We start from the raw sequence: 72,089 nt of genomic DNA on the forward strand, positions 1-72,089 counted from the left end.
GCAATGAGAATGGATGACACCAGGATGCCAGGGCCCTTGATGTGTGGTGAATTGAAGGGATGTAATTGTATGTGAAATGGACAGAAGAAGTGCTTCAAGGGCACACTGGCACCTTACTTATAGTAGCAGAACAGCTCTGTAAAGAGGCAGGAATTCACAGCAATAAGCTTTGTATCCTGCCATGGATCAAATTGGAAGAGAAGAGAGGTTAGTTATTTGTAGACTGTGAGATTAATGTGACTCACAAACCATTTCAATTGTGGATGTCAAAGCTTCTTGGGAGGACCACTCAGGCATCCAAAATTATTGATTTCGTCCTCTGTGTATGACACTAAGAAAGCAGCCAAGGAACACAAAGGAGAAATATAATACTTTTTCCTCCTGAAGAGCTTGCAGTTACATGTGGGAAATACATATATGTATATGAAATGGAAAGTAACTTTAGTAAGGAATAAATTGAAGGTTCCAAATGAGTCACAGAGGAAAAGTTACTTCTGTCCAGTCTAGAGCTTCAGGACAGCCTCAAGATGCTGTGGCTTGAGATATAACTTTGGAGGATCAGTTTATATTCGTGTGTGTTGCACTCACAGGCTTGTGACCCCAGGAAGGCCTAGATGGAAAAGTAAGACAAGTTTTAGGGGCCCAACAAATAAATCTTGTTTTGCCCTCCCAAACTCAAATATATTGAGAGAAAAGCATAGGAGTCAGACAGTTAGGGGAGATTATCAGCTTTATTACCAAGGAAGCTCAGTTGGAAGACAAGATGATATGTGTCTGCATACATTTTAAAAATACTTGACTGCTGACATAGGTAGACTTAGCTACCCATCACTGGAGTACCTGGACAACCATAGACCACACTCCACAGAGACAGAGTCTTATCACATGGCAGAGAGCAGACAAGATGTACCCAGTCTGCGGTTAGGCCACTACAAAAGAGAACCTGGAAGTATACCATGCTGGCTTAGCATTCTCCATAGTTCACAAATCAGAAAATTAATTTCTCCTCTTTGGAAATATATTCTGTCCCCCATCCACCTGCCCAGTATCATTCCACAGAGTTTATTCTATTTTTAATGGACTCTGTAAGTTGGTTTCAGTACAACTAGCCAAATTAACAGACAAAAATATTTATCTTTCTTTAAATGTGTATATTTGTGTCAGGTCAGTATGACCTCTTTCCCTGACTAGTAATTTTATTATACCCTCATATCTCATTGTATTTGTTATCCCGAGGGTCTCAATACGGATGATTGCCAGAGAGCAGCTTTTCCATCAGCCTGATTGAGATCTATTGAAGAGACTCAGGATGATAAGACAAGAGAAGACTTAAGAGAAACAAAAAGACTGCAATGCTTGGACTATTATGTGGAAGGCAGATGAGATTTACTCTGAATGTCCTCATTGTGTGTAAGAGCAAAGACTAGAGGTCATGTGGAGATATTTTACACACACATAAGGGAAAATTTTTCCAACAATGTGAACCACTTAAATATTGAAGAGGGCTGTTTTGAGAGAATGTGAATTTCCTATCTCTAGAAATTAACAAATCAAATAATAGGGATTTTTTTGAGGTTATTTTAAGCACATGGCTGGTTGGTTTGATCAGAAACTCCCAAAAGCCTGTTCTAAAACTAGTGGTCCACTAACTGTGTTAGATTAACCCAGGGAGTGTGTAAAATATAAAGAATGCTGTATAGAGATTCTGATTAAGGGAACTTTGGGAGATCCTCATAGTGTAATCATAGCTTGCCAATCGTGTCATGTAGTTTGTCATGAATGGGTTTGTGTCAGGGGTCCCTAAGACTACCTTAGGCTCATGATTCACTAGAAGGACTCACAGGATTCAGGAAAATGGTTATATTCATGGTTACAGTGTATTATGAGAGGATAAAGATTAACATCAACAAGTGAAAAAGGCACATAGGGCATAGTCCAGGAGAAACCAGTTGCAAGTGTCCAGGTGTCCCTTCTCAGTGGAGTTAGATGGGGATGCATTTAATACTGTCAGCAATGATGTGTGACAAAATGTGCAAAGTATCACCAACCAGGTAAGCTCACTCAAGCCTTGGTGTCCAGGTTTTACATTGTGGGTCAGTCAGGCATTCATCACCTGAGTGCCTGACCTTACCTATTTAGTCTCTAGGTCCCCAGAGATCAAACTGATAGTGCATGGCCCAGGGCTTTAGGCACACAAAAACACTTTTATCGGGTAAGAAATTCCAAGGCCTAAGAGGTTGTTTTTTGTGTGTGTGTGTGTGTGTGTTTTTTGTCCTTGAGTATATACTTTAATAGTGTGACTTCTGACCACATAACGCAGCATGCATTTTTTATTGCAAGTGAAAAACACCTTTAGAGGATGGTTTGTAGCATGAATTTGGAAAATCACATTCATGTCAATATAACCACTCACTTCTGAAGTATCACTAGACAGTCTACAAGGTAAGGTTCCTCTGGCTGCCTCCAACTCTGTCTCTATCCTCCCCCTCATCAGCTTTAATAAAGGGATTCTTTGAATTATTTCACCTCTTGCTGTGCTGGCAGTTGGAGATCACTCCGACAACTTCATGGTTCTAGCTGCTGATATAATGTCCCTGTATAAAGTATGATCCAGAAGCCAGTTGAAGGCCAATTCTTTCTTTAGAAAGCTCAGTGTTTGTGCAGCCCAGGCTTGCTGAGTTAACTCTTCACTGCACAGGACTTGTGGCTTGAGATTTGATCCCTTCAGCCATCATGAGGCCAGTGCTCCAGGGCCAGGTGCCATAGCCATGAGTAACCTCTTTGGGGCTTTTTAGGGTCTGATGGGGTTTCCCACTTGGGTTAGGAAACAGCCGAGAAGCACTGATATATAAATAATTCCCCAGGTGATTCTAATAAGTGGTAAGGTGCAGGATCTTTTGGTGCAGATGATTTCTAAGGATTTTGAAACCATTGGTTTCTAGGATTCTTGGAACAAAAATTTCCTGTGGATGCCTGCTGAGTATCTTTTTCTTTCTCTGGATAGTTATTTGATAGAGTTTAGTTTCTGGCCAAAGATACTACAGTTTGGAGAAGTATTTCCAACAAATGCAATGGCTCCTTGAAGATAAGAAATAGATGTGAGAAGCAAGTATCTCAATCCCCAGAGAAGAAGGTGTTGGGAAATTATCAGTTTCGAGAGTACTTATGTTAAGAGGTCTAAGGGTGGGTTTGCAAATAGTTTAGGACAAAAGACTCTTGTCATTGAAAAACAATGTAAGGAAGGGATGTGTAACAAATTGTTGAACAATGGAGTTTTCAATTTTGTGGGAACTCTAATAAGTTACATGTCTCTCTAGGACCCAGTTATATTATTAACTAAATGGATTAAATGAAACTATCTTTGCCTGTTTACCGTGCTAAATATAAAGAATATTTTTGAGAAATTTACAAAATATAAATGTTAACTAATTACCAGATTAAAATGTTGCAGTCCCAAAGGCTAGCTTATAACAGATAATCTGCCCACATAGATTAAATATGTTCTAGAATTAATTTGCATTTTGGTGTCAGCTTTCTTCTTTGTAATTTTCAACAAATATGTACACTGGATCTATCTTATTTTGTCCTCCACACATTATTGTGCTCTCTTGGTTTCTAAGGCATTTCTCTTTCCTGGGTCTCTCCCTTTTCTCTGATATTTTCTTGTTCTTGTTTTTGGAATCTCTGCCTTTGCCTACCCCTCACATATAGTTGTGCCCCAAGTATATTTATAAGATTCTTTTTAATGCCTTATCTTTCCCATTTATGCTCATTCATTCAGAAATGTAATTAAATAATACAAGTCTATTGAGTCCTACTATATGCCAGATATTATGCAAGGCACTAGGGACAAGAAAGTAAAAGACAAAATTTCCAGCCTCCAAGACTTTAGCCTCTCACAATTTTGCTAATTATTTATATTCATTTCCTCTCTTTTGCAGTCCTACTCCCAAATCATCCACTGCACATCTCTGCTTGGAAGTCCTATAGGCACCGCATACACAATGTGGAAAAAAAGGGGACTCATTATTTTTCCATGTAACCCTACTTTTCTGTGTACACTTTCTCTATTAAATAGCATTATCCCAAGCTTTCATATTAGCAAGCTTATCATCCTATCCATATCTACTCAGTTGCCAATTCTTGTTTATTCTGCATCTGATATGTCTCTCAGGTCCTTTTCCTTCTCTCTCTTTCCACTGTTTTCCGCGTCAGCTCTCACTGGCACAAGTGGAGTAGCCTTAATTGGGTCCCTGCTTCCAGGTTATCACACTGCTCCAGAGTTGGCCTACTCACACTTTTCTGCATCTCAGTCTCCTGCTTACTTCCATTGTAGCCCATAATCGTTCCCCATGTGCCCTCACTACTCTTCTGCCATTTTTAGTCATACATTCATGCCCTATCAGCTCCAGACTAGATGAATTTGCCAACACTCCCATGTCTTGCATTCCTTGGTGTCTCTGCTGACTCCTGGGCCTGGGATTTCCTTCCTCTCCATTTTCACTTGGTGAACTTCAACCTTCAAGGCTTAGATTCTTCTTCTGTGAAGATTCTTCATTTGTGAAGGTGTCTCCACATTCCTAGTTCTTTGTTCATATTTCTCTTACAACACTTTTCACATGGTATTTTGTATTCCCGGGAACTTCAATGTTTGGCACAGAGTAGATGATTTTTTTTTTTTTTTTGGTTACTGCTTAATAAGCAACATGAAATTTATTACACTATTATTTTTTTTTAATTTTTAAATTTTCTTTGAGAGAGAGATAGAGAGAGAGTAAGAGAGAAGGGGACAGGCAGAGAGAGAGAGAGAGAGAGAGAGAGAGAGAGGGAAAGAGAGAATACCAAGCAGTTTCCATGCTCAGTGTGGAACCCCATATGGGGCTCAATCTCAAGTCTGTGAGATCATGACCTGAGCTGATACCAGTGTCAAACACTTAATCGACTGAGCCACCCAGGCACTATGTTATACTTTTATATTTAGCTCTGTCTCTATGTGATCCGTAACAACTTATTTTAGAAAAAGACTGGAATGTTGAATAGTTTATATATTTAATTAATGTAAATGCAATTGTGAAATGTAAGCTTGACTTGATGAGTTTACATTCAGCTTGAAATTACATCCTACTACAGAGAAAAAATTCATTTTTTTTGTATCTCTAAACTTTTCTTTCTTAAAATATATTCTGATAGAGAAGTTGCACCTGAAAAATTGGTAGTCCAGTTTGCCTCACACAGTTTCAGCAGATGGGTTGAAGAAACTGAAAGCACTCTGAAATAAAGCATGATTGCTTTAGATTCTAGGCCTACATTCTTCTTAATATTGTACTTTACACCTTAATGAAGAAAATACTGAATAGTGATGTGATTTTCTTTTCTCCTTTCATTGGTTATTGGGAATATAAATGATATGAAGGCATCTAGTTAATTCCACTTATTCTATTAATATATGCATTCACAAGCTAGTTGTATAACTCATTATCACCATTTTCCATGGTAGGATTATTGAGTCCAGTTATTATGTGAAACTTTGGGTTTTCCTTTAAGTTCTAGGTATTCTAGGGCGATGAATGGGTTAGTTTATTATTGCTGCAGTCTGCTCTAGGAGTGCCTTCCTAGTAATCTGATTGTCTCCACAGGGTGGATTGTGCAGATACACTCAACTCATTTACAGCTCAGGATGACATGAGAGCCGGGGGACAACAAAGATTTAGTAATGCTATTGGTGTGTTAGACTGCATGTGGGTATTTTCTCAGATTCTTCTTGAATTTAATATTATTTCCAAGGGATTTTTTTGAGCAGTGTTTAATCTAGGAAAGATGCATAGCAAAAGAAGATTTAGGATTCTCTTTTTGCTAAACATTTAACTATGAAACCATTCGGGTTACGGTAGAAAACAGCAATAAAAATTGGGGAAACTTAAACTAACTCCAAAATATTAACTGTTTTTAATGGATGGGATGGTACAGAGGGATCTATCAAAAATGATACCATTAAAACAAAAATGGGTTTTAAATACCTTTTTCCCCCAACCAAATGTATACTATGTTATGACACTTCAGCTATTTACTTAAATCAAACTTTGATGTGTAGCTATCAGAGAAAAAAAAATCATCTAACAGCTTGCTAAATAAAAGGTTTTATTCCCTTTTAGTTTTTACTGACCCAATCCCATTTGCTGGAGCCAACATAATCCCTGCTAATAGTAACTGTCCCTGATTCCAGGATGCTTCCCTGTTACTGTCAGGCTGGTTTAGGCGCCTGTGTACTGCATATTCTATCACTGTATTTTTCCATCCTATCTTTATTATGATCTGTTCATGTGTCATCTGTTCCACCATTAGACTGTGAACTCCTTGAGATCAGAGGCTATTCTTTACTCACCTGTACCTAGCACTGTGTCTTCAGGGTAGTAGTGAATGCCATATGAATGTTTATATAATTAATAAGTGAAGCCAACTCTCAGGGAATGGAATTTTCATGGAAGTGCAGCATCATTGAAAGCTCTTATTTAGAAAAACTGGATTAAATATAATATCACCTAAATTTTATAGACACATCTGAATCAACACATTAAACCACTGTGTTTAATTTAGTTCTAAAATAAAAGCAATATCTCTTGTCCTCTAGTTATTTAAAGGGTATATTTTTAAAACAGAAAGTGGAGGTGAATTAAAAAGTGTACAGAAAGTCATAAGTGTAAATTGCTTCCCAATATGATCTCTTGAGTTCATGTTTAATAAAGATAAGTTACTCAATCAACAATTACTCCATGTGTGAGGGTATTTGTATATAAATCACTTAGTTTGGCTTGGATCTAACATTGATAGGACATAATTGATCTTTAAAAGTTTTATGAAGAAGCACAGACTGTGAAATTAAAGGTGGTTGTATTGTCTAACTTTGCCTTTCCATCAAACAGACACCTATTTTCTTGGTAGTAGAAACCTTATTTTATATGTATTATTGACCAGTCCATCAATTAACTCTGTCTCACAATAATTAACATCATGTTACCTTCTAGTTTATATCAAGAAAGCCTATCAGAGTTTTCTAACCTGATAAAGTGCCAGCTAATGTCTTTCCTCACCCCCTCAGAAAATTTTTCAAGCTGGCATTAAAGCCTGTATATTATGTTTTCTGGCTCATGATTTGGTAAACCAGCTTGTCATTTAGACTTTTGTATTGCACAGTGTTGTTATTTGTGACAAGAGTTGAAAAATATCCAGTAAGCCAGTTTTATTTTACTTTTCCCAATCTATAACAAGCTGTTCCTTACTGTTCCTTAGTTTTTCTTTTTCTTTTTCTTTCTTTCTTTCTTTCTTTCTTTCTTTCTTTCTTTCTTTCTTTCTTTCTTTCTTTCTTTCTCTTTCTTTCTCCCTCTCTTTCTCTCTTTTTGTAGAAACTTTATTTTCTGTCAATCTTCTTCTATTTTCTGTTTAAGAGGCTGAGGAGGAACAGCTTAAGATCACTTGATGGGTGTTCCTACTCATTCAGTGGCCTGATCAGTGGGAGCTGCAGATCAGTCCTCAGTGGCAGCCCAAGTGCCCCCAGTCTTCAGTAGAGAACTGCTGACTAGGCACAGAGGGTACCTGCATGCCTTCAGACCCCCTCTGCAACCTTGGGTTGAATAGCAGTAAATTTGGGAGCTGCAGTAATCCATTCACCCTGGTATTCTTCCTTGGTCACAGCCTTTTCAGCAGTGGCCTGCTCTTCCTTTTCAATCTCTTCAGAATTTCTATAGAAGGAGAGATCAGACATCTTACAGGATGCTTACAGGAGAAAGTGCCATCCATGTGCAGAACTTCCTGGGCCAGCATCCATCACATCAGACCTATGGGATGGCAATATCCACATAGCACAGAGAAGAGTCTGTTACACACAGCAATGTAGGCAAGTTAACTGAAGATGCCTCTGTGAGAGGCTTGGCAGTCAGCCCTAGGATCAGTAATCACCAGAAGTCTCAACTCCTAAAAGGCTTCCTGGATCTGGTTAGTGAATGTACCAGCAGAGAAGCAGCCAGCAATAATGGCTCCAGTGACAACCCCAAACTTCAGCACAGCCCACTGGCCAGTATTCCTGGAGCTTATGACAATCACATCAACTGGGTTTCCAATGGCAATAATGGCATGAGTTGCCAGGAGAAGCTTCTTCCAGATTATCTTCAGATTTATGATATGGATGCCATTACTTTTCCTTTTGTAGATGGAAGTCAAGTTTGGTGCCACCTCAGTGGGTTCTTGCTGCAAGGAATTTGAGAACATCTTCCTCTTTCATCTGTAAGACATTAAAGACTCCAGACATTGTAAAAGTTTCCCTGTAAGTTAGGGTGGAAACCTAGAGTGATACAACATGGACCCCTCTCTGGACAGCTCAGAAAGGCTTTACTTTCTGATAATTCATAAATATTGTCATATTGTCCCATTATCCTTGGAAAAGAGAATAGTTGTGGTAACCGGGATAGTACATAATAGTTAAAGTTTGTAACTGAAATCTTTGGGAAGTATTCTATACATATGTATTTGTCTCATCTACCAAACTTCATGGTCCCTGAGGTCATCTATATTAGTCTCCTAGTACTGCCATAATAAATTACCACAAATTTACTGGCTTAAAACAGAAAATTTATCATCTTACAGTGCTGGAGGTCAGAAGTCTGAAATGAATTTCACTGTGCTAAAATAAAGGTGTATTCTTTCTGGAGATTTTATGGAGAAGTCCACGTCCTTATCTTATGTAGCTTCTGAAGGCCACCTGCCTTCCTTGGCTCATGGCCCATTCCTCCATTTTCAAAATCAGCAATTACACCACTCTGACCTCTGCTTCAATTACTTTGGGCGTAATCAGATAATCCAAGACAAGCTCTTCATCTCAAGGCTTTTAATCACATCTGCAAAACTCCTTTTGCTATGTGTGTTTGGGGTCCCCAAGACCACCCTCATGTTTGATACTTTGCTAAGAAGAATCAAAGAACTCAGCACACAGCAATATTCACAACTATAATTTATTATGGCAAAAAAGCAAAGCAAAGCAAATTCAACCAAGGAAAAAGGAAAATTCTGAGGGAAAACAGGCACAAGTTTTCAAGGGTCCCTCCCAGGAGAATCACATAGGATGTGCTTTATTCCCAAGGCAATGAGTTGTGACAGCACATGCAACCTGTTGCTAACCAGAGAAGTTCATTAAGGACCCAGTGCCTAGGGTTTTTATTGGAGCTATCTATAGGCATACTTTGTCTGCTGTGTGCCAAAATTCTAGATTCCTAGAAGGAATGCAGATGTTCAGCACAAACTATATTGCTTGCACAAACATTTTAGGCACAGTAAGCCATCCTTATCAGTTAATATTGGGAACCCTCCCAAATCTAAATTCCCAGAAGCTAGCCAAGGGCTGATCTTGCAAGGAGGTCTTTTCAAGGATAGATGTTTAGAACTGTTATGTTAACTCTTTTCTTCATAGCCCCAGTACCTTGCATTTAGTGAGTATATGGAAATGCTCCTTCTTTGTGCGTTGGCCTGTGGACCATGATTTGTCATATTCCCTGTGTCTCTGTCTTTGTAAATGGTATTACCTGAATACCTGAATACCATCCAGTACCTGAATAGAAAATCTATTTTGACTCCTTCCTGTTTCTTGCCCTCCACGTGCAATCAATCACTAAATCCTACTGATTGTACTTTCTAAATGTTTCTTGTTCCCTTCCCTTCCCTTCCCTTCCCTTCCCTTCCCTTCCCTATGTCTTTTACCGCCACTGTAGTCTGGGCCACCATTATTTCTGGACATTCTTTCTCTATAAACTCTGGAATGGTTTCAGCTTCTAGTTTGCTTTCCTCCAATCCATTCTCAAGATAGAAACAAGTGTGTTCTTTTAAGAACAGAAATCTAATTGCATTACTGTTCTAATAAAAACCTTTGAATGGTCTCTATCTATCTACTTCTCCAAACTCAGTTTTTACCCTCTCTCATCTTGCGCACTATACACTTTACATTCACATTGAATTTCTCTTGTTCCTCAAGCAGAACATACTCCACCCCCCTACAACTAGAGTCTTACATGAGTTTGTTCCTTTGCACCAAACACTTACCTCCTTCTTTTCCAAGTTAATTCTGATTATCTCTTCACTTGGGTTTCAGCAAAAGCATTTCTTCCTCAGGGAGATCTTACAAGGCTTCTAAACAGGTTGAGTCCCTCTATTATCTGTCCCTATGTATCCTTTATTTTCCTATCATTATGCTTATCCCCAAAGTTATGATTTTGTCTATCTCTGCTAGGTTTTAATCTCCATTATGGCAGAGTTTCTGTTTTGTTTGCCATTCTATCTCTAATATATAACACATGAAATTGGACATAGTAAGTGTTCAGTAAATGTTTCCTAAATGAGTGAATGAATTAGTGCTGAAAGGTTTTAGGAATGATTGTGTGGCTGCTTTGGAAAAGAATCTGGTGGTTCCTCAAAAGGTTAAACATTAGAGTTACCATATGACCCAGCAATTGCACTCCTACCTATCCAACCAAGAGAAATGAAATGTAATCCCCACAAAAAATTGTATCTAAAATTTCATAGCAGCATATTGCCACTGTAATAAGCTAAAAAGTGGAAACAACTCAAATCTCCATCAACTGATGAAAAGATAAATACAATGTGGTGTATCCATTCAATGGATTATTATTTGGCAATAAAAAGAAATGAAGTGCTGCTATTTGCTACAACATACATGGACCTCAAAAACATGATAAGTAAAAGAAGCCGTCACAAAAGACCACATACTGTATGATTTATGAAATGTCCAGAACAGACAGATCTATAAAGACAAAAGGCAGAACTAGAACTGGGGAGGTTAGAAAGAAATAGGGAAAGACTGCTAAGGATTGCCAGGGTTTCCTCGTGAGGTGATAAAAAATGTTCTAAAACTGATTATGGTAATGGGTGAACAATTCTGTGAATATATTAAAAACCATTGAACTGTGTATTTAAAATTTGTAAATTGTACAGAATGTGAATTATATGTCAATATTATTAAGAAAAGAATGATTGAAAACTTGCTGATGTATAATTCAACTTTGAAAGAAAGCTGATGGTGATTATGTTTAATTCAGACTAAGAAGAACACTGAATTCAAGAAATATTAATTGTGAGTGAATGGCTTATCATTCTCTATTGACTGAAATGCCTGGCCAGCTAGTTCACCTCACAACTTGAACAATCACATAAGTGCTTTTTTATTAAGACAACTGTTGTACTTTGGTATTAGTCCAGAGGGGTTTAATGTGTATTTTGTCACATGAAATACTTAAAAGAAGTGAACTTATGAATTGAGAATTAATTAAAAAAATTAATACTTCTCACGGATTCATCAAGGACCCTCTTAAGTGAAACAACTCTTACCTGACTATTAGGTACAGTAAGATACTGGCTTGAGTGACTCAAGCCAGTAGTTCTACTCATTAACTGACTATTGCTTTTGTACTGTAAGTGCAATGTCAACCCGGTAGAAAAGGCAAATAGCTGCTTATTTAATAAGCATTAATATTTTGAAAATAGTTTTGACCTCATATTTCCTCTGAAAAGATCCCGAGGACTTCTAGTGGGTCTGTACACCATACTTTGAGAGTTGCTGTCCTAAGTGATATAAAATCACAGATGCCTTAGCAACACAGATCCAGCATGTACTTACAGATTGCCCTTACTTGTGCCGCAGTGGTCCTTCTGAGGTTGATAATCATCTCAATCAAGTTGGAAATTATTTGGCCAAGTTTCTCCTTAATGTGGTACACATCTAATTAAACTGAGAGCATTGTTAATTGTTAAGTGATTAGCATTTCCTTGCTTTTCATTGTCAGAAGATGCATTAACAGCAATCACCTCTATTTTATCTTAACTCTTCATTTTTTTTTTTTTGGTCTCCTCTCTGCTCCCTTATCTAGAATAGCCAGAGAAGGCACCAAAGAGGTAGAGATAGAGTCAGAGACATTGTGATAAATAACCTTCCAGAAGTTTGCAAAACTCTTCTCTGAGTATCTTTTCTGGGGAGCTTTCTAGATGTTTTATAGTAATAGATTGGAGATGGATTGAAACATATTCTGGCTTCCCTACATCGGGGAACTGAGAGACCAGCCACCAAGTTCTTGATTTCAGTTAAAAAGATGACATTCAGAGCTTAGTTGTGGGTTAGTTGTAGTTAGCTTCAGCACATGAATAATTCTTCCAGCAATGATAGAAGGGAGAAACTCCTAAACCATTCTGTAATTTGCAGTTAAGTTTTTAGATTAAGCTACCATGATTTGTGACAACACAGAAGGATAACATGCCAGTGGCAGGTTAGAGTTTTGCACTGTGTTAGCATTGTCTTTGTTTAGCTTTTTGCTATACCTTTCTTTGGGGAATGCTGACATTCTTTGTGTTACAGAAGATTGCTCAGCATGGCCAGGTGGCATTTAAAGAGCCTAATGAGAAAGATGACTTGGCTCCAAGTGGCAATGTCAAAAGACACTTCGCAGCTGCCCTGTCGCAGAGGTCTGGAATGAGACCAACATTCTCAATTACTGCCCAGTGTTGCGTTGTCACTACCGCCTTCTCAGCATCCACCTTCTTCAAGCAGCATCCATGCCCTCTTTTTATCTGTTCAAGTGGGTGCTTTGGCATGAAGGAAGCTGCACTTTATCTCCCTAATGCATCTTACTGTCTTTGGCACATTTGTTGTTTGTTGTTGGTAGTGCCAGGGCTCAGCTGTTACACGACAAGCTTTGATAGAGTAAATCAGTTGTTGTTGTTTTTTCTTCTTGAAATACCCATCAGACTTTGTACTTTCCCTTTAAAAATGAAGGTTGCTTCATAATAGTTACTATCAGAAATAAGAAAAATATGACACAAGAAATTTATATCATTTTCACATTTGATCATGTCTGATGAATTGTCAGGAGAAAAATAAGTCTTGATTATTCACAGTGTTCATTTAGATGGGAACAAATCCCAGAAATCTCACTTTCTGGAAATACAGTATTAAAAGTATACTGATTTAGCCTTAACTTTTTAAACTCTTTAGAAAGACAGAGAGAGAGATCATTATTTTCAGCTTTCCTCTATGCCAAAAGGGCAGGAACCCTCAAAAGAGTACTTTCTGGGAGTCTAGGAGATTGCTTTTCACTTGAGTGTTATTTGAAATTTCCTGTGGATGGTGAATCTGAAAAACTTTGGGGTCAGGGTTGAGGATTTGTGATCTAAACATTCTTGACCCTGCCTCCTATAAAACCACAAATTGATATTGCTAGGACTCATCGCCACAGGATAGCTATCCAGCTGTCCAACATCCAGATAAAATTGAGTAATAAATTCAGGAAGTTGAATGTTTCTTGTTTTTGAACAATTGAGTTAAAACCTTTTAAACCTGATAATATTATTCAAATCTAACCCCACTCTAAGTTTAAAAATTATCATAAGAAAGCTCTAAATCTGTAAAATTTTTTGAATAGTGTTTAAAATATGACTGACCCTAATATATGGTTTAAAAAAGGAGAGCGGGAACTAGAACATATTCGTGTCCTATCTTTGTCTGTGGTTCATATTCTATGAGGAAGCTTCCACAGCACTGTGCAAACAGAAGCTTCTTGAGGTCAGTGGCTCTTCTTAACTGTACTAAGAGGTCAAAACTAGCAATCAGTCAGTTTTACCAGTTATATGACCTTGGACAAAGCCACCTCTTCATGCTTTGGTTTTCTTAACTGAAATGGTGATAGCTTTAGTGCTATGTTAGAAGTTTATTAAAGAAGTAAAGATTAAATGAGTAAACATAATAAAGCACTAGAACAGTGCCTGATAACAAACACCATGTAACTGTTAGTTTTGTTGTAGGGTATAATAATTGTATAAATGTTGTAGTTGAGGTAATGCTAGGTGCCCAAGAAAAAAAGATAAGTATAGAGAAGAAGAGAAGGGAAGTGGGAAGGCCAGAGAGAGGGGGTCTTTCCCCTGATGAGGAAGGGGAGAGGGAGAAATTGGAAGGTCACAGTCAGTGTGTTCCTTGGCACTCATCCATGGAAGCAAACTCTCTGAGTGAATGGAGAGTTTTCTTGATTCCTGCATGGTTCACACATGGAAGCTCACTTTGGGCCCAGGGCCTTCCAGCCTTGCCTAAGACTCTCATGTCCCAGTATAACATTTTTGTTTTTGCTACAACTGAATACTATCACTCAGAACTCTGTGAGATATAATGTAGGGTGAGTAGGTTGCATGATGCAGTTTAGTCAGTATAAAATGGGCATTGAAGAAAGAACATATGTTTATTGGAACATGTGAGATCTTTTACAGCCTGAGAATACAAGAGATCAGAGGACAATACAGGTATTTTCAAATGGCCACACAGAAAGTCTTATGGAAAGACTACAAGGGAATAAATGAAGCCATAATGAGAGAAGCTTTCATTGTAACTATGAGATGCTGTTATATTGCAATAGTGATTTCCATGTTATTGTTAGTAACTTTAATGATGATGATTTTGGTATTTAATCCCTTCATGTATGTTGCAAAAATGCTAGAATTCAAGAGTGTGACAAATTCCAAAACGGTTGAGAACTACTGCTTTGGGATAAATATGTCTTAGAGAAAGTAGTGTGAGGCACTCAAATGGAAGGTTCTTGATTCTCTTAACATCATCCTGTAGGGCCAAAAAGAGGTATTTCAACCAGATTACCTAAATATCTCATCTCTATGGTCAAGAAGTTGAGCAGACCCTAAGCAACGATGTCTACTGCAGTTACTACTTTGGCCACATTTCCATAGATTCCTTCGGTAAAGAGACAACAAGCCCAAATATGTTTAGACAGTTTATGCATCAGCTTAATCAGTTTTCCTTGACCCCCCAGTCCCATGGGTGATATGGACATAGACGCAGGGGGATACCGTGTACATAGGGGTATGTGTCACAGATGAGGAACCCCTAGATTTTAAAAATCCCTATGCTTATAAAGGGCTGCTGGCAAATCTATCCAATCTTTGCCCCCAAGGAAGACGTTACTTTTATCAACTTGGAATGCAAACAAATCTCCTCTGAGGAATGCAGGAAGACTTTTTATTATGGAGTGAGTAAATAAATCTGCTCTCTGACCAGCAGAGTGATGTTCTCTCTAGCTTCTGTGGCTGTTGATTACAACATCTTCAAACAAAACTGTCATAGAGCAACCATCTACACACAATGCAGTATGTTTAGCATCATGGAAGAAGCAATAGAGACCAATAGATCTGGATTTGAGTTTCAGTTCTGCTATTTACTAGCTGGGTCATCTTGGGCAAGTTGCTTCAAATCTCTGTAAAATGGGTGATAATAGTTTCCTCTTTGTAGAGCTACTGAAAAAATTAAATTAGGTAGTGTTTTTATAGCACTTAGGACTGTACCTTGACGATAATAATTACAACACACTGTAAAAATTAGGGCTGCATTAGGCTGAGTTCACAGAACACTTGATCAGCAATAGCTTAAAAAACTGAGGAGTTTTCTTTTCTCACATAACAACGAGGCCAGAGATAGATAGCTGGAAACTAGTTCAGCTCCTCACTAATGCTGCCAGGGACAGGCTTGCTTGCAAGCTTTGCATTTTTATTCTGGAGGAAGTGTCCTTCTTATGGACTTCATTCACATACCAATTGGTAGGTTCTGGATTACATGGCCAGTCTTAGCTGGGAAACTGGATATTTTTAGTTGGGTACACAGTGGCTCCACACAAAATTGAAGCTCTGTTAGACAGGAAGAAGTGGAACGGGTACTGGTAGTCGATTGGCAATGTCTGCCACAGACATGACCTCTGTGTTCAAGCTGTTCACATTCTAATATGGTGCTTCAGTGAGCAATAAAAACTTTCCTTCCTGGCAGTCACAGACTGTGGTTGGTGTACGCTTTTTATTAGACATTTATATTAAATTTGAAAAGGTTAATTCTGTTTGATCCAGTGGTCAAAGGACAGATATATTCCCAGCTTCCAGATTTTAGACACTGTGAATAGCATATTTGCTGAAGCTTAAAATGGAACAGAATGAACATATTACAGTTAATTAGGCCTACTGGAAAGCCTTATTGTCCCTAACATAGATAGCCTAATTACTTTGTATTTTAATTTCCTCTTCTTCACTAACAGGTACTAAGGGGCATCTTCAATGAGTTGGCTCTCAGCATTTTGGCTTTAAGCTTCTGTTTCCATCTTTATATTATGAAGAATTGATCAACTGGGTATCAAGTCATTCTGTGTAGAGCAGTTTTTTGGATGTGAATTAAACTATTAAGTTAAGGATTATTTATTTCAGCCATTTTCTCTCATAAATGTTACTAAAATTTATTTCATAGCCCTTAAAGAGAGGATACTTTGACTTATCCTAATTTTGATGACTCAGAGTCACCTTTGAACATCAGTCATTATGAAATTTTATAGTCATATATATTGATATAAAACTATTGCCAATGTAGTCCTTTCTTGCTTTTTTCTCATAAAATGAAGACTGTTTAATTATGAGACTCTTTGGGATGGTGTAACACAAGAGCCTTCATCATCTTCAGAGAAGTTATCAATGCCTTCACTGTTGCCCCTTTTGCTTTTGACTTTTCATCCCTGTTCAAGTAATTATTGTTACTAATTATATATTTAATAATTCTGTAGTTGGACCACAAGCATTAGTCTATGGACTTGCATCCACCCTCCCTTCTCATCTGAACTAATTTCATTAATGAATTGAGAAGGGAAATCCCTGTGATATTTTCCCCCTCTTCCTTTTGTCAAAAACAGACCATGGATCAGATTGGACCTGCAGGTGAATGTTCCTGAACCTTGTTCCAAAGCATAGCTCTTTACCATTTGAGCAGTGGTTTCCAAAATATTTTGAAAGTGGGCCCTTATTATTAAAAAAACTTTGAGAATATACTCAGGGTATAGGTATTTACTTTTATTTATAAAATGTTTACATGTTTTTACCAAACTAATGTTTTGTACATTATAAAACATGCACAAAAATAGAAATTAAAAAGCATCAGATAAAATGTGGATATAAGTAGAATCTCTAGAAGTTCTTTCTGTGCCTCAGGAGATCACCTTGCCCACTTCCTGGGGAATCTGCATTTCATCTTGGAGTTCTCGATACTAGAGGAAAAAGATGACACTTCTCATATGACACCAGCCCTGCAATTTTCTAGAAGATCTTAATATTAGCTTTTACCTTGAGTCTACTTAAACCCAAGGGAACTTGATTCATTGGAACCTGCCAACTTAAAGGTTGAAAAACACTGCAAGAATAGACTTGAAAAAAAAAACTCTCTAAAACTATTCAGAGAATAGACTAGATCAAAAAGAAGCTCCTCAAGACCGTGAAATTCTCCTTCAGGATTATGATTTATTAACCATTTTTCACTGGTGAATATACAGTCTTCTAATGTGATATCTCACTTGAAATGCCAAGGCCACTTTTCAGGAAATAGCACACAGCACAGGAACATGCATTTACTTAAAAAACTGTTTGTACTTTCTAGTGAATGGTAGCCTGGAACCCAAGGAACTTTCAAATTGTTTTCTAAGAACCATTATTGAACATATCCTGCACCAGGCTCTGAGATTCTTAATCTTGGCCTCATGGGTTCTATAAGGGGCTGTAAATGAATTTTAGTGTATTGATGAACACATTAAATTTTTTATGCAAAATGGAGAGTATGGATGTAAGATGAGCATATTTCTGGGAATATGGCCATAACTATCTACTTAGGAGACAGAAATCACACCAGCTATTTTATTAGAATTTAATACAAAGAATTGCTAACTAAGTGTAAAATTATTAACAAGGTAATGGAAATGACAAAAAGAGAATTCTAAGCAATCAGAGAGGTAGCAATTGCAGGAAGCTGCTGGGACTCCTAGAGTTGGAGAAAAAGAGGATAGGGGCTGGAGGAGCCCCTGTTCACGGGGTGCTTGGTCCCAGTCTTCTTAGGAGGAACACCAGGCAGCTGGTGTGGGCTCTTGAAAGGGGCACAAGGAGGCTGGTTCTGAGAGTGTTGGAATCTTCTCTGGACTCAATCGCAACTTCCTAAACAAACTGCCCCTGCTGGAGTAAGAAAGCATTGCTAGGTGTGCTGCTCCCAGGAACCTCAAGCTGACTGGAAGCTAACAGAAGACACTTCTTCCTCCTTATGTCTTGCAGTCTCTCTGAAGCGCCCCCTACTGGTAGACTCTAACAGGCATCAGCTTACAAAGCAGAAATACGGTTTGCAACATTGCAAAGCTGAGTGGATTTAAAGCTCAGAGATACTAACTTCATTGCTGGACCAGTGGCCATAGATTTTATGAAATTCTTAGAGGGGACTGGAACTCCAAAGGTTAAAACCTCTGTTTTTTAATTTTTTAATACTTGGGAAGAGGATTATTTTATGTATGGAAGTGTTGCTTCCCAGGTAAAGATAGACGAGAATCTGAATATTCCAAAGTACAGTAAAACCTTGGTTTGTGAGCACAATTCGTTCTGGAAACATGCTTGTAATCCAAAGCACTTATATATCAAAGCAAATTTTCCCATAAGAAATAATGGATACTCAGATGATTCACTCTACAACCCAAAAATATTCATATAAAAATGATTACAATACTGTAATATAATATAAAACAATAAAGAAAGTACAAAATATAAAGAAAAAATCAAATTAACCTGCACTTACCTTTGAAAACCTTCATGGCTGGTGTGAGGAAGATGAGAGAGGAGGGTTATAGTATAGGATGACTTTCACTATCACTAATGTAATCACTGCTATCTGTTGGATCAATAGAATCTTTTTCTTTTCGTGCAACTTTAACAAGGAACCTATCCAATGACACTTGATTTTGCCTCTTTTTGAGGATTTCATGGAAATGTGACATTACATTGTTGTTAAACAGATTTATCACTCACACTGCTACAGCCTTATTTGGGTATTGCTTTTCTACAAAATTTTGCACTGTTGCCCACAGTTTACACATATCTCTAATCTCATTTGAAGTGCAGGATTCCTCTGCCTTTTTCTCCTCCTCCTCTGCAGATGAGATCTCCTCCATAACCTCTTGCTGTTGCTCGCGATACAGAAACATCAATTTGTGCATGGTCAGCTCCTGGCCATGTTCCTCCATCAGCTCTTGAATATCATCCTCATTCAGCTCCAGTCCTGTGGTCTTCCCCAAAGACACAATTTCATCGACAACTGGAGTCTCCTGTTTATGAGCAAGCCCCTTTAAGTCAAGTCCAAGAATTCAATCAGGCCAAGTTTTCTCCAAGCAGAATTGAGGGCTCTCTTGGTGACCCCATCCCAGGCTTTATCGATGATCTTGAGGCAGTTACCAATGTGGACATGATTTTTCCACATCTCTCGGAGGGTAAGGTTTGTTCCTTCAGTCACCTTGAAGCATCGCTGAAATAGTGCTTTGGTATAAAGCTTTTTAAAATTCGAAACGACCTGCTGATCCATGGGCTGGAAGATTGGAGTGGTGTTGGGAGGAAGGAACTTGACCTTTTTTTTTTAAGTTTATTTATTTATTTTGAGAGAAAGAGTACAAGTGGCAGAGAACCAGAGAGAGGGAGAGGGAGAAAATCCCAAGCAGGCTCTGAACTGACAGCACAGAACCTGATGTGGGGCTCAAACTTATGAACTGTGAGATCATGACCTGAGGTGAAACCAAGAGTCAGATGCTTAACTGACTGAGCCCCAAGGCACCCTGGAATTTGACCTTAATGAATTTGAATTCCTCCAGTAAGTCACCCTCAAAGCCTGGAGGATGAGCAGGAGCATTATCCACAATCAGATTCTTTTCTGAAAGGTATTTTTTCACTGTAGGATGGAAGACCTTGTCGATCCACTCAATGAACAAAATACGAGTGGACCTCCACATAACATTTAACTGGCTTTTCTGCACCTTGCTTTTCTTGAAGGCTGGTGGATTCTCAGAATGATACATAAGCAGGGCTTGACTCTGAAATCCCCACTTGCATTAGCCCAAAATAAGAGGGTGAGATGGTCTTTCATGGGCTTGTGACTGGGCACTGCATTCTCTTCTTCTGTAATGTAGACCCTCTTTGGCATCTTTTTCCAAAAAAGCCCAGTCTCATTGCAGTTACCTTGCTCCAGAAGGTAACACTCGGAAACCATGAGCTTCTGGAACTTAGTAGTAGTAAACGCTTCCCATGCCTTGGCGTTTGAACTCACAGCCTCTCCATGCCTCACAACACTATGGATGCCATTTATCTTAAAGTTATCAAAACATTCCCTGGTTACCTTGAAGTCTTATTTGTTTTCTGTTGATGTACCTGGAAGTTTACCTAAGGTTGTTGTACAAGGCCTTTGCCCTCTTGCAGAAAAAGTTCTCGGTCATTGTCTGCTAGTTGTGTCTTGTTTATCCAAACCAGAAGCAACTTTTCTACATCTTCCAGAACACGTGGCCATTGCTTTGATATTCTTGTGACTCCCTTTGCTGCATCTAGCCCCCTTATTTCTTCTGTATTATTTAGTATTGTGCAAATGGTTGACATAGACTTCTTATAAAATCTTGCAATTTTGGCCACTCGCATAACTCGTTCATACTTCTGGATGATTTCCTTCTTAACTTCCACCATAATCATCTCCTTCTTCTTGCTGCCTTTCATTTCAACCTTTTTCTGCATGGGGGCCTTTGTATACACTTGCACCGATGTTGACTATAGTACAGTATTAATAAACTCTTGTTATTGTATTTAATGTAACTGGCAATAAAGCAGCAGAGGAAATGGTCTATATCTGCAGGCAGCCTGACCTAGAATGAAGTAAAATCATTCCAAACACTTGCATGGAAAAGCGAAGGGCTGTCCATAGGTGCTTTGAAGTGACAAAAAATACACTAGTGTAAGTTGTGGGTACCTTCAAAAGTTCTGAAAAATCATGGGTTTCTGCCAAACACCGTGGCTTGAGACCGAGCATCCAAGCATGGGAGATTATAACCCATAATCCCACAAGGAGAGAGAGAAAGAGAGAGTGCTCACAAGAGAGAGAAAGAGAGGGAGAGAAGAACCATTGGCTCAATTGTGATCATGTGACATTTGGCGTCGAGTACTACTGGTATTGCCAGACATGGGCTTGTTTATCAAGTTAAAATCTATTAGAAATGTTTGCTCATCTTGCGGAGCACTTGCAGAACAAGTTACTTACAATCCAAGGTTTTACTGTATTTCATTTTCTAGGTTCTGGAATCATGTAATGCAGACAAATCATGAATCTATCATGAATGCTCTAGAACTAAACTTCTGAAATTATGTGGTGAGATCTATTCCTTTTCCTTTCATGTTTTGCATCTTCTCCTTGTCTGGAAAGTTATTTCTTTTCTTGGGACAGTGTAGTGCACATGATCTGTGGTGGTCTTCGGCACCACGATCCCCCAGAAGTGTGTCTGTGCTGCTTCTATGGCCCCCTGGCCATGATTAATGCAGAGGTTGGAGACATAGGAAGAGCTAAGCTACTTAACGCAGCCCACCCCAACCAGTTAAATAAGTGGTCCATGTTTAGCAAGAGAGTATCTCTCTCAGGTGGTGAAATTGGGAGACATTAGCTGGAAGCTGTACAGCAACTCCGTTTGTCGTGGTGAGGAGGAAGCCCCTTTGAAGAGAGAGGGCGTTGAGCCAAACCAGTGAGAAAAGCAGAGAGGAGTGGCAGAGTTCTGGAGCTTTCCAGTCCTGGTGCTAGTGTCTCTGAAACAGCTGCACCAACGCTTGTGAACACATCTTGCTTACATAGATCAAACTTACTTTCTTTTTTCCTCTTCAGCTTGTTCAAATTGGTTTTCTAACACTGGTACCCAGTAGAGGACTGCATAAAGAGGCTCTGCTATGCTGCTTTTGTGTATACCATCTAGACAATCTCTTGGGGACTCCGCTGCCATAGTGGTAAAAGGGTGGTGGAATTTATCTCCAAGATTGTTTGAGGAGTAAATGAGAAAAATGTATATAAACCACTTAGCATGGTGCCTGTCATAAAGTGCACATTAAAAACAACTGTGGGCGGGGCACCTGGGTGGCTCAGTTGGTTAAGCATCCGACTTCGGCTCAGGTCATGATCTCGCAGTCCTGAGTTCGAGCCCCACGTCGGGCTCTGTGCTGACCGCTCAGAGCCTGGAGCCTGTTTCAGATTCTGTGTCTCCCTCTCTCTCTGCCCCTCCCCCATTCATGGTCTGTCTCTCTCTGTCTCAAAAATAAACATTAAAAAATTTTTTAAGAAAAAAAACCAAAAAAAAAAAAAAAACAACTGTGGGCTCGGTATTGTATCATCAATAGCATAGCTTGTCACTAAACTGTGCTGTGTATAGCAGTTTCTACCTGTGCCTCATGTGTTACTCTACTACACCATTTAGTTTGTCCTTTTTCATGACACCCTGACACTGTCAAGGACCAACATGTTTCAGTGAGATAATTGTTAACCAACAATAGCAATACATCATTTCTTCAAAGACGTTCACCCAAGTTTAGTGTAGTTTGTCTGTGGGGGCAGGCATCCCTTTAAGCTTTAAAGTTATTTAATTTTCTCTTTTTCTTCTGCTTTGCTTCACTGCCATCCTTCTTTATTCTCTACCATCACAATCAGCTGTTGAATCCGTTGTTATTTCTATTGGTGAGGTCAAGGCTGCCTGTTTGAATCTGTTTCGTCTTGAGATTTGCTTTTGTTGTGTGCCTTCCACATCTTATTACATCATCTTTGCTTCTTGGCTTCTCAGGTGAAGTTTCATTATATATATATATATATATATATATATATATATATAGTATTTCAGAAGACCAATGCAACAACTTCTATGAGAATTATAACTCTTATTCAGACTAGCACATTCTTACTGTCATAATATAGGAAGCTAAATTATTATTTTTTAAATTTTATTTTATTTTTTATATTAAACATAATTTATTGTCGACTTGTTTTCCATACAACACCCAGTGCCCTCCTCAATGCCCATCACCCACTTTCCCCTCTCCCCCAACCCCCATCAACCCTCAGTTTGTTCTCAGTATTTAAAAGTCTCTTATGGTTTGCCTCCCCCCCCTTTCTGTAACTTTTTTTTCCCGCTTCCCCTCCCCCATGGTCTTCTGTTAAGTTTCTCAGGATCCACATATGAGTGAAAACATATGGTATCTGTCTTTCTCTGCCTGACTTATTTCACTTAGCATAATACCTTCCAGTTCCATCCACATTGTGGAGATTCCTCAAAAAGTTAAAAGTAGATCTACCCTATAACCCAGAAATAGCACTGCTAGGAATTCACCCAAGGGATACAGGAGTGCTGATGCATAGGGGCATTTGTAACCCAATGCCTATAGCAGCACCTTCAACAATAGCCAAATTATGGAAAGGGCCTAAATGTCTATCAACTGATGAATGGATAAAGAAGATGTGGTTTATATATACAATAGAATACTATTTGGCAATGAGAAAGAATGAAATCTGGCCATTTGTAGGAAGCTAAATTATAATCAGAAGGTTGCTTGGTGATCCAGGAATCAGTGTAAGAGCCATGAGATGATCGCCTGACTGCTCCCCCCACTGACAGTTGTTGATTTAGTGATTATTGCTGCAGGCTTGAGAGGATAAAGTACTTTGTTATTCAGAAGTTATTTTTGAATTAATATCAAACCACACAGCTAAAGATTTTACAATTGCTGCTACATAAAATGAATAATTTTTAAAAAATATTTCTTTAATGTTTATTTATTTTGAGAGAGAGAGAGAGAGAGAGACAGAGTGCAAGTGGGGGAGGGGCAGAGAGAGAGGGAGACACAGAGCCTGAGGCAGGCTCCAGGCTCTGAGCCATCAGCACAGAGCCCAACACAGGGCTTGAACTCATGAGCTGTGAGATCATGACCTGAACCAAAGTCAGACACTCAACCGAGTCACCCAGGTGCCCCAAAATGAATAATTAAAAAAAAAAAAAAGAACAAAACTGTTTCATGTGTCAGAATAACTATCTTTGTCTCATAAATACAAAGTAATGAGGATGTACTCAATTCTCAAAAAGAATAAAACAAAAACAAAAAATCCAAACTAACAAAGCAAGTGGGAATGAGTGATGTCTGTGACAATTTCCTATAATAATCATTAAAAAATTATTAATAAGGAGGCAAATGGTTTCCTTTGTATAAGCTTTACCTAGTTTGGTCAAGTGTGGCATTATAAACTGAATACTTTCAGGCACATAGTCAACCTTCTCAGATGACTAAAATAACTCCTGATTGTTCAGCTATTTGAATCATATAGGCATGGTTCAAGACAAATTCCAAGCTACATTAGTACACTGAGACAGTGGGGTATAATAATACAACTACATTTCTGTCTTGTGCCCCAACTCTCCCATACTTTCTAAGCTCATACATTCAGTTGGCCACTGGATAGTCTACATAAACAACCAACAGATACTATGTCAACCATAACACATCCAAAACAGAATTCTAGACTTTTCCCCACAAAACCTACTCCTCCCCTTCTCTTTCCCATTGCACCAAAATCCTGAGATATTCTTGACTTCTCTATTTTGCTCACATCATACACATACTCCATGAACTCAATGTTCAGAGTATACCCCAGTTCCAGAAATCACATGAACCTAAGTCACTTTATATTGTTCCTATACTCAGAATGCTCAAAAAATATTCAATAAACTCAAAGTAGCACACAGGTGACTTTTCATTTTTTTATTTACATTTTCAATATTTTCTATAATTACTGTATGTAATTTTTATAACCTGAAAAACAATTCAGTTTTATATTTCTGTTTTTATAAGAAATATAGCATTTTAAATACAAATTAAAGAAAGCATTTCTTGGTACAGCTTTGCTTTCTTTAATCACTTAGTTTGATACATATACCCTGATGCTAATATCAGAGTCTTCCTTTTGTTTTGACTATTTCTATTACCAGTTAGATGAAAGATAATAAATACTCAGTGACACTAGGAGACAGCATAGTATAGTGGGAAAGATGTGGATTTTAAACCACAAGACCTAGGATGTAGTTTATCTGACAATGGATTAGCTTCGTAGTTTTAGCCAGTTGACTTAAATTTTTCAGTCCCCCATCTTAAAAAAAAATGGAACAAATAATATCTGGCTTACCTACCACATAGAATTTTTGTGAAGTTCAAATAGCTATTTAGAAGTGTTTGAAGTGTAGGGGCACCTGGGTGGCTCAGTCGGTTAAGACTTTGGCTCAGGTCATGATCTCATAGTTCATGAGTTCTGTGCTGACCACTCAGAGCCTGGAGCTTTCTTTGGATTGTGTCTCCCTGTCTTTCTGCCCCTCCTCTGCTTGTGCTCTGTCTCTCTCTCTCTCAAAAATAAATAAAAAAAATTAAAAAAAATTTTAAAAGTGTTTGAAGTGTAAAATAATGAATATTAGTTAAAAATAATAGAATTATACAATAGTCAAATGGTGAGCTGTAAAATCTACAGATGGCATGATGAATTATCTTAAAACACCAAAGTAAATTAGAGTTCAATTGCATATTGTACTTGTCATATGCTATCTTAACCCAATATCCATATGTGTAGAGGATGGTAAGATTAGTGGATGTCAGATGCTAACTGAGTAAAAATGAAAATGACAGATGTTGAGTTGGAGCAGCCTTGTTCATCAGAGAAGACAGCTTTACACATCTCAGAGAAAACTCTGCCTTGTTAAGTGGATGGGCTTTCTTATACACCTTGAGAAAGCAGCTAAGAGCTTAGATGTATGAGTGGAAATAGTGCCCAGATGTGAGTGGGGAGAGAGGTCACACCTGGTCGCCCTATCATGGCAGCCACAGGCTGACCTTGAGAAAACGGGCCCTCTTAGAGGATCTAGGAGAAACTTTGTTTTGCCAGTCTTGTAAGCACTGCTGGTAATGGTGATCAGACCTAAAGGGAAAAAGCTCTCAGCCCACTAGGAAAATTTAGAGTTAGGGCCTCAGGAGAGAGAACAAGAGAAGTTTTGAGATCTTCATTCAGTTTAAAGCAACCAAAAACTTGCTGAGTACCAGACACATTGCTAGATCTATTTATATATTATCATATTTGATCCTTAGCATGCAATTTTGGATAGGTATTATCAGTTTACAGACAGAAAAACTCTAGACTCAGAGGGGTTAGAGAAGTTGTTCAAGATGACTATATTGGTAAGTGACCAATATGAGATTGAAATCCACTTCTGTTGGTCTCTTTACATTATACCCTCTTGAATGTTGGTGAACTTCTGTGTAGTAAAGGCCGCAACTCTGTTCATATTGATGATTTTCAGAGAGATACTGTGAATTTTTTCATGGGTATTGGCAGTCTTTGATATCAGGGAATGATGCTATTGGAAGCAGTGAATCCTGGTGATATGTGGAACTGGTTTCTTTAATGAAGGACACTTAGATTGGTGGCTTAGTATCTCTGAAAGATTACCATGATTTTTTCAAGACATATATTTTCTTGATAAAGAAACACTTTCCTAGATTAAAAATGGCCTTTACAATATCTCCCCAAACCTCATCAGATCAGTGTGTATTAAAGTAAGAAACTGAGATTTTCACTGCACTAAGAGCTCCGGATGGTTTCATTCCAATGTAGGTAAATGGCCTAACTGCTTATATAATTCATGACCTGCTCCATGGAGTCAGGGACATTATTTTACAAGGACACTGCTTCATTATCACTTTTCTGCTCCAAGTCACAACACAGAACACATGATTTCAATGAGGTCTTTTCAGACAGGTGTAGCTTCTTTTCAAATGCTTCAAGACAAGACTTTTGTATTGTGGCAAATCCAAGAGTTAGTAAAATCTCAGCCTTTTCAAATCCAGTCTTCTTCTCAAAAAGATTCACATTGTCTAATGTATCATGGACAGGCATAAGACACTCATTTGAATTTTGCTGGCTTCATATTTTTATTGGAAAAAATCTTTTAACACCCAAAGCACTGAGACTTCTGTTTTTATGTTCAATTATAGAAGTAAAATCTAAAAATATAGAAATTTTATCATACTTTATATTTTTGGCATTTTACAGCCAAGTTCTATAAAATAACTTATAAAAATCATATGTCTATAAATATAGTGACAGTTTAGGATATCCATTATTGTTTCCAAAGGAAAATTATTCTATATAACTTAGCAGGAAAACAAGGATGGATATAAATTAACTGACCATGTATACTACAGATAATGTACTACTATTCTGTATTATCTTAATTCAACAATGCTTTAGTAACTTAGTCTGTTATGTATAGAATATATATCACAAAGTCTTACTTGACTTACATCACAAACATATCTAGAAAAAATTAAAGACAAAAAATTTGTCATCTGTTACATGTGGCTGCTGAAATCAATCCAAAGACCCATGCCACAGTTTAAGAAATGATGTTTTAGGGAAAAACCAAATATTAGATTTAGTGTAAGAATAGCTAATTACTATGATCTATAAGATGTACCCTTTCTATTGTAAGAAGTCTTAATTGTGTTATTGAACTGTTTAAGTCATTTGCCTTATTGGTGAAATCAAGGATAGCAGAAACCCTATTGTATGGCAGAATTAAAAATGCCTTTATTTAGAAAATAGTTAATGGAGGGGTGGAGTTAAAATGGTAGAGAAGTAGGGGGACTGGGACTTTCCTCCTCCATCTAACACAGTTGTATTGAGGTCAGATCATTAGGAACACCCAGGAAATCAATCTGCAGAGTGACAGAAAGATCTCCACATTTGGAGGGAGACAGCTTGGCGGGATTGAGGTGCGTGTATGTGATTTGGGGGAGATAAAATGGCATAGACATAGAAGGGAGGGAGCCCTTCTGTGCAGAGACAAAAAGGAGAGAAAGAGAAAAAGGGGCTGTGAAGTTGTGGCAAAAACTTTGCACAAGAGAAAAACCTCTCTGGACCATGGACTGGGGAATGAGAAATACAGAGAGTGCATTTCTATTTTATAAAAAGCCTTAGGATCTGAAACTCGGAGGTCCAAAAGCAAGAGACCTGTGCACACGCCTAGTTGGTTGGGGGGGGGGGGGCTGGCCCAGGGTGTGGTAGTGATCTCAGGGGTGCACTGGGGGACAATAGTCCCCTTCCTCAAGTACTGTGAGAAGAGGGTTTATTGCCTCCCCAAGGACAAAAGACTCTGCAGATGCCAGCTAGAGGCCTTTTAACAGCAGGGCTGAGTGGTGCTACAACAGAACAGGGTCAGGGTAGTGTGAGGTCCTTTAAGACTTCAGGTTTTGAATTCCAGCCCATTGCCTAGGAGGCGCAGGAGACTGTGGAGCAGGACAGGTGGGCTGCCCATGCTATTCCGTGAGGGCTGTCTGAACAGTGTGGTTTGAGACACCTGGTGCAGGGAGGAGGGATTGGGGTGTCACCACTTTTCACCCCAACACCAATAAGGTGGGGCTTCAGAGAGCAACACATCGGCCCCCAGGGGAGGCAGGACATGCTTACACCAAACCCCTCCCTCTGTGCCTGGCAACTGCTTATCTATTGGAGGAAAACTGACACTGAGTGAATCAGCCTCTCCTCCAGACCTGCACAGCAGTAATAAACAACTTTCTTTTTTCTTTTCTTTATTTTCTTTTATTTATTCACTTTTTATTTTTTATTGCTTCTCTTTCTTTTGGAATCAGGATCATAGTTTCTTATTTGTTTCTGGTCAATTCTTTACACTCACACAAACACACACACACACACACACACACACACACACACGACTTTTTTGTTTGTTTGATCAGGCATTTTTATTCTTTTTATACCTTTTCTATCTTCTTTATTTACCTTTCTCTTTCTCTGGATTTAGCCTTATAGATTTTTTTACTCTCTGTTTGGTCTTTTCTCCCCTTTCATTTTTCTCTTTGTATGGGATCAGGCTTCCCCCCTCCCTTTTTCCTTTTTTTTTCCAGGGTTACTTCAACAAACAGATCAAAGCACATATGGTTGAAGGTCCAAACACTTCACCACTACAAGCAAGGAGGAGCTCTGCAGAGACCTGACCAGTGAGATAGAGCAGCCAAAATGCAACAACAGAGTGCATGCAACATACATCAGAAACACTTCCTGAAGTGTCAGACCCGGACAGTGTATGACCCCTTTTTGATAGAGTAGCACTCACAGGTGCAGGACACATAACAAGCTATTAAAACATGCAAAAGACAGAGACTTAGCCAAAATAACAAAATGAAAGAATTCACCCCAAAAGAAAATTCAGGAAGAAATCACAGCCAGAGGATTGCTCAAAACAGATATAAACAATATATCTGACCAAGAATTTAGAATAACAGTCATTAGACTAATAGCTGGGCTTTATAAAAAAAAAGTGTAGGAGACAACAGAGAATCTCTTGCTGCAGAGATGAAAGACCTAAGAACTAGTCACAGGGAATTAAGAAATGCTATAAATGAGATGCAAAATAAACTAGATGCCATGACAGTGAGAATGGATGAAGCAGAGGAGACAATAGGTGAAATAGAAGATAAAATTATGGGAAATGATGAAGCTGAAAAAAAAAAAGAGGAAAAGGAAATTACTAGATCACAAGGGGAGAATTAGAGAACTAAGTGATTCCATGAAACAAAACAATATCTGTATTATAGGAGTTCCAGAAGAAGAGCAAGAGAAAGGGACAGAAGGTTTATTTGAACAAATTATAGCTGAGAACTTCCCTAATCTGGGGAAGGAAACAGGCACCCAAATATAAGAGGCACAGAGAACTCTCTTCAAAATCAACAAAAACAGGTCACCACCATGACATATCTTAGTGTAACTTCAAACTACAAAGATAAAGAGAGAATTCTGAAAGCAGCTAGGGACAAAAGGTCTTTAACCTACCAGGGTAGACACATAAGTTTAGTAAGAGACCTGTCCACTGAAACTTGGCAGGGAGAATGGAGTCGCAGGAAATATTCAATGTGCTGAATAGGAAAAATATGCAGCCAAGAATCCTTTATTCAGCAAGGGTGTCATTTAGAATAGAAGGAGAGATAAAGAATTTCCCAGATGAACAAAAACTAAAGGAGTTCGAGACCACTAAACCAGCCCTGCAAGAGATCCTAAGGGGAACTCTGTGAGTGGAAAGAAGTAAAGACTAAAAAAGACCAGAGATATCATCACAAACATGAAACCTATAGATAACACAATGGTACTAAATCCATATCTTTCAATAATCACTCTGAATGTAAATGGACTAAATGCCCCAATCAAAAGACATAGGGTATCAGAATTGATAAAACAAAAACAAAAACAAAAACCAAGATATATCTATATGCTGTCTATAAGAGACTCATTTTAGACCTGAGGACACCTGCAGATTGGAAGTGAGGAAATGGAGAACCATCTATCATGCTAATGAATGTCAAAAGAAAGCTGGAGTAGCCATGCTTATATCAGAAAAAGTAGATTTTAAAACAAAGACTGTAACAAGAGATGATGAAGGGCATTATATCATAATTATGGGGTCTATCCATCAAGAAAAGGTAACAATTATAAACGTTTATTGTCCCCAATGTGGTGGCAATCAAATATATTAATCAATTAATTGTAAACAAAAACTTATTGATAATAATATTGTAATTATAGGTGACTTTAATACTCCACTTACAACAATGGGCAGATCATCTAGGCAGAAAATCAATAAGGAAACAATGGCTCTGGATGATCCATTGGACCAGATGGACTTAACAGATATATTCAGAACTTTTCATGATAAAGCAGCAAAATACACATTCTTCTTGAGTGTTCATGGAACATTCTCCAGAATAGGTCACATACTGGGTCACAAAACAGCCCTGAACAAGTATAAAAAGATTGAGATTGTACCATGCATATTTTCAGACAACACGTTATGAAACTTGAAATCAAACACACACACAAAATTTGGAAAGCCCCCAAATGCATGGAGGTTAAAGAACACCCTATTAAAGAATGAATGGGTCAACCAATAAATTAAAGAAGAAATTAAAAAATACATGGAAACAAGTGAAATGAGAAACATGACAGCCCAAGCCCTTTGGGGTACTGCAAAGCAGTTCTAGGAGGAAATTGCAATTCAAGCCTATCTCAAGAATCAAGAAAGGTCCCAAATACACAAACGGACCTTACACCTAACAGAGCTAGAAAAGCAGCAGCAAAGAAACCTGAAAGCCAACAGAAGAGAAATAATAAATATTAGAACAGAAATAAATGACATAGAATCCAAGAAAAGAGTAGAACAGATCAGTGAATCTTAAGAGTGAGTTTCTTAAAAGAATAAACAAAATTTATAACCCCCTATCCAGACTTCTCAAAAAGAAAAGAGAATGTAGCCAAATAGATAAAATCATGAATGGAAGAGGAGAAAGTACAACCAATACCACAGAAATACAAACAATTATTAGGGAATACTATGAAAAATTATTTGCCAACAAACTGGACAATCTAGAAGAAATAGACAAATTCCTAGACACCCACACACTACCAAAACTCAAGCAGGAAGAAATCGAAAATTTGAACAGACCCATAACCAGTGAAGAAATTGAATTGGTTATCAAAAATCTCCCAAGAAACAAGAGTCCTGGGCCAGGGTAATTCTACCAGACATTTAAAGCAGAATTAATACCTATTTTTCTCAAACTGTTCCAAAAAATATAAATGGAAGGAGAGCTTCCAGACTCATTCTATGAAGCCAGCATTACCTTGGTTCCATAGAGCACACTAAATAGGAGAATTACAGGTCAATATCCCTGATGAACCTGGATATAAAAATTCTCAACAAGATACTAACAAAATGAATTCCACAGTACATTAAAAGAATTATTCGCCATGATTAAGTAGGATTCATGTCTGGGATACAGGACTGGTTCAATATTCACAAGTCAATCAACATGATACATTGCATTAATAGAAGACAGGATAAGAACCATATGATCCTGTCAATAGATGCAGAAAAAGCATTTGACAAAATAAAGCATACTTTCTTAATAAAAACTCTCAAGAAAGTCAGGATAGAAGGGACATACCTTAACATCATAAAAGCCATATATGAAAGGCCCACAGCTAATATCATCCTCAATGGGGAAAAACCCAAAACTTTCCCCCTGAGATCAGGAACACAACAGGGATGACCACTCTCACCACTGTTATTCAACATCGTGTTGGAAGTCCTAGACTCAGCAATCAGACAAGAGAACAAAATAAAAGGCATACAAATTGGGAAAGAAGAAGTCAAATTTTCACTCTTTGCAGATGACATGATACCCTACATGGAAAACTGAAAGACTCCACCAAAAAACTGCTACAGCTGATCCATGAATTCAGCAAAGTCTCAGGATATAAAATCAATGTACAGAAATTGGCTGCATTTCTATACATCACTAATGAATGAAACAACAGAAAGAGATATCAGGGAATCAATCCCATTTACAATTGCACCAAAAATCATAAAATATCTAGGAATAAATCTAACCAAAGAAGTGAAATATCTGTATGCTGAAAACTATAGAAAGCTTATGAAAGAAATTGAAGACACACAAAAAAAATGGAAAAACATTCCATGCTCACGGATTGGAAGAACAAATATTGTTAAATGTTGATACTACCCAAAACAATCTACACATTCAATGCAATCCCAATCAAAATAGTATCAGCATTCTTCACAGAGCTAGAACAAACAATTATAAAATTTGTATGGAACCAGTAAAGACCTCAAATAGCCAAAGTAATGTTGAAAAAGCCAAAGCTGGAGGTATCACAATCCTGGACTTCAAGATGTGTTACTAAGCTGTTATCATCAAGACAGTATGGAATTGGCACAAAAACAGACACATAGATCAATGGAATAGAATAGACAATGCAGAAATGTACCCACAAATATATGGCCACTTAATCTTTGACAAAGCAGGAAAGAGTATCGTATGGAAAAAGGACAGTCTCTTTAGCAAATGGTGCTGGGAAAACTGGATACCAACGTGAATAAGAATGAACCTGGACCACTTTCTTATACCACACACAAAAATGAACTCAAGATGGATGAAAGACCTAAATGTGAGACAGAAAACCATCAAAATCCTAGAGGAGAAAACAGGCAGCAACCTCTTTGACCTTGACTGCAGCAGGTTCTTGACTGCTTTAGAGACTTGACATGTCTCTGAAGGCAAAGGAAACAACCAAAAATGAATTATTGGGATCTATCAAGATAAAAGCTTCTGCACAGAGAAGGAAACAATCAATAAAACTAAAAGGCAACTGACAGAATGGGAGAAGATATTTGCAAATGACACATCAGATAAAGGGTTAGTATCCAAAATCTATAAATAACTGACCAAACTCAACACCCAAAAAACAAATAATCCAGTGACAAAATGGGCAGAAGACATGGATAGACACGTTTCCAAAGAAGACATCCACATGGCAAACAGACACATGAAAAAATGCTTGACATCACTCATCATCAAGGAAATACAAATCAAAACCACAATGAGATACCTCCTCACACCAGTCAGAATGGCTAAAATTAACAATTCAAGAAACAACAGATGTTGGTGAGGATGTGGAGAAAGGGGAACTCTTTTGCACTGTTGGTGGGAATGCAACCTAGTGCAGCCACTCTGGAAAACAGTATGGTGGTTCCTCAAAAAATTAAAAATAGAATTACCCGATGCCATAGCAATTGCACTACTAGGAATTTATGCAAAAGATACAGGAATGCTGATTCATAGGGGCACATGTACCCCAATGTTTATAGCAATGCTATCACAATAGCCAAATTATGGAAGGAGCCCAAATGTCCATCAACTGATGAATGGATTAAGAAAATGTGGTGTGTATACACACACACACACACACACACACACACACACAGGAATATTACTCAGCAATGAAAAAGAATGAAATTTTGCCATTTGTAACAATGTGGATGGAACTGGAGGGTATTATGATAAGCAAAATAAGTCAGTCATAGAAAGACAGATATATGATTTCAATCATATATGGAATTTGAGAATCTTAACAGATGATCATAGGGGAAGGGAAGGAAAAATAAGATAGAAACAGAAAGGGAAGCAAACTGTAAGAGACTCTTAAATACAGACAACAAAGTGAGGGTTGATGGGGGTGGGCTAAATGGGTGACAGGCATTAAGGAGGGCATTTGTTGGGATAAACGCTGGGTGTTGTATGTAAGTAATGAATCACTGGGTTCTACTCCTGAAACCAAGACTACACTGTAAGTTAAATAACTTGATAATAAAAAATAAATAAAGGCTTCAGAATATATTAAAAAATAAAATAGTTTATAGTTTGCAGTGAGTTTTCAGGTAAACTATTTTATATGCGCTAGGGTTGTGTTTCAGTTATCCATTGTGTGTAACAAAATACCTCCAACTGTTGACTTTAAACATTGGTTCTCTCTTGTGGTTCTGTATTGATTCTTTTGCTGCACATAGTGTTGGCTGGGATCACTCTTGCAACTGCAGTCAACTGGAAGCTTGGATGGGACACTTTTGTTCTTTACATGGCCTCTCTCTCTCCAGGAGGATCAATAGGACTTCCTTACCAAATGGCACCTAGGCTCATAAAAGGAAATGAGCCAAGAGGATGAAACCCACTATGTAAGCCTCTGCTAGCATCGTGCTTGCCAGTATTCCAGGGGCCAATGTGAGTCACCTGGCTAGGCCACATGGGAAGAAACTCTACATAGGTGTGAATTCCGGGAGGTGTAGTTCATTGGAGGCTGCCAACATCAGAGTCTCCTACAGGCTGCTATTTATCTCCTAATATCTGTCCACCTCTGCCTTTTTTCTAATTTTTAACAGGATGCATGGCTAACTAGAATAATGACTGCTTTTCCTACACTAACACTCATCAAATTGTGGATGGGAAGCTACATTTTTGGGCAAGGGGATTCAAGAAGTGTTGTGTATGGGTTTTGGATGGTGTCTTTATCACACCTATTGCCAGGTGACAAATTACCCACAATGCTTTGCAGCTGAAAGCAACAAAAATTTATTTTCTTGCAGAGTTTCTGAGAGTCAGCATTTGGTAGCAGCTAATTTCAGAGTCTCTCATGTGGTCAAGAAGTCCTGTCATCATCTGGAAGTTGACAGGCTGGAAGATCACTTCAATAATGGCTCACTCATATGGTGTTGGCCAGAACCCTCAGTCCCTCACTGGCTCTTGGCAGGAAGCCTCAGTTTCTCATGATGTGGGCCTTTCCATAGGGCTGCTTAAGGGGTAGGTAGGCTAGCCTCATATCATGGAAGTTACATTCCCCCAGAGTGGGACAGGATGGGAGAAAGGGAGAGGAAAATAGAGGAAGCAAAATATCTTTTATGATCTAGCCTTGTAAGTTATATATTATAACTTCTATATTCAATTGGTCACATAGATCAACTCTGAGGGTGGAAAGAACTACACAAGAGTATGAACACTAGGAGGTAGGAATCTTTGGATGACCTTGGAGGCTGCCTACCACACTACAGGTAGGCAGGTGTATGTGTTTCTTATTTCAAGCTTCTAGTATTTGTTAATACTCTAAGCAGTTATGTGAGACAAAGCTGAGCAAACCAAATTCTATACAAAATGTTCTCCACAGTGTAGCTAAGCTCCAATTTATTTGTATTTTTCATTCTCATTAAGGAAAAAAAACAAAAGAAATCATTTTTTAAAACTAAAAACACTTACAATAATATTTACTGAGAATTCTGTTCTCTAACCTGCTAGGAGTGTTTTTGGATTGTTTGAAAACAATTTAGAGAACATGGCCTGAAACAGAAATATTGCTGTCTTATTCATATGCATTGCAAAAATAATTACAGATTATTGTTGGCAAACTTGTCTCTTTTTTTTAGACAAACTATAAATGGGGCAGTATAAACTGTGGTATAAAATGAATTTTCATATTGACCAGTTCTGCTATTACTTTCCTGCTGTACTCATGGTGGAGCTGTTGGTTAAATCCTATCTTCAAAATGTCCAAGAAAATACTGATACTGTTTACATAATTATTAAAGAGAAAGTCACATCCCTTATGCCGTTTTTCCCAGTGTAAATGTTAATGACTTGATTCTCGAAGTGGATAAAACATTTACTTTAAGTTAGGTATGCGGGGTTTCAGGTCCCAGTTTGACCTTTTCCTGGCCATGTCTTTACATGCTCTAACAGACAGTAGATATGGGGATAATAATATATACATCTAGGGTGTTATGTATAAGATGGGGATCTATAAAATGGGGATAATAATATATACATCATAGGGTATTATGTAGAAGATACACAAGGCTTATAGTGAACACACAATAGGCAGAACTATTATTAGCTAAATGTTCTTTAAATAATTATTATATTTAGTTATTTAGTGATTATATTTGGCTTTGGTGAATGTTTAGCACATTTCCTATAACAAGACCTTTTTTTAAGGCAATTTCTTGGGCATGAACACGCACATGTGTGTGTGTGTATGGATGTATGTGTGTTTAAAAAGGAGAGATTAAGGCACTAGATGAGCTAGGATTAAGAAAACATGTCTCCTCTATTGGAAAAATTCTTTTAACAATTAATTAAATTAATTAAAATTAATTAATTAATTAAAATGCAATTAATATTAATACAGGCAAACAACTAGAAACTATTCATCTACCCATTTATCCAGGAGCCAATCATATAACCATTTATAATGTATCCATTATGTGGTGAGCACTAAAAATGCAAAGAATAAGACATTGCCCCTGCCTTCCAGAATTTCACAAACAAGTAAAATTTTATGTCAAAGAGAGATATAAACGAATAATAAAGCAATGTGTCAGTTGCTATATTTGTAACATATCTGCTATGAGCCACATGTAACACTAGTTGCTGGCACAGGAAGAAGCACTTAACTGCCCAGGAGATGCTTTCTGAGGGGTTGATGCTTCCTGAATCTTAAAAGATAAAGAATAGTTCCCCAGATGGCTAAGGAAAGGACTGGGGGTGTTGGGAGAAGAGACAGAACTTTCTAGGCAGAGGCTGTAGCCTGTGAGAAGATGAGAAGGAATGGAAAGACATGGTATTTTCTGAGGAGGAACCACCATAGTTTACATGTCAGAACTGTGCAGTGCTTAAAGGTGGCAATTGTGGCAAGGATAGAAAAGTAGAACAGGCCAGATCATGAAGGGGCTCACATCCATGAGAAAGAATGTGAACTTTACCTTGTAGGTATCAGTGAACATGATCATATTGGCACTTCCATCAGTACAGTTGCGTGGAAGATACACTGCAGGGACTTGGCAGGAGGCTGCTGCAAGCATTCAGAGAGTCATGGCAAGGGGCTGAGCTAAGAGGTTGTGGATGCAGCAGGAAGAAAATATGTCTGACTGAACTTCGGGGTGTGTGTGTGGGGGGAGGGGAATGATGGTAAGGAGAATGGAGGGAGAACTTCTGGGTTTGGGATTGAGGTACAGGAGGATGGCAGTGTCAGTCCTCGAGAAGGAAACATAGAAAAAGGAGTGGATATGTGGGGGAAGTAGGGATGATGTGCACTGTTTTGAACTGACAAATCTGATGTGTCAGGGGTAATCCAGGTGGAGAGATCCACTTGGATTTGATACATGAATGTAGCTCAGGGATGGAGAGAGCTAGAGAGACTCCAAGTTCAAATCCCTTTTCAGCAAGCAACAGTGTATGCACATTATTGAACCTGGATTTTAGAATGGGGACTGCCCCAGGCAGAACTCTGAAATAGGTAAGTTCTGTCTCTGATCTTCTGACCTTTTAGTGCACATTATTGACTGCTATTTTTATCTGGTCCATGTTTACCTTTTTAGCCCCACTTTTGACTATTTTTTTTCACATTCATTGTTTATGCCAGTTACATCAAATAATATGCAGTGTTATAGTTTCATGAGTACATCAGGCTATTCTGTGTTTAATGTATTCACATCCATCTTGACTGAATTTTCTTCTTTTGATATCTAATTAAAAATTCTACTCAATCATTACTTCCTCTAGGAAGCCTGCCTGGATTCCCTTTTTTTTTTTTTTAGATAACTTCTTATGCATAGCTCTTAAGTTGGAGGGATAACCAACCTTATATTGTTCCAAGACAGTATAGGTTTCCCCTGCTATCCAAAAATAGAACATTCTTATGAAAACTTTCAAAAGTCTAAATGGCGAAAAGTGAAGAAGTAATTACCGTTAATTTATGTGGAAAAATTCTTGAGTGTTCTTAGACCCCAAAAATAACCTCTCTTAGGCTTTTCTGATACCTTGGGACATATCTTTCTAAGATACACAGAAAAGATCTACATAAAGCACAGATGCTCACTGACACAGTTCACAGGTAAGGGGGCTTGATGCTGAGATGCTGAGTGTAGTTCCTGGGGAAGGAGCTTGGCAGTGTCTCTCTTGCTGCCTCTGAAATGACTCGCTGCAAAACAAACACTGAACGCTGTTTTTGTTTTTTTTTGCATTTTTTTCATAAAAGCAAAAATCTTGAGATTTCAGTTAGTGAAAACAGGTATTAATGTACAGCTTTCATAAAAAGCGAAGGGGCATAATATGAACTTTTGAAAAGTGGGGGATACCTATATTTATAAACATTATATATTGTGAATTTAATGTTTAATATAAATAAGTGATTTTGTTGACCACTGGCAATATGCCATATAAATGATTTACCTGAAAATATTAATGGGAGTAGAGGATACTTACCTTTTAGGCCCACTTTCTTCAGCCAACAATATATCATAAACATTTTTCATGTTAGTCAACACATGGCTTCACATTTCTGGAAAGCTACGTGTTTTGTTTATTGTATGCACTTATTGTATCCAAAAGTTTTTTGAATAATACCTATTTCTATATCCTTTAATATTTAATTTACTTCTCTGTCTCCTCCTACAGATTGCAAGATCCTTGCTAGTAGAGGGTAATATGTTGGGAGACGGTTCTGCATAGCTTGATCGTTTCTTGTACACATTGGGAGTGGTGGTACTATTTTTTTATGGATATTTGTATAGCAAACTGCCTTGGAAGATAGAGTGGTTCTCTCAGGAGCAGAGGGCAGGCCTGATTACTGATAGTAAGGATAATGTTCCCCCTCCAGGGGGAAGATCAGGCAGGTTTGCTTGCAGCCCGTTATAAAAGATTTGGGTTTCCTAGCTAGGCTCAGAGTTTCTGGACTGTGACCCAAGTCTCATGGAATTTGAGAAGTGAGTGGAAGTGATGTAAACAGAATGCTCAGGCTCTTGCTGTGCTGTGAGTAGCAAAGTCTGTTGTCTCTGACTCAGTAGTCTAGTGTCTTCTCCCAGCATCCACGGAACTGGCAGGCTCAGTTGTCAGCTTTCAATTAGGGTTAAATATCAGACCATTCACAGTTTCTCTCTCAGCACTCGTGATTATTGTTAACAAAACTAATGCTTAGCATGTGCTTGCTAGAGGCTAAATATTACATGTAGTATTTTCTTTCAGTTGTCATATAATCATGAGTAGAATGCTATTTCCCCATGTTATAGATGAACAAACCACCGGAGGTGTAAATAACTTGCCAAGATTACATCAGCAGGAAGTGACTGAATAAGGAGTCAAACCCATGTCTTTGGAGTCCCAGGGATTATCTTTGCATGTCATTACAGAACCGCTTAGCATAGAAATCATTCTTGGAACTTCAGTACTGTAACTGAGCTAATTTCTTAACCCAAATGAATGAATACTTTGGCTGAAAGAAAACAAACACAGGAGAGGGGAGATCTTTTTGAATAAGGAGGCCTTCTTCACATTCCTCATATTAGATGACAAAGACAAACCCTCAACATGGGTATTCAGCTTGGTTAAGAGAATAGAATATATGTGTTGGACATAACTCTGCTTTCAAGGATCTTGTAGTTTTGTTTAGGAGGTGACATTTACCCAAAAAAAGCAATTAGAAGGTAAGACAGTATTTAATTAAGCTCTACATTGAATGATTCAAGCAATAAGCAAATTACGAGTTGAGAGAGAAGAGAGATCAATGAAAGATTCATCCGGGAGAGATTCATGAAGGAGGCAGGGCTTGAACACAGCCTGGAGAAAGGGAAAGTCAGTTTCAGGTGGGTCAAAAAGCTGAAGAAAAAATACAGGAGAAAGTAATGCACCTGATATGTGTTTGAGGAAAAAGTACTTTATGTGCCTGCTTTTCTCCATATGTGAAAAGAACCATTTGCCATTTTGTGTCTTTTAAAATATCACAACATACAACCACTGGAAAAAAAATCCAAAATATACTCACACAAAGAAACAAAACCCACCATGATATTTTCTCATTTGCACTTAACTCAGAGTTTGGGGGCCTTTTTTCCTGGTGTGGATGTTGCCACAGGCTCCTGACATTCTTAACTTGATTGGATCCCTGCAGTGCAGTCTACTTCAGACTACCTTTTTTAGACCACTTGAAAGTTTTTCGATTTATTCAGCAGAATATATCAGCCTGTCACCTTTGGAGAGCTGGTGCCTGCAGAAGATATATCTTTCCTCTGCAGGTGGCACTGGCTGCCAATTTTTCTTTGGGGTGAGCTCTTGTTCTGAAGAAACCCTCTGTGGTTTGAGCACCAGTTACGTTTGAGTTGATCTCCTTTTCTGTCTACTGCTCTATCTGGATAATGGCTATACCTGCTGTGTATGAGTGGAGAGAGGAGCCTATTGTGTTATTTCTTTACCTTGTGATTAGCAAATTACTTTTTGCTTAAACTGGGTCATCCTATCTCTTTTTTTCTTGCCTGAGCAATTTATCTGCCTCTATCATTTCCTAGATGTTGATATCAATGTCACTTTGCTTCAGATGGTGTCCCTTGAGTCCTTGAAGTTCCTGCTATCTGTCTTCTCTTTTATTATTCGCCATCCACTCTGCAGAATTGCTTCACTCTCTTCCTGCTGTCCATCCTCATCACATAAGCAATCTGGTTCAGCTGAACTGCCTTGAGCCTTCCCCTCTGGGCTTCAGTGAGGAAGCAGAAAGATTTCCTCTGGGATTGTCAGAGACCTCTAGAAGGTGCCTTCACTTACTCTAGACAGCACACTACAGAGACTGAAAGTAAAACATACCCACTGCTGTCAGTTTTACTAACTGGACTTTATAAGGTGACACTGAAATCAAAAGTAATAATAGATGAAGGAAAGGACCTCTCTTTTGTTTCTGGGTTTTCCTCTTCCAGTCTTTCTGTTGTTTCTGAATGTCAATTTCCTTTTTTTTTCTTCTGCATAGCAAGTTACTAGGAGATTAGTTCATTAAGAAAGTTTGCCAGCAAATGAATCATAATGCCAAGCTGAATTTTGAGGCTTACTAAGTTCTAGTAATGGAAAAGTCCTGAAAAGACTAGGGAGCCCCTTTTCCCTGTTTCTAAGAGGGAGGGCCCTCAAGCATCCTAGACAGATGGGTCTTGAGGCTATTTGTAGGTATTTTGTAGAACAGGGAGCAGGAGGAGAATCCAGCTTATGGTAGATGGCTCTGTATTTAACAAGTAACACTTAGTAGTAATGAGGATTGTACACTATTAATAAAAAGCTAAGAAAAGGACTAGAGAATTATGGTAGCTAATGGTCTGAAGAACATTTACTATAAACCTGGTTTTATGATACATTTTAGAAGAGCAGTTTGATCATAAATATCCACTCTCTCGTGACATGTTGCACATAAAGTCTGATCTCAGGAACATTTTTAAAATACCTTTAAAATTATAGGAGACTAAAAAAAGAAGCTTTCATATGCAAGGGAAGCTCTTCTAGGTTTTTGCCACCCTTGGAGTAGGAACCCTGAATCAAATTATTTCTACTAAAGATTTACCTTTAGGGAAACTCATAGTAAAGTGAAAAGGTCAACTCACTGAGAATATTTTAACTTTTATAAAAGGATGAGACATTTGATTGGGTGGTAAGCGGCTCACAGGTGTCTTGCTTTGGATTTTATTATAATCACAAGGAGTTTTTGCTATTTCTAGAGTTAGAGTGTTTGATCTTTTAGTTGTACCATCTTTTTTTTTCTTCTGCTCTCAGATGATGACAACCATTATCTCAACCTTCCTTAGAGGTGCTAATATTGGTGAAAACTCCTTCATTCTACCCCAGGCATTATGGACTGGGACATCATTTCAAGTATCACCAGTAAAACTAGTGAAGAGATAGTTTCCTGCTAATACTTCCATATTTCCTCACGGCATATTTTAATCTGGGATTGAATAAGTGTGGCTTCCCTTAAACCAGAAACAGACAGAGAACCTAATTGTATTGCAACTCAAGTTTCTGTTTTTGTTTTTTTTAAGATCTCAGGAGTAATTCCTTAGTTAGTCTGAATTGGGCAATGAAGAAATGTGCTGAAGAAAGGAGGATAAAAGGAATATTTAGAACTTTTAAGCTCTAAATCAAAGCTTCAGAGTGGGACTTATTAGCTTGGTGTGTATTCCCAAAACATAAAGCACGCTTCTATTCAGAACAAGTATGAAAACGTAATATATATCCCAACAGTGTGTGTGTGTGTGTGTGTGTGTGTGTGTGTGTGTGTGTAGCTTATTTGTGGGTTACTTGATATATTTTGCTATATCTCTTCTTTTTGCCATTTTTGTAGGTCGATGATCTATAAACTATTTTAGTAATATGTTTGTTGGTAAAATATTTTTAGAATAAATTCCCCAAATATCTTTATATATGTTTACTTGCTTATATATTAAATAATTCATTTTACTAATATTTTGTGCATTAAAAACATACACAGAAATAAATAAAAGTAAGCTAAGCATGAATAAATAAGTTATTTTAAATATCTTGCTAATCAATCAAGCATGAAAATAAGTTATTTTAAATATCTTGCTAAATGACAGTATCATTTGTTGATAACTTATGGCACTACAAAGAGTTAAGGTGGGGCAATTACTAACCACAGTAAGTATAAATCCATATCTCAAATACCATTTTTGATAAATCTGATTTATTTTTGGTGGCCAGATTATTATTATGTTTTTGCATTTCATAATGAAAATCTCATGTAAGAAGTAGTATCCACTCTGCTATTTATTGTTCACCCATGTTTATCATTGTTAGTATTGTATGTAGTCTGAGGTCTTTGAAGGAATATTTTAAAACCACTTGTCTAGTTTATATGAATTCTTCTGCTAAAACTAGAAAAAATCCATAAATCTACATAGCTAGTCACACTTCAAGTCCACTATGTCCATTACACATGTATACAGGAAACAAACAAGGGTGGCACCAGTTCTAACCCCTCCACATTGGGGAGCGACCCTTTTCCCTCAAGATACTTCATATCCTATTTGTGACAGATATCTGATACGTGGATGGATGAGAATGTGTTTGTCTGAATATTAAGTGCTAGGAAATGGATAAAGCTGAATTTTCTTTTTTATGAAAAGAATAAATAGAAATTTTAATATTTTCTTCTCAACTCATATGGATTGCCTGGGATGTCCTTGGTAGGAGTGGGGAACACTATCTTGGAGACCACTTTTGATAATGTGATAGAATTGATAACCTAAAAAAAAGGTATGTATCCATTCAAGGTGAGTTTTACCTTATTTTATGGCAATGGATATAGAATAAAGACAATGTCCTAGTCAAGAAATCTGAGTAGGTCCTCAACAAGGTAGCTATTATTCCTGACAACTATTCAGAATCACCTCATTTAACTCCACTACTGTGTGAATTCCTTAAGGAGAACTTTTTAGGGACGAGAAGTCCAGTAATTAAGTTCTAATTAAGCTGTTTAAAGTACAGGTTAACTCAAGTATGCATTTGCTGAGGTATAGTGTTAAACCCATTAAGTAACATCTATGAGAAATGCTATCAGTCTCTTAGAGATCTAATAATGTGTCCAGATAAAATAAAATACCCCAGAACTGTGCTTGTGAGCTACAAGATGGTTCTGATGAAGATACAGCTACAAATGTTCTGACATTGTTGGAGAGCTGAAACATTTACTAATGTAATTGATCCAAAAAGACTTCAAGAAAAATGGGCATAAAAGAGATTGATCATGTTATTTTGGAGAGACCACCTAAAACAAACCTTCTGATTACTTTCCCTTGATTCTGTATCACTAAAGGGACTTGTTTCTTACGTAAGTTTGGAAATCACTATTCTACATAAGTATAGAATTAGAATTAATTTCTTTTTAAGTAGTTTCTTAAAACTTTAGGTATAATATATTTAACTCTGGAAAAGATAGCAATAGCTTCCCCTAATCTGAAGTAAATATGATACAATCTGTTTTCTCTTATTTTTTTTTTCTCTAAATATTTTGTACTTGTCTTCTTAATTTTGAAACATAAGCCATAGTAGAGGCAGTGACTACATATTATAGAGACAACAAAAGCCCCCACCCCCAATGTTATTTGCAGGAATAATTGATGTTAAAACAATCTTCAGATTATGATTTAGGAACTTTTGAGATGTATCTGAAGTATTCAAGTTTATTTGTTCAAGAGAGGCTAGCATAAGGAGGTATAACTTCTTAAGATAGAAGTCTGTTAAATTTTTATCCTGTCTCTTTTTGTGTCATTGTGTAAAATCAGCAAGTGTATTTGGGAATAGGTACAATGGAGACTCTTTCTCATCCTCAAAAGCTTCTTGATAATAACACCCTCTTCTTTCTGACTTATACTGTGAGGCTTAGGCATTAAAAATGTTGGGTGTATTCCATTCACATATTATATATTGCTTGGACATCAAGAGGATTTTGAATTCTCTTACAGTGTGAGAATCACATATTTTTTTTTCTCAAAGTACTATTCAGCTTTTGTTCCTTAGACACTTTAGAAAATTTATATCAAAATATATTAATGCTTTCTATGACCTTCCTACAGATGAAGGTAAGGCAATAAAAAAATTTCCCCCAAATCAATTCCAATTATTGCATGAAAGTACTGCATGGACTACTGTACAGTAGGAGTATGTGTTTCACTTTTCAAAAATTAATGGGCTTATATTGATTATTGATCAGTAGCAAAAATTTAGAAATGCCCATGAGTCCTCATATTCTGGAAATTGCTGAAAATATGTTGGAGATTAAAATTGAGTCTGACAGAGGATTCTTATTGTCTATACCTAACATTTCTTCTCTGTAGAATAGTTTATAACCTCTATAGAGCTCCAGTTTTAATGATAAAAAATAGTAGTTGCCAAGCATGGTTGACTCTCAGAATCGTGGTGGGTGGGGAATAAGATCCCCAACCCCACCTTCAGAAATTCTGACTCAGTGATCGGTTGGTGAGAGTTGAGAGGGCAGGAGTCACTATTTTAATCTCCCCCTACCATGTGATTCTGGCAATAAGCCGCATTTGATTTTTACTATAGAGGTAGCCATATTTCCTACTTTAGCAATTAGGAAGGGGGGTGGAACCCAACTTCAAGATTTTGGAAGAGCAAAATTTCAGGCAGTTATAGTGTCAATACATGTAATAGAGAACATTTGCTTTAATAGGCCTGCTGCTTGTTACAATATTCCTTGCAGAAATACTGTGGCTTTGTTCCTGGTAACAATGCCTGGCAGACTTAATAAGAGGGTATGCAAAGACAGTCACAGCCCCTCAGAAAGAGAACTAAAGGAAAGACCACCGTTTCTGATCTTGGTGGATTGTGGGCAGGAAGACAGAGGGAAATGGGAAAGTAAGTCAACAGAATCTCCAATTCCCTCTCTCTCCTCCTTTAAACTTTGATATGGAGGAGTTTTACTTTGGTTCAACCAAATAGTGTGGGAAGCAGCCCAGGGATACTGAATGAAGTGCATGGCCAGCCTCTCTAAATTTATTAGGAAGACTACAAGAACTTAGGAGAAAATCAGCCTTCAGCTCAACGCTACAGTGTGGTATAACATATGTGAGATGGCGTAAGCCAAAGAGAAGAACAGTTAGATGTGTATCAGGAAGTAAAATTCAGGCATTGGGATCCATACAAATGGAAATAATGTGAAATTCTAAAATGAGGTGCTAGATTGCCATATACTGAATTTATAAAAGAAATGGAAAATACAAAATCTCATGGGCCTCTCATTTAGGGGTCCTCATCTACATCAAGACTATGAAAAGGTAGAAGAAGTGGATATAGGGAGATTGTTAAGGGGGAAAAGGATGTGCATATATGTGTGTGTGTGTGTGTGTGTGTGTGCGCGCGCACACGCGTGCACATATGTCTGTGAAGGGCGAGGTGTTTCTATCTCCTTCACTTCAAGCTTAGTTTGAGAGGGGGCTTTAATAGGACCATTCACAGTTTGCAATGCATTCCCAGCACTTGGGTTTCATAAGGAGCTGTGGCTGTCTATGACAGCAGGGTAGAGGTGGCAGTGTCAGAACTGGTTAACACCCTAGAGCTTGTTGGAACCAGAGATGCATGTTTCCCCTGGTGGTCCATGTGAAATGAGATCTTGCCCAGCATTGGGAGGATAAAGGGTCTTTTAGTAGTGAGAGTCCAAATCAAATGAGACATTATGAAATTTAGGGGCTCACGAAGGGCAGTGGTCAATGGGGCAGAGTCGAGGTTCTCAGTGAAGGCAATCTCCAAGGAGCACATGAGCTACTCTGTAAGGAAGAGTCAGTGTTAAACATTTTTCCCAGAAAGCTTACTCACCAGACAGCAATGGGACCTGTCACTGTGCTTGCCCTTCCCTTTAATCATTTCTTCCTCTGGACACAACACTGGAGAGTTCTAAATCTTGCTTACTAGGCTGGTGGAAGAAAAGGAGTAGGATTAAGCACAGAAAGAGGAGGACCCTAACCCTCTTATCCTACTGCAAGTGGGCAGCTCAGTCCCTAGCAAGAGGGAGGGGAGGTGATGATAGTTAAAATCACGTTTCAAGTTTGGATTATCATATAGAATAGATTTACTTACCAAACTAGAAGGTTTTGTGAGTTGTAATGACTGAAATATTGCTTCTAAGTGTCAAAGAGTCTTAAGGGCAGGGGGGAAGATTTTCTTAATCTAAAAATTTGCTTAAAGAAAGAAGGATTTCTAAAAACCCATGTTTCAATCACAGTTGGGTTTGTTCATATCCCAGTTTCAGGTAAGCTGGTTAGTAATGGGTTCTGGAAACATTTGCGTGCTCTGGGGAGACCTGTGGCGTCTGGAGGGAGCAGCATTCTGATGCTACATGACTGGAGGCAAATGGGTGAGTTCAAGGACTTCAGTGATTAGACCCAGCAAAAATGGAAATAACACAAAAAATGGAAATAAAACATCAAAACATCAAAATACATCAAATAACATCAAAAAATGGAAATAAATGTGAGTAGATATTGACCTGAGTAGTGCAAACAAAACAAGACACAACACAACAAAAACAGTTGCTCTGCCAAGTACTCTTGGATTCAGACCCCCTTTCCTAACCTCAGATGCCTCGTATGTCACAACCCTCCCCATTCTCCTGATGCCATATTGAAGAGGAGGAGGGGAGGGATGAATGGAGCATGGAAGATTTGTTGGAGTAGTATAAACAGAGATTGAGTTACGTACAGAGAAAGCTTAGATTATTAGGTGAAACTAAGGTTATTGCAGTGGACTAAATTTTAGTTTTTCCATGCTAAATAATTTCTGGTATTGGTGGTTTTAGTAACAATGGCAATGAAGAGTGTTAGGAAAAAGATCATAACAAGATAGATTGGAAAAAATTAACAGTGTGTGAGTGAAGTTTTTACTTTTCTCCATTTCTGGTTATTTTTCTTGTGCTGTTTCATTTGAGGAAGAAAGTAAATCAGTCAGCTGCTGTGGTACTTACTAGATGCTTATTCTTTTACTGATTTTAGGACAGTGTTAGGAATCTTATATGACTGTGTTTTTTTTTTTAATTTTTTTTTCAGCGTTTATTTATTTTTTTGGGGACAGAGAGAGACAGAGCATGAACGGGGGAGGGGCAGAGAGAGAGGGAGACACAGAATCGGAAACAGGCTCCAGGCTCTGAGCCATCAGCCCAGAGCCTGATGCGGGGCTCGAACTCATGGACCACGAGATCGTGACCTGGCTGAAGTCGGACGCTTAACCGACTGCGCCACCCAGGCGCCCCATGACTGTGTTTTTTAAGGTAGAGGAGAAGGAATCTATGTGGGGGAGAAGAAAGACTGTACTAGATGAGAATGGAGGGTGAGCCACAGAGTGTTTTTTTTTTTTTAATTTGTTTAATGTTTATTTAATTTTGACAGACAGAGACAGAGCATGAGCATGGGAGGGGCAGAGATAGGAGGAGACACGGAATCTGAAGCAGGCTCCAGGCTCTGAGCTGTCAGCACAGAGCCTGATGTGGGGCTCCAACCCATGAACTGTAAGATCATGACCTGAGCCGAAGTCAGACACTTAACTGACTGAGCCACCCAGGTGCTCCCCGCCTTTTTAAGTTTTTTTTTTTTTTTTTTTTAAGTTTTATATATTTGAGAGAGAGAGAGAGTGTGCACATATGAGTGAGAGGGGCAGGAGCAGAGAGAGGAAAAGAGAGAATCCCAAGCAGGCTCTGCCCTGCTAGCACAGAGCCAATGCATGTCTCAATCTCATGAACTGTGAGATCATGACCTAAGCCGAAACTAAGAGTTGAACACTTAACTGACTGAGCCATCCAGGTGCCCCCCGCCTCCCACCCCCCGCTTTTTTTTAAACTAAGCAATCAAAAATAATCAATGGTTACTTTGAATTAGCTCTGTTTTGACTGGGTCAAGGGCCACGTGTATTTAGTTTTCACTACCACATGTTTGTGTGTGTTTGTTTGTTTTATTTTTTCAGAGAGAGAGAGAGAGAAATAGAAATAGATTATTATGAGGAAAATAATTTTCTTTGGTTTTATCTCATGATGAAGGCAAAAGTATTGTTTTGCAAAAATACATAATGTGGTTAAGTCATTCTTATTTAACCTTCCATTTTCATAGCTTTTCTTTTTTGAGGGAAAGGACTGAAAAGCCTCCCCCCACAAAAAAATGTGAGACTACTGAACTTCTTGGATTTCCTGAGAGAACCACAGGGATTCAAGCACTCCAAATGACCTTAGAAATGCAAGCTACCTCGTAGATGGCTGTTGGATGGCAGGATGTCTATAAGAGTCACAGATATGGATTCTTTTAAGAAATCAATCACTTTGGGTGATCAGACTGTATTACAACAGACAAGGCATGACCTTTCTCCTGGTTAACCTATTTATTTTTCCCTCCTGTGTTTATTAAAGAGTCTATTTTCCAGGTGGGGAGGGTAACAGTGGCATATAATTTAGATTGACAAATGTGTAATAACCTGGTTCTTTTTCTAGAACACTTGAATAGAATTTTTTTTTTGTTTTAACGTTTGAGACTTATTATTTTTTAAAAAAGAAGAAGGGGAAAAAGGGGAAAAATTACTGTATGAGCTTATTGGGACATCATGATCTTGCATCCGCATGTATCTAAAAAGCCATTAAGCATCCTGATTAGTTTGGGAGATGGTGTAAACACTGTTACATTTCCAGTTGCTGTAAATGAACACCAGATGCAGTATTTGTCATGGTGAAATGCACCTACCAGAAAATATGGGAAATGTATTATATACTGCAGTGGTTGATTTGGCTTAGGTATTGGACATAATGAGATTTCTTTTAAAGGAAAGTATCTGAAAAGATAGATACTATAGAAGGGATGGCAGTTTAGCTGGTGGATGTGACCACAAAGGAAAGCATGGGATTTCCAAGGTCACACATCATTTTCCTTACTGAATGGTCATACTTTGCATATGTCAATGACTTTTCCTCTCCTCTATAAATTGAGAAAGCATCCTTAATGAGTTCAAAACAAACAAACAAAACAAAATAAGAAAACCTCTTCCTCAGTACGCTAATTGACATGGTTTATATTTTTGGAGGTTACTTTAACTGTAGGATTTATATTAGCATTTAATATAACTTTTAATGATAATTCATTATGCTCTAAAATAAGGATAAGACGATGTCACTTGAGTCAGGAATGCACATGTGTATCATCAGATCTTACTAAAAGAGCCAAAGTGGGTTTTCATTGCAAACTGATTTTTCTGAAGATGGATCCTACATGACATAGTGTTATGCAACAATTGCTTATTTCAGCCTTGTTTTTCTACTTGCTTACCTTGGCATCTTTAGGAAGCTATTGAGAGGATTTCTGACAAAAAAAAAAATGGCCCATAAATCCAGCTATCAAAGCATGTATGATCTAACCATGCACTGGGATTAGCAGAGGTCCTTTGGAGGCAGGGCTTGATGAGACAATGTTGGGTCCTGGAAGGCTCTCACAGGCTCTGCCCATGATCCCTGGGGCCTTGGTTTTTGAACTGAATAGGATTAAGTAGCTTTAGGAGGATGGAAACTAACACCATCTAGGGAGTGACAGCATGCCTCAGCTACTATGTTACCCAAATAAATGTGAGCTCTTCTGGTTTTGTATTTCAGGTTTTGTTTCATACATTTGGCGGGGGGGGGGGGGGGGGGGGGGGGGAGGGGCAGAGTATTATTGCCTTGAGTTCTATATAGTTGAATCATGTGTTAGAAGATCTTTAAATTTAAAATGGAGACCTTCTTAAAGTTTGTCTGTGCAAAGAGCAGGGAGGCATCAATCTTCCCAGATGTTAATAACATATTTGATTTTGAATATATTTAAGCATTATATATTTTAATAATATTTAAAAGTTACATATATGATATTATTTATAAAGTATATATGACATTTATAAAGAAGATGATTAGAAAATTCTAAATTCTCACCTCAACTTATAACTTATAAACAGTACATCAAGTATATTAGGATTAGCACACACAGTGATCTTAATTTTCGATTGTGGCGTGGTTCCACCATGTTCTCTGGGCATGGAGATTAGGGAGTGTACATAATGTAGCCAATGGGCCTAAGGAAGAATTTGCCCATTTAATCAGTATTTGTCTTATTTTTCAAAGAAAATATGGCTTCCTTAAAGTACAGGTTTTTTTTAGCAGACTCAAATTTTTTTTTACCCATGTAAAAAGATACATATTTCTTCCATCTTCCTCTTATCCCATCTCATAGCCTGTGTTATCCCTCTGGTAACCATTGTTATAAATTTTTTTATGCATTCCTTATGTGCAGATTGTATTTCAAAAGATGGCCACAACATCTCCCTCCCTCCCTGCTCTTTTGCAATGTGACTTTGTCACTCCCCCATTAAGAGAGGTAATCTATCTCCCCTCTTCTTCAATCTGGGTTGCCCACTGTTCTAAGCTTTTTACAGGAATTAACTCATTTTGGCTTTAAAGGAACCATATGAGGAGGTACTATTATCATCCCCATTTTAGAAATGAGACAATCATGGTTAAAAGCCAAAAGGTTACTTAGGAGCAGCATTCATAAAGTAGAAATTACAGTAGATACAGAAAGAAATAGAAATTTGGATTCATGCTGCAGTTCATGATTAAGAGGAACACTAATAAACTGAAAGTACTTGAGAAATGTTAGTAATAAACAACATTTTAGATTTCAAATATTTTATTTCTGATATTTCAATTGTGTATTTTAATTTTTTTGTCTTACATTTTTTTCTAATTCTCCAACATATTATTTTCATTGTTTCAAAAATATATTTCCCATCCTACTTTTATAGTTTTACTGTTATTTTTATTTTTTAGTCCTTAAAACCTGAATTTCTAAACCTGAATCTTACGTATTTTTACATTTTCTGTTCTTAAATTCACATTTAAAAAATCCATTATCTCTTTTGCACTCCTTTTTTAAAAAATTTATTGGCATAGACTTTACATCTCAAATCTCATGTCTTATTGCACTATTGTTAACTCTTAATATTTAATCCTAATTGGGAACTTAGTTCATTTCTTATGTTTTAAAAAACTTTCTTTGTCCTATTTTCTTACTGTATCTTATGCTTAAAATATTTTTTTTCTTCCAAGATTTTATTTAAATTCAAGGTAGTTAACATATCGTGTAGTATTGGTTTCAGGAGTAGAATTTAGTGATTCATCATTTACATATAACACCAGGTGCTCATCCCAACAAGTGCCCTCCTTAATGCCTATCACCTATTTAGCCCATCCCCCACCAATCTCCCTCCTTCAATCCTCACTTTTTTCTCTGTATTTAAGAGTCTCTTATGGTTCGCCTACCTCTCTGAAACTAGTTTTTCCCCTTTCCTTCCACCATGGTCTTCTGTTAAGTTTCTCAAATTCCACATTTGAGTGAAAACATATGATATCTGTCTTTCTGTGCCTGACTTATTTCACTTAGCATAATACCCTCCAGTTTCGTCCACATTGTTGCAAATGGCAAGATTTCGTTCTTTCTCATTGTCAAGTAGTATTCCATTGTATATATTAACCATGTCTTCTTTATCCATTCATTAGTTGATGGACATTTGGGCTCTTTCCATAATTTGGCTATTCTTGATTATGCTGTTATAAACATTGGGATACATGTGCCCCTATGAATCAGCACTCCTGTCTCCTTTGGATAAATTCCTAGTAGTGCTAATTGCTGGGTCATAGGGTAGTTCTATTTTTAATTTTTTGAGGAACCTCCATACTGTTTTCCAGAGTGGCTGCACCAGTTTGCATTCCCACTAGCAGTACAAAAGAGATCCTCTTTCTCTGCATCCTCACCAACATCTGTTGTTGCCTAAGTTGTTACTTTTAGCCATTCTGACTGGTGTTTGGTGGTATCTCATTGTGGTTTTAATTTGTATTTCCTTGATTATGAGTGATGTTGAGCATTTTTTCATGTGTCTGTTAGCCATCTGAATGTCTTCTTTGGAGAAGTCTCTATTCATGTATTTTCCCCATTTCTTCATTGGATTATATGTTTTTTGGGTGTTGAGTTTGGTCAGTTCTTTATAGATTTTGGATATTAACCCTTTATTTGATATGTCATTTGCCAATATCTTCTCCCATTCTGTGGGTTGCCTTTTAGTTTTGCTGGTTATTTCCTTCATTGTGCAGAAACTTTTTATTTTGATGAGGTCCCAATAGTTCATTTTGGTTTTTGTTTCCCTTGTCTCCCGAGATGTGTTGAGTAAGAAGTTGCTGTGGCTGAGGTCAAAGAGGTTTTTGCTTGCTTTCTCCCCTACGATTTTGATGGCTTCCTGTCTTACTTTTAGGTCTTTCATCCATTTTGAGTTTATTTTTGTGTATGGTCTAAGAAAGTGGTCCAGGTTCCTTTTTCGGCATCTCACTGTCCAGTTTTCCCAGCACCATTTGCTGAAGAGACTGTCTCTATTCCATTGGATATTCTTTCCTGCTTTGTCAAAGATTAGTTGACCATATGTTTGTGGGTCCATTTCTGGGTTCTCTGTTCTGTTCCATTGATCTGAGTGTCTATTCTTGTGCCAGTACCATACTATCTTGATGGTTACAGCTTTGTAGTATAGCTTGAAGTCCGGGATTGTGATGCCTCCAGATTTGGTTTTCTTTTTCAGTATTGCTTTGGCTATTTAGGGTCTTTTCTGGTTCCATAAAAATTTTAGGATTGTCTGTCCTAGCTCTGTGAAGAATGCTGGTGTTATTTTGAGAGGGATTGCACTGACTATGTAAATTGCCTTGGGTAGTATCAACATTTCACCATATTTGTTCTTCCAATCCAGGAGCATGGATATTTTTTCCTTTGTGTGTGTGTGTGTGTGTGTGTGTGTGTGTGTGTGTGTGTGTCTTGTTCAATTTCTTTCATAAGCTTCCTGTAGTTTCCAGTGTACAGATTTTTCAGCTCTTTGGTTAAGTTTATTCCTAGGTATTTTATGGGTTTTGGTGCAATTATAAATGGGATAGGTTCCTTGATTTCTCTTTCTGTTGCTTCATTATTGGTGTATAGAAATGCAACCAATTTCTGTGCATTGATTTTATATTCTGTGACTTTGCTGAATTCCTGGATAAGTTCTAGCATATTTTTGGTGGAATCTTTTGGCTTTTCCATATACAGTATCATGCTGTCTGTGAAGAGTGAAAGTTTGACTTCCTCCTTGCCAATTTGGATGCCTTTTATTCCTTTGTGTTGAATGCTGAGCATCTTTTCATGTGTCTGTTAGCCATCTGGATGTCTTCTGTGGAAAAGTATCTATTCATGTCTTCTGCCCATTTCTTCACAGGATTATTTGTTTTTCAGGTGTTGAGTTTGGTAAGTTCTTTATAGATTTTGGATACTAACCCTTTATCCGATATGTCATTTGCAAATATCTTATCCCATTTCATTTATTGCCTTTAGTTTTGTTGATTATTTCCTTTGCTGTGAACAAGCTTTTTATCTTGATGAGGTCCTAATAGTTCATGTTTGCTTTTATTTCTCTTGCCTTCGGAGACATGTCGAGTAAGAAGTTGCTGCGGCTGCAGTCAAAAGATTGTTGCTGTTTTCTCCTCTAGGGTTTTGATGATTTCCTGTCTCACATTTAGGTCTTTCATCCATTTTGAGTTTATTTTTGTGTATGGTATAAGAAAGTGGTCCAGTTTCATTCTTTTGCATGTTGCTGTCCAGTTCTCCCAGCACCATTTGCTAAAGAGACTTTTTTTCCATTGGATATTCTTTCCTTTGTCAAAGATTAGTTGGCCATACATTTCATTAAAATATTTGTAATCAGTTGTCTTTTTTTCCCTAGTCTTCATGATGTGAGTTCTTGATAAAGTTCCTAATTTGTCTAACAGCATCATCTAGTAGTACACAAGAATTGTCCCCAGAAGCCTGTAAACTTCTACCTTGAACTAGATTAGCTTAGATTTTAGGATCTGGGAAAAAATTCTGTATCTGGACAATGAATTTGAAGGATTTAAGTTACCTGGTTGTACCTTATGAGATCTGTTATCTGTCCTATATTATGGAATGTGGTCAGTTGGGGTCATGAAAAAAAATGACACTAATGTAGTAATATTACTTAAGTTTTACAGCTGCAAGAGAACTTAGAACATTCAGTTCTCACTGAATATCACTGTTTTGGGTTTTTTCTTCTTCAGTATTGACAGGTAAAAAGGTTTGCTGAGATTAGGATTGGGTTTGCTGTTGAGATCCTTGGTTCATATGACAGAGATTTTTCTTAACATTTACACCACTACTATCATGGTGCATTCTATACTTTTGGCACATGCTGGTTTTCTTCTTGATGATAACTTTATTTTACATACTTCTCTCAGTTCATCATCATTGGCCACTGATTACCAAGACTGATGTAGAACTAAAGGAGCGATTTCCTGGAGTGATTGCTTTAGGTCCTATCTCTATGGGGCTTCCTCTTTATAGGAAGATGCAGGAACATTAATGGAGACGTTAGCCACATTTCCTCCCTGAGGACCAGCAATATAGATTATTTAATGTTAAAACCTTCTCTGCTTATATCTTCTTAAGATGGATGCTTTGGACTAAATATTTAAAAAATATCCTTTATTTTCATCTTTGGAAAAAAACAAACCAGAACGAATATTATCCATGATTACATTAATGAGATTAGAAGGTAAGGAAGACTAAGATGAACAAAGGGGCTTTAAGATATATTGGTTACCTGCTGTTATCACAATTCGTGATTGGAGCTTAAAGAGAAATTTCTTATATCCTGTCAATAGATTGATAACTTAAAAATGTTTTGATATACATGATATCATAGAAAACATGGCATCACCTTTGTGCTTTGACAAGACTTCTAGGTAGCAAATAAAACAAAAACAATGCAAAACAAAACAAAACAAAAAAAGAAACGAGGTAGTGATTGACATATGAAAAAAATCAGAAGCATCCACCTATGATTTTATCAAATTCAAATCCTAAAACACTCTAAAAAATCTGGTAAAATAAAACTATGTGGAAAGTTCCATCAAACTGAACAATGATAATAGATTTTGAAATATAGTTACTTGAGATAGAATTTTGGGAAGTGAGGCAGAGGATTGGTGGATTTGTGACATGTTTAAATTTGCAAGCTTTATAAAGGAATATCATCTGCCTAGGATGTTTTCCTATGCCTCCTAATATTCTATACTTGATTTAAGACTTTAAGTTATTGTGGAAGGTTTTATGCCTTTGAATTATTCAAAGACTTCAGGTGGTGTGTTTTAATCCTTGTCAATTTCTTTATTAATGCCAAATTTTACCTAAATATAATCCATTCTTTGGTTCTTTAGAGGAAAAATTATAGACCTGTTAGTGTGTAGTAAATTTCTTTGACAATATAGGCCATGTCCTTCTTTGTGAATTGCAAATTTTATTTCTCATGTTAATGTCCCTCCTAAGAAAACAGGCAAGATTCAAGCACAGCTATTCCATTATTGACTTATTATACTCTCTACCTTGTAGAAACCTGTCTTTATGATAATATAAGATTGTTTGCAATTTTGGCATTGTAGACAAGAATTAATTGACCTTTAATTTGCAGGCAGGACTTGATTATGGACAAAACTAAATTGATATCTCTCCCAGTTATTCATGCTTATGTTTAATTGTGTTTTAAATAGTATGGTGAGCACTTGTTGGGATGAGCACTGGGTGTTGTATGTAAGCAATGAACCATGGGAATCCACACAAAAACCAAGAGCACACTTTACACACTATATGTTAGCCAATTTGACAATGAACTATATTAAAAAAAAGTTTCCTATAAAAAGTAAATAAATAATGAAATATGGTAAGAGCTAGGGTTATTAGTAATAATGTTTTGATTAATAGGATAACAATTGCTTTTGTGCAAAAAATAGGGATAGAGTTTGGATTCTCAGTAATTTCTAGCACAATATCTTAACAGCTGTTTTAGATTAGAGAAAATCATACCCTCACATAAAAAAGAACCATGATAAAAAAAAAAAAGAAACGTGATGATGATAGTAATGGTGACACTTTTTTGGGGGGGGGCACTTAAAATATTTATTGAAGCAAATGAATGAAATCCCACTTTTGTACTTCTTCAACAAATTATTACCTAATCTAAAGTAGTAATAATTTTAAAAAGGCTTAAAACACTGTAACAATAAGAAGATAATTGGCTAGCATATATTGAACACTTCACATACAGGAGGTACTATTCCTAGGGCTTGACATATGTCATTTAATTCTCATAACAACTCTTTTGTGTAACAGAGATATTATTATTCCCATTTTTAAAATGAGGACACTCAGGTAGAGACAGATTAACTATACTCAATGTAACACAATAAGAGACAGTATTACAATTCAAAACCTGGACAGTTTGACACCAGAAAGCAAATATATACAATATAATAGTAAGCTTAAGACTTGCACAAAGTTTAGTGGAAAATTAACTTCAAATAAAAATCTGTGATAATTTCATTAAGAGATGCTCACACTTGAAAACAATTTTTAATGATGAGATAGTGCAGGTCCTCATTAGTTGGAGATGCTTAATATACTGTCATGTTCTGTTTTGTTTTTTTTAACAGGTCCAGTGGAAATGATGTGGCTCTATTTTCTACCTCATCAAAACACTGGAACTGTGGTTTATTTCAAAGTTGTATTTTACATTGAAAGAATAAATTTTTGTTTTCTTTTTGTACCTACCTTCCTTCACAGGCAAACACATCCGCTCTTGGCTTCTTGAAAGGCTATTTTCACAGAAAAAATTAGAGACATTATTATGTATATCAATGTTAGTAAAACTAATTTAAAATACCATTTTGCTGAGGATCAAGGCCAGCTTGAAAAATTAAAAATAATATGCTGTTATTCTGGAACTGTTAACTTACTCCTTTGCAATTATTCCAAACTCTATCCTTTTTCTTTGCAGGCTTATTCTTAGCCTTTGATAAACTGCTGTTACCATCTGTAGAAACACTATCCTAGCTTTCAGATATTACACCATTCACATTTAGTGAGGTGAGAGGTATTTAAAGTAATATCTAAAACATTATTTTCCAGTTCTAGCTGTATCTTGATAAAATCTCAACAAAAAATTACAGGCTCTATTTATCGCTAGAAGAGTGTTCCTATTGGCATACTTCTACAATTTAAAATGACACCATCAAAGGAACTTCCAGCTTAAAGACATAAGGTCAACTAAAATTTCCTAAGATATCGCTTATGATATTTTAAAGGTGTATTGGCAACAGAATTATAAAACTGGTAATTTTATTCTTGCTTTTCTTGGTAAGGTAACTATGTTTAACTCTGCATCTGCTGGAACGCTTCTTACTTCATGCTCTACTCTGCCGGTATTTTTATTTAGTGCTGCTTCTACTTCTCCAGAGGATGGTGCTAGGGAAGAACATACTGAATCCCTTAGTTCATGAAATATGTTTTCTCATGTTAGTCCTGTTATTGTCATCATTATTTCTGGATTAAATAACTGAATCATTTAAGTCCAACAAACTTTTGAATCAGGAGACAGAGGAGATTGATATGTACTACACCGACATTTCTATTCTACTTTCCTTTTAATTTCAGTCTTCAGTCATGATTCAGACTCTTGTGTTCCTCGGTATATGTGTGCACAATGGGGCCAATTTAGTCTTACAGGATTAATTTTGTTTAGACACAGAGTAGGATTTTTTCCTTTGAATTTAACACTGTATCTATACATTAGCAAGATGAAAACGTTTTCCATGAACGTTCCAGAACGTAATGATGCATTTTGTGTATTTTCATTTAATTTATAATTATCGTTCTACACATTAAGTAATTATGTGGCCTTCCAAAGTTTTAAGACTGCCCGTCTCGTGTCGTCTTACACGCGTCTTTGAGATGAAATCACCGGAAATAGCAATTTTGGATAGGCAATTTGACTTCCATTGAAGCAATCTCCCGGCGCTGTCCTCCCTCTCGGGCCGCCATATTCTTCCTCCCACGCCACTTCCCTCTCACCTGACGCCCAGATGGTAGCGGGGCTCGCCGGACTAGGGGCAGGGGGGCTGCGCCGCGGTGCTCACCGGGATGAGGGGCCGAGCGAGCTGCAGGAGGGCAGCCGCAGCAGGGTTCCGGCTGGCTCCGGCGTCCACATGGACCTACACAAAAGCAGGTGAGGCGCAGCCGGGCCTGTCTGTGGGCTGCCCAGGCGGCGTGGCCTGCCACCTGGGCTTTTCTTCCGCCTCTAGGCTTTTTCAGGCCCCTGCAGACAACGCATAGTGCCTACGGTAACAGTGCTTCCAGCCCGGTTCCTCTGGGCCCAGCCACGCCACTTGGGAAGCTTGCTGCCAGCACCCCTCTACCCCTACCCCGGCGCATGGAAGGGAGGTTGAACATGCCTTTCTGTGTCTGGGCGGTAAAATGGCAGCACTGGCCCCTGGCTTTTTTTGCAGCAGCTGCCGCTGAGGCCCTGCATCCTCCCCATCCAGGCATGACTGCAGCCAGGGGGGCCTCTGCGACTGTCCATGTGGACGGGGGGTGGGCCTCCTCTGCTAGCGCCCCCTGTTGATCGCCACGACAGTATCCTTGGTATAAACCTGAATTATCCTTGGTGCAAACTATGTAATTATAACAAAGAGAAGGGCTTCTATTACTTTAAAACTAAGGCTGTCATTTGTAATCATTGTTCCTCAACATTTAACGGCTTGTGTTTAACAGTGCTGTACTTAGTAGCAGCTTAGTCCATTCAGCTACTTAGGTGTGCACTTAGTAATTTTATCTTTGATGAAAGAACAATAAATTGTGTTGTTCTGTAAGGCCACTCTTAAGCCCAGGGCTGAGTGGCCCCTGGCAGGAGCCCTGTGCAAGAGAGGACCCACATCACAAACTCATGAAAATCAACTTTTAAAAACACATGCTCAACCCTGGCACAGTGTGACCTGTAACTTAAGAGATCCATTTTTGTGACTAACATTTCAGCCTCCAGGGAAATGCTTCTTTGTGACTCTGGTCCACTTATCTTGGAGGGAAGGGCAATTGAATCCCAGTGCCATAAACGTTTGTAGACTGTGCTATTGTCAGGATAGGAGATACACACCACTTTGGACTGCGGGGGGAATCTGTGTGGCAGAAGCACTTAAGAAAGGGAAAGAGAAATTGGGTTCCTCTAAGCCACCATTATTTCTTGCGTATTCTTCAGTAATCAGATCTATACTTCTTGCATTGCCTCTCTTTAATCCATCTTCCAAATCTTTATAAATGTAAATTCAGTCCTATCACTTACCTAATTAAAACTCTAAAATTAAAGCTTCAGCTTCTTCTTAATACTCCTGACCCATATCACCTTGTCTCATGGTATGTCTGCATCCTCATGAACATAATGTTCCTGAAGATTGGCCTTCTCTCTTTTCCTGGAGAACCCCAAACTCCTTCCTGCCATAGAGCCTTGCATATATTCACATATTGTTGCTTTTTTCTTGAAATGCTTTCCACCCAACTCCTCCACCTCACTGAACTAACTCAGTGTCTTCAGATTTTAGTTTAAAGCTCAGCTCCATGAGGAAGACCACTCTGACATCCAGGTCCACATTGAGTTTCTGTAATACACTCTCACATTCTCTTAGATACCCTTCAATCTGTTTTCTTCTTAGGACTTAGTACGATTTTAATTACATTTTTTACCAATAGTTGTCTAATAAATTTCTTCCCTACAGATTAAGAGTTCCATGAGATCAAGGTTTTTTTAGGTGTATCACCAGTCCTTAGATTGATGTCTGGCACATAGAGTGTGCTTGGTTTTTCTTGGATGGAACAATGATTGTGTTCCATGGCTTGTGAAGCATGGATTGTGAAGCATGGCTCAACATTGCCATGCTTAGATCCAGGCCAGATGGCCTAGAGAAATGAATGAATGAAGAATGCCCCTAATTATGTGATCTCTGGCTTGTCTGGGTCTCAGTTACTTTATATTTTAATTGAATATGATAATTCCCATAAAATAGCTATTGTTAGAACATTTGAAATTATACACACATCTACACACACACCCCTGGAAAAAGATTATTTTGATTACTGATAAATATTTATGTCTGTGTTGTGAAATATATAGGTATAGCTATAGTTTAGGATGAATGTATGTATCAGTTAGTGTGAAGTATTAGTGAAATGACGTGGATTTAAAAAATACCAGGATTGGGGTGCCTAAGTGGTTCAGTCGGTTGAGTTTCTGACTCTTGGTTTCGGCTCAGGTCACGATCTCACAGTTTGTGGGTTTGAGCCCTGCATCGGAGCCAACAGTGTGGAGCCTGCTTGGGATTCTCTCTTACTCCCTCTCTTGGCCCCTCCCCCATTTACTCTTCTCCAAATAAATAAGTAGACTTAAAAAAAAAATAAAAACACCAAGATAGTTATCTCTTTTAACAAGAGGTCCTTTGGGAGGGAAAGCTCTAGGTGCAAGTTGTCATGACTGTCACTCTGCCTCTTTGTCATTTATTCCATTTCATCCTCCTCTGTGGATAAGCCTTATTTTCAGACCCACAGCATGATGCCTATAGCAGTTCTGGGCACAGTATCTAGACAACAACATCCGGAGAAAGAATATCTATTTCTATAAGTTTTGAAAAGGAGAGAAAGCTTTCCCAGATGCCCCCAGCCCAGGAGACTCCCTCTCATCAGAATTGCATCACATTCCTGTCTTAAACCAACCTCCATCAAGGGCATAGGATTGTCATGATTGGCTTCATTCATACTGACTTCAACTCTTTGATTGGTAGTGACATCAGCATCCCTTTAATCATGTGGACCTGTGGAGAAGGGGGGATAATAGAACATTATAATTGTTTCTGGAAAGAGGAAGGAAGGATGAGGGAGTTGGATTTTTGGGTAGGCAACCAACAGTGTCTGCTACACAGTATGTTATATATATTTAAATTTATTTTCTTATTTATGGAGGTCAGAAGATCTAAGTCATATAGGTAGTGTGGAAAGATGAGGTATTATAATATCACATAATATTTTAGGGTACAGAATATTGGGATTATTAGCAAACAATATCACTAACAGGCCAGCCCACACTGGTATGCATCAATGAAGAAAGTTTCTCTACTTTGTAGTTAAAAATCATGTCTGATTATAAGGTAGAGGGAAATATCAAATAACAAAGGGTTCTATAAACAGTGACAATTGTCAGGGATAACATGCATATTCTCTGCCCACGCCCATGCTCATTGCAGACTTAGCTAATTGAGCACAACATACTGCTTATTGAAGGTGGATGTGATTTGGTGTTCTTTTCAGACATCTCCTAACTATCCACTGGAGTTGACCTTCCGAAGAAAGCCTTTCCGCTATCTATGACATAAATATGTTATAGAACTAATGTTTTATACTAAGACAAGAAACCAATATATGTGAAACAGAATGAAAAAATTTCAAAGTAATTTCAAGTGAAAATCTATAAAGACATGGACCAAAATCAGAAGAAATAGAAATATGAGTATAATTTTATGCAGTCTTGACTTTTGGTGTAAGTGGCCTTTGAATTAAGCCCTGAAGGGTGCAGAGGTCTTATGGATCAGTGGATGAAAAAAGGAAGAAAAAGAGGAAACAGGCCAGGGCATTGGTAAAGACAGGTAAGCAATAAGATCAGTGATATTAAAATATTGAGATGAAATTAGCGTGTCCCTAACCTTCATTCCTCTGTGCCTTCTTCCTTAATCCTTTACTTAGCACTTTATCATTCTGTTTGCCCTCAACCAAATCCCTCTGTCAGCAGAAGATCTGACAAACTCATTCACACTAAACAGCACATGAATGATAAAGCTCAATGAGAAATCTTTCCCTGACCTACTGTGAATATTTTTTAGAGCAAAGGCTCAAGCCAAAGGTGTGAAGTTAATAAGGTTTAATTTCACAAGGTAGTGAAATAGGAGTAGAGCAAGGGCAAGAGATATTTCAGGGACAGTGAGCTCTCCCACAAGTCTGTGCAATCATACAATGGAGTGAAATACTGAGTAACAACAAAAAGAGAAATATTTTGAGTAAAGGCAATTTATTCTGCCTGCAGTGTCCAATGCTATAAAAAAATGGCTTTGTTGAAGTATAATTCATATACCATACAATTTAACCATTTATGTACATTTCAGTGGTTTTTAATGTATTCATAGAGTTCTGCAACCATCACACTGTTCTAATTTTAGAAAATTTTCATCACCTCAGGAAGAAATGCTATACTCATTAGCATTCATTTCCCATTCTTCCTCCCTCCAGCTCCAGAAAACCAGTAATCTACTTTGTCTGTATGGATTGTCCTATTCTGACCATTTCATATAAATGGAGTCACACAATATGTGATCTTTTTGGACTGACTTTTTTCACTTAGCATAATGCTTTTAAGGTTCATCCATGTGGTGGCAGCTATCCATATTTCATTCCTTTCTATTGTTAAATAATACTCCAATGTAGGGATATTCTACATTTTGTTTATCCATTCATCAGTTGGAGGAACAAGTGGGTTGTTTCCACTATTTCACTATTATGAATCATGTTGCTCTGAACATTGATTTATAAGTTTTTGTGTGGACATATGTTTTCATTTCTCTTAGATGTATATCTAGGAGTGGATTGAGAGTTAAGATGGTGGAGTGACAGAAGGATCTCCACAGTTGGAGGGAGACAGCTTGGTGGGATTGAGGTGCATGTATGTGAATTGGGGGAGATAAAATGGCATAGCCAAGGAGGGGAGGGAACCCCTTCTGTGGAGAGACAAAAGGGAGAGAGAGAGAGAGAGGGGGGCTATGAAATTGCACTATTGACTTAGCATAAGAGGAAAACCTTTCTGGACCGTGGACCAGGGGATGAGAAATACTGAGAGTGCATTTCTATTTTGCAAACAGGCTTAGGAACTGAAACTTAAAGGTTTCAAAAGTGCACGACTTTCTTCAGAGCGAAACCAGTTTCAAGAGTGCCTGACTTTCTCCAGAGCACTATGAGGGAGCTCGCCCAGGGGCATGGTAGTGATCTCAGGGGTACACTGGGAGAGAACAGTCCCCTTCCTCGAGTAGTATGGGAAGAGGGTTTATTGCCTCCCCAGGGACAAAAGACCCTGCAGGTGCCAGCCAAAGGCATTTTATTAGCAGGGCTGAGTGGTGCTATACCAGAACCAGGTCTGTGAGGTTCAGGGTCCTTTAAGGCATCAGGTTTGAATCCCAGCTGATCCTCTAGGAAACGAGGTAGACTGTTGAGCAGGACAAGCTGGCCACCTTTCTCTTTCTCTGGATTTAGCCATATAATTTTTTCTGTTTGGTCTTCTTTTCTCCCCTTTCATTTTTCTCTTTGTATGGGATCAGGCTTCCCCCCTCCCTTTTTCCTTTTTTTTCCCAGGGTTACTTCAACAAACAGATCAAAGCACATATGGTTGAAGGTCCAAACACTTCACCACTACAAGCAAGGAGGAGCTCTGCAGAGAACTGACCAGTGAGATAGAGCAGCCAAAATGCAACAACAGAGTGCATGCAACATACATCAGAAACACTTCCTGAAGTGTCAGACCCGGACAGTGTATGACCCCTTTTTAATAGAGTCGTACTTGCAGGTGCAGGACACATAACAAGCTATTAAAACATGCAAAAGACAGAGACTTAGCCAAAATAACAAAATGAAAGAATTCTCCCCAAAAGAAAATTCAGGAAGAAATCACAGCCAGAGGATTGCTCAAAACAGATATAAACAATATATCTGACCAAGAATTTAGAATAACAGTCATTAGACTAATAGCTGGGCTTTATAAAAAAAAAAAAAAGTATAGGAGACAACAGAGAATCTCTTGCTGCAGAGATCAAAGACCTAAGAACTAGTCACAATGAATTAAGAAATGCTATAAATGAGATGCAAAATAAACTGGATGCAGTGACGGTAAGAATGGAAGAAGCAGAGGAGAGAATAGGTGAAATAGAAGATAAAATTATGGGAAATGATGAAGCTGAAAAAAAGAGGAAAAGGAAATCACTAGATCACAAAGGGAGAATTAGGGAGCTAAGTGATTCCATGAAACAAAACAATATTCATATCACAGGAGGTCAGAAGAAGAAGAAGACAGAAAGGGACAGAAGGTTTATTTGAACAAACTATAGCTGAGAACTTCCCTAATCTGGGGAAGGAAATAGGCATCCAAACCCAAGAGGCACAGAGAACTCCCTTCAGAATCAACAAAAACAGGTCAGCACCACAACATATCATAGTGAAACTGTAAAAATACAAAGATAAAGAGAGAATTCTGGAAGCAGCTAAGGGACAAACAGGCCTTAACCTACAAGGGCAGACACATAAAGGTAGTAGCAAACCTGTCCACTGAAACTTGGCAGGCCACAAGGGAGTGGCAGGAAATATTAAATATGCTGAATAGGAAAAATGTATAGCCAAGAATCCTTTGTTCAGCAAAGCTGTCATTCAGAATAGAAGGAGAGAGAAAGGTTTTCCCAGACAAAGGTGTATACCTAGGTGTGAAATTGCTAGGTCCTGTGGTGACTCTGTGTTTATTAACCCTTTGAGAAATGGCCAGACCATCTTCCAAAGCAGCTGCACCATTTTAAATTTCTCCCAGCAACGTGTGAGCTTTCCTGTTACTCCATAATCTCACCAACACTTATTTTTATCTTGTTCTTTGTGGTGGTGGTGGTTGTAAAGTAGTATCTCATTGTGGTTTTGATTTTATTTTCCCGATGGCTTGCCCAACACTTTTTCCATCCTCATTCAGCCTCTGATAGATATAGTTCAATTGTTTTTCTCAAGTAAAATTTCTCCTTTTTCCCTTTTCTAGCTAACCACCAATAGAGATTAATACAGTCATGGCAGCTTCCTTTTAAATGATACTGATCCTGTTTATGATTTGGATGGTTAATGCTCAAGATGTATTCAGGGGGCTTAGTCAGTAGAACGTGCAACTCTTGATCTCACAGTTGTAAGTTTGAGCCCCGTGTTGGGTGTAGAGATTACTTAAAATCTAAAAAAGCCCCCCAAACCTATATTATTTAAAAAAAAGATATATTCGGGTCAAGAACACAAGTAACTGTTGAAACATGAAAATCTAACTTTGTGTGTGAGAGGAGCAGATACTGGTGAATAGAAACTGGAATCACAGCTCTGCTCCACATGTCACTTCAATCTTGGTATATTGCTAAATGGCCCTTCGCTGTAATTTGAAATTGTGGGAGAGCAGTGACTATCCTAAAAATCCTGGAGGAACTGAGAAAGATGAATAGTCTACTCTATTTCCTTAGATCTTCAGAACATTAGTAGCATTTCAACATTGCAGAAAATCTTCATATTGCTTTCATTTTCATTTATCTCCAGTCAGAAGGAACTCAACTGTGAAATGACACCAGAACCCCTGCTGCAGGAGAGTCTCTGTTTCCTGAAGTTCGCTTGGCTGACTTCACTGGGCCATTATCCCTGAAGTGTTTGCAGAGGCCAACGGCTCCTAAGGAGTTTAGGCAAGTTTTTATATGAGTTAACATATAAAATTCCTCAATAGGAATTTCATTTTATTTTGATTATTGTTGTTTTTGTATGGTATATGTATTAATTACATTAGAAGCTTAATAGCTATATAAGTAGTATTAAACTACAAGAAGGAATCTCTATTTTCTTCATTGATATCCTAATGTTTAGAACAGTTTCTGGTACATTGTAAGTCCTCGTAAATATTCGTTGAATGGATTATTAGATGAATTGAGTACTTCTTATACCGAGCACATAATACATGCTCAGTAAATGTTAGCTGCTATTTTAAAGTGCAAGTTTTAGGTGAAGCACTTTACAATGGATACTTCACTTAATTCTCCGACGAACCAAGAAAGATAAATTCTGTTATAATATTAATTTTAAAGATGAGGAAAGGAAGAGCTCAGAGAGTTAAGGAATCTGTTCAAGGTCACACACAGGACTGATAGGTGGCACACCTGTGGTTGGAACCCATCCACGCTTATCTTCTAAGCTTGTGCCCCCATTCACAGTGCTCCTCTGCCTTTGCTGTTGAAGTATAAACAATCAAAGCCACATGCCCTTTTATCATTGCCTGGCAGCTCCAGAACTGCCGGATGGTACGATTTAAACAGAAGACGAGTGCTGTTGTGTATGAGCCACCTCTCCTTGCTCCGCGGCAGATAGCCCTTTGAAGTGGAGAGAACAGACATTCAGGGAATAGAAAAAGGAGACCTCAGACTGCTTGAATTTCATATGAAAAGTTGTCAGTTAGTGTTATTGATCCACCCCACATGTAGCAGCTGGTAAAGGGTTTGTTTTAACTTGCTTTTCTCCTAATGTTTGGAGGTTTTGCTGCACTATAGTCACAGAATTCAGAGACTGCTTAAATGGGACCTAATCCTTCTGATGTATTGCTGTAAGAATTTATAGTAATGCTCTCTTCTAATAATAATAGCTATTCCCAAAGGGTGAAAAGAGGAAACTTAATGTGGTGGCTTATTCCAGGAGGAAAAAACAAATACTTTTTCTGAGAGTCAAGAAAAACATGAAAACAAAACACAGTGCTGACTTGTAATTTAGAGTTTCTTGGAGCTACTCCTATGCTAATAAGTCTTAGTGACTAATTATAGCCAAGAAAAATATGTGATATGTGCAGATTTGAAGAAATTAGGCCAGACATTTAAAAAATATATGAGACTACTGGCAAATGAGGTTTTGAATAAAAATTGAGAACAGTTTTTGTCACAAATGCTGATCTGTCTAGAAGTATGATTGGAAATTTGTGGGTTAGTAAAAGGAATTTTTTTTTTTAATTTGAAAATTTTAAGGACATTCAGCAAGGCGAGATCTAGTCAGTATTCTTAGAGTAGTAGCAGATTTTCTGGGACATGTTCCCCAGCTTCATAGACAACTGAGGTGAGGTTATAGTGCATGCTGTGTGGCTGAAGAAAAACAATATTTAGCAGTTACCAAGGTAAAGTGAAGTTGGGTGATCTTTCCCTAAGTCCATTTTTTTTCAGCTCTGTTCATTTCCCATATGGCTTTTCAAATGGGAAATCTGAGAGTAGTGAGCATTATTGTGGATCTGACAGCCTCCATTCCTTTAATTACTATTGTTGTTGTTATTGTTATTATAATTTTTTTATATATATATGAAATTTATTGACAAATTGGTTTCCATACAACACCCAGTGCTCATCCCAAAAGGTGCCCTCCTCAATACCCATCACCCACCCTCTCCTCCCTCCCACCCCCCATCAACCCTCAGTTTGTTCTCAGTTTTTAAGAGTCTCTTATGCTTTGGCTCTCTCCCACTCTAACCTCTTTTTTTTTTTTTTTTCCTTCCCCTCCCCCATGGGTTCCTTTTAAGTTTCTCAGGATCCACATAAGAGTGAAACCATATGGTATCTGTCTTTCTCTGTATGGCTTATTTCACTTAGCATCACACTCTCCAGTTCCATCCACATTGCTACAAAAGGCCATATTTCATTTTTTCTCATTGCCACGTAGTATTCCATTGTGTATATAAACCACAATTTCTTTATCCATTCATCAGTTGATGGACATTTAGGCTCTTTCCATAATTTGGCTATTGTTGAGAGTGCTGCTATGAACATTGGGGTACAAGTGGCCCTATGCATCAGTACTCCTGTATGCCTTGGATATATCCCTAGCAGTGCTATTGCTGGGTCATAGGGTAGGTCTATTTTTAATTTTCTGAGGAACCTCCACACTGCTTTCCAGAGCGGCTGCACCAATTTGCATTCCCACCAACAGTGCAAGAGGGTTCCCATTTCTCCACATCCTCTCCAGCATCTATAGTCTCCTGATTTGTTCATTTTGGCCACTCTGACTGGCGTGAGATGATACCCGAGTGTGATTTTGATTTGTATTTCCCTGATAAGGAGCGACGCTGAACATCTTTTCATGTGCCTGTTGGCCATCCGGATGTCTTCTTTAGAGAAGTGTCTATTCATGTTTTCTGCCCATTTCTTCACTGGGTTATTTGTTTTTCGGGTGTGGAGTTTGGTGAGCTCTTTATAGATTTTGGATACTAGCCCTTTGTCCGATATGTCATTTGCAAATATCTTTTCCCATTCCGTTGGTTGCCTTTTAGTTTTGTTGGTTGTTTCCTTTGCTGTGCAGAAGCTTTTTATCTTCATAGGGTCCCAGTAATTCACTTTTGCTTTTAATTCCCTTGCCTTTGGGGATGTGTCGAGTAAGAGATTGCTACGGCTGAGGTCAGAGAGGTCTTTTCCTGCTTTCTCCTCTAAGGTTTTGATGGTTTCCTGTCTCACATTTAGGTCCTTTATCCATTTTGAGTTTATTTTTGTGAATGGTGTGAGAAAGTGGTCTAGTTTCAACCTTCTGCATGTTGCTGTCCAGTTCTCCCAGCACCATTTGTTAAAGAGACTGTCTTTTTTCCATTGGATGTTCTTTCCTGCTTTGTCAAAGATGAGTTGGCCATACGTGTGTGGGTCTAGTTCTGGGGTTTCTATTCTATTCCATTGGTCTATGTGTCTGTTTTTGTGCCAATACCATGCTGTCTTGATGATGACATCTTTGTAGTAGAGGCTAAAGTCTGGGATTGTGATGCCTCCTGATTTGGTCTTCTTCTTCAAAATTCCTTTGGCTATTCGGGGCCTTTTGTGGTTCCATATGAATTTTAGGATTGCTTGTTCTAGTTTCGAGAAGAATGCTGGTGCAATTTTGATTGGGATTGCATTGAATGTGTAGATAGCTTTGGGTAGTATTGACATTTTGACAATATTTATTTTTCCAATCCATGAGCAGGGAATGTCTTTCCATTTCTTTAAATCTTCTTCAATTTCCTTCATAAGCTTTCTATAGTTTTCAGCATACAGATCCTTTACGTCTTTGGTTACATTTATTCCTAGGTATTTTATGCTTCTTGGTGCAATTGTGAATGGGATCAGTTTTTTATTTGTCTTTCTGTTGCTTCATTGTTAGTGTATAAGAATGCAACTGATTTCTGTACATTGATTTTGTATCCTGCAACTTTGCTGAATTCCTGTATCAGGTCTAGCAGACTTTTGGTGGAGTCTATCGGATTTTCCATGTATAATATCATGTCATCTGCAAAAAGCGAAAGCTTGACTTCATCTTTGCCAATTTTGATGCCTTTGATTTCCTTTTGTTGTCTGATTGCTGATGCTAGAACTTCCAGCACTATGTTAAACAGCAGCGGTGAGAGTGGGCATCCCTGTCGTGTTCCTGATCTCAGGGAAAAAGCTCTCAGTTTTTCCCCATTGAGGATGATGTTAGCTGTGGGCTTTTCATAAATGGCTTTTATGATCTTTAAGTATGTTCCTTCTATCCCGACTTTCTCAAGGGTTTTTATTAAGAAAGCGTGCTGGACTTTGTCAAAAGCCTTTTCTGCATCGATTGACAGGATATGGTTCTTCTCTTTTTTTTTGTTAATGTGATGTATCACGTTGATTGATTTGTGAATGTTGAACCAGCCCTGCATCCCAGGAATGAATCCCACTTGATCATGGTGAATAATTCTTTTTATATGCCGTTGAATTCGATTTGCTAGTATCTTATTGAGGATTTTTGCATCCATATTCATCAGGGATATTGGCCTGTAGTTCTCTTTTTTTACTGGGTCTCTGTCTGGTTTAGGAATCAAAGTCATACTGGCTTCATAGAATGAGTCTGGAAGTTTTCCTTCCCTTTCTATTTCTTGGAATAGCTTGAGAAGGATAGGTATTATCTCTGCTTTAAACGTCTGGTAGAACTCCCCTGGGAAGCCATCTGGTCCTGGACTCTTATTTGTTGGGAGATTTTTGATAACCGATTCAATTTCTTCGCTGGTTATGGGTCTGTTCAAGCTTTCTATTTCCTCCTGATTGAGTTTTGGAAGAGTGTGGGTGTTCAGGAATTTGTCCATTTCTTCCAGGTTGTCCAACTTGTTGGCATATAATTTTTCATAGTATTCCCTGATAGTTGTTTGTATCTCTGAGGGATTGGTTGTAATAATTCCATTTTCATTCATGATTTTACCTATTTGGGTCATCTCCCTTTTCTTTTTGAGAAGCCTGGCTAGAGGTTTGTCAATTTTGTTTATTTTTTCAAAAAACCAACTCTTGGTTTCGTTGATCTGCTCTACAGTTTTTTTAGATTCTATATTGTTTATTTCTGCTCTGATCTTTATTATTTCTCTTCTTCTGCTGGGTTTAGGCTGCCTTTGCTGTTCTGCTTCTAGTTCTTTTAGGTGTGCTGTTAGATTTTGTATTTGGGATCTTTCTTGTTTCTTGAGATAGGCCTGGATTGCAATGTATTTTCCTCTCAGGACTGCCTTCCCTGCGTCCCAAAGCGTTTGGATTGTTGTATTTTCATTTTCGTTTGTTTCCATATATTTTTTAATTTCTTCTCTAATTGCCTGGTTGACCCATTCATTCTTTAGTAGGGTGTTCTTTAACCTCCATGCTTTTGGAGGTTTTCCAGACTTTTTCCTGTGGTTGATTTCAAGCTTCATAGCATTGTGGTCTGAAAGTATGCATGGTATAATTTCAATTCTTGTAAACTTATGAAGGGCTGTTTTGTGACCCAGTATATGATCTATCTTGGAGAATGTTCCATGTGCACTCGAGAAGAAAGTATATTCTGTTGCTTTGGGATGTAGAGTTCTAAATATATCTGTCAAGTCCATCTGATCCAATGTCTCATTCAGGGCCCTTGTTTCTTTATTGATCGTGTGTCTAGATGATCTATCCATTTCTGTAAGTGGGGTGTTAAAGTCCCCTGCAATTACCACATTCTTATCAATAAGGTTGCTTATGTTTATGAGTAATTGTTTTATATATTTGGGGGCTCCGGTATTCGGCGCATAGACATTTATAATTGTTAGCTCTTCCTGATGGATAGACCCTGTAACTATTATATAATGTCCTTCTTCATCTCTTGTTACAGCCTTTAATTTAAAGTCTAGTTTGTCTGATATAAGTATGGCTACTCCAGCTTTCTTTTGGCTTCCAGTCGCATGATAAATAGTTCTCCATCCCCTCACTCTCAATCTAAAGGTGTCCTCAGGTCTAAAATGAGTCTCTTGTAGACAGCAAATAGATGGGTCTTGTTTTTTTATCCATTCTGATACCCTATGTCTTTTGGTTGGCGCATTTAATCCATTTACATTCAGTGTTATTATAGAAAGATACGGGTTTAGAGTCATTGTGATGTCTGTATGTTTTATGCTTGTAGTGATGTCTCTGGGACTTTGTCTCACAGGGTCCCCCTTAGGATCTCTTGTAGGGCTGGTTTAGTGGTGACAAATTCCTTCAGTTTTTGTTTGTTTGGGAAGACCTTTATCTCTCCTTCTATTCTAAATGACAGACTTGCTGGATAAAGGATTCTTGGCTGCATATTTTTTCTGTTTAGCACCCTGAAAATCTCGTGCCAATTCTT

The 72,089-nt window shown here is 37.9% G+C and overlaps 1 long non-coding RNA gene and 1 pseudogene across 2 annotated transcripts; both read right to left on the reverse strand.

Annotated features, from left to right (window-relative positions):
- Nucleotides 1-7,506: 7,506 nt before the first annotated feature.
- Nucleotides 7,507-8,302, reverse strand: LOC123385700 (annotated as a pseudogene).
- An 8,600-nt stretch (nucleotides 8,303-16,902) lies between these two features.
- Nucleotides 16,903-59,184, reverse strand: LOC109500178. 2 transcript variants are annotated; one of them, XR_002157820.3, is made up of 4 exons: nucleotides 58,701-59,184; nucleotides 57,402-57,445; nucleotides 46,537-46,633; nucleotides 16,903-17,117 (listed from the first exon to the last, which is right to left on the reverse strand). It is a non-coding gene; the product is annotated as an uncharacterized LOC109500178 (long non-coding RNA). The 2 variants fall into 2 exon arrangements; XR_006597856.1 differs by lacking the exon at nucleotides 58,701-59,184 and adding an exon at nucleotides 58,568-58,677.
- Nucleotides 59,185-72,089: the final 12,905 nt, after the last annotated feature.

This window comes from Felis catus, chromosome B2, assembly GCF_018350175.1.
Source record: "Felis catus isolate Fca126 chromosome B2, F.catus_Fca126_mat1.0, whole genome shotgun sequence".
Taxonomy (NCBI): domain Eukaryota; kingdom Metazoa; phylum Chordata; class Mammalia; order Carnivora; family Felidae; genus Felis; species Felis catus.